Below are 72,089 nucleotides of genomic sequence, written 5' to 3' on the forward strand. Positions count from 1 at the left end.
TGCTTTAAACTCTAGGTACACATCCAAAATGTATTACTGAGTTGAAAGAAGTGGATTCTGGTGCATGGTTTTGAAACCGCAGTCAGAAAAAAAATCACATCCATATCAACATGTTTATAACCCCCGGGGCTGTCGTTTTGGTCAAAAAATGAAAATTCTAAAAGTTCCTGTTTTTCTGCTTTAAACTCTAGGTACACATCCAAAATGTATTACTGACTTGAAAGACGTGCATTCTGGTGCATGGTTTTAAAACCGCAGTCAGAAAAAAAATCACAACCATATCAACATGTTTATAACCCCCGGGGCTGTCGTTTTGGTCAAAAAATGAAAATTCTAAAAGTTCAGTTTTTTCTGCTTTAAACTCGAGGTACACATCCAAAATGTATTACTGACTTGAAAGAAGTGGATTCTGGTGCATGGTTTTGAAACCGCAGTCAGAAAAAAAAATCACATATATATCAACATTTTTATAACTCCCGGGGCTGTCGTTTTGGTCAAAAAATGAAAATTCTAAAAGTTCCTATTTTTCTGCTTTAAACTCTAGGTACACATCCAAAATGTATTACTGAGTTGAAAGAAGTGGATTCTGGTGCATGGTTTTGAAACCGCAGTCAGAAAAAAAATCACATCCATATCAACATGTTTATAACCCCCGGGGCTGTCGTTCTGGTCAAAAAATGAAAATTCTAAAAGTTCCTGTTTTTCTGCTTTAAACTCTAGGTACACATCCAAAATGTATTACTGACTTGAAAGAAGTGCATTCTGGTGCATGGTTTTGAAACCGCAGTCAGAAAAAAAATCACAACCATATACACATGTTTATAACCCCCGGGGCTGTCGTTTTGGTCAAAAAATGAAAATTCTAAAAGTTCCTGTTTTTCTGCTTTAAACTCTAGGTACACATCCAAAATGTATTACTGACTTGAAATAAGTGCATTCTGGTGCATGGTTTTGAAACCGCAGTCAGAAAAAAAATCACAACCATATCAACATGTTTATAACCCTCGGGGCTGTCGTTTTGGTCAAAAAATGAAAATTCTAAAAGTTCAGTTTTTTCTGCTTTAAACTCTAGGTACACATCCAAAATGTATTACTGACTTGAAAGAAGTGGATTCTGGTGCATGGTTTTGAAACCGCAGTCAGAAAAAAAAATCACATATATATCAACATTTTTATAACTCCCGGGGCTGTCGTTTTGGTCAAAAAATGAAAATTCTAAAAGTTCCTATTTTTCTGCTTTAAACTCTAGGTACACATCCAAAATGTATTACTGACTTGAAAGAAGTGCATTCTGGTGCATGGTTTTGAAACCGCAGTCAGAAAAAAAATCACATCCATATCAACATGTTTATAACCCCCGGGGCTGTCGTTTTGGTCAAAAAATGAAAATTCTAAAAGTTCCTGTTTTTTTGCTTTAAACTCTAGGTACACATCCAAAATGTATTACTGAGTTGAAAGAAGTGGAATCTGGTGCATGGTTTTGAAACCGCAGTCAGAAAAAAAATCACATCCATATCAACATGTTTATAACCCCCGGGGCTGTCGTTCTGGTCAAAAAATGAAAATTCTAAAAGTTCCTGTTTTTCTGCTTTAAACTCTAGGTACACATCCAAAATGTATTACTGACTTGAAAGAAGTGCATTCTGGTGCATGGTTTTGAAACCGCAGTCAGAAAAAAAATCACAACCATATCAACATGTTTATAACCCCCGGGGCTGTCGTTTTGGTCAAAAAATGAAAATTCTAAAAGTTCAGTTTTTTCTGCTTTAAACTCTAGGTACACATCCAAAATGTATTACTGACTTGAAAGAAGTGGATTCTGGTGCATGGTTTTGAAACCGCAGTCAGAAAAAAAAAATCACATATATATCAACATTTTTATAACTCCCGGGGCTGTCGTTTTGGTCAAAAAATGAAAATTCTAAAAGTTCCTATTTTTCTGCTTTAAACTCTAGGTACACATCCAAAATGTATTACTGAGTTGAAAGAAGTGGATTCTGGTGCATGGTTTTGAAACCGCAGTCAGAAAAAAAATCACATCCATATCAACATGTTTATAACCCCCGGGGCTGTCGTTCTGGTCAAAAAATGAAAATTCTAAAAGTTCCTGTTTTTCTGCTTTAAACTCTAGGTACACATCCAAAATGTATTACTGACTTGAAAGAAGTGCATTCTGGTGCATGGTTTTGAAACCGCAGTCAGAAAAAAAAATCACAACCATATACACATGTTTATAACCCCCGGGGCTGTCGTTTTGGTCAAAAAATGAAAATTCTAAAAGTTCCTGTTTTTCTGCTTTAAACTCTAGGTACACATCCAAAATGTATTACTGACTTGAAAGAAGTGCATTCTGGTGCATGGTTTTGAAACCGCAGTCAGAAAAAAAAATCACAACCATATCAACATGTTTATAACCCTCGGGGCTGTCGTTTTGGTCAAAAAATGAAAATTCTAAAAGTTCAGTTTTTTCTGCTTTAAACTCTAGGTACACATCCAAAATGTATTACTGACTTGAAAGAAGTGGATTCTGGTGCATGGTTTTGAAACCGCAGTCAGAAAAAAAAATCACATATATATCAACATTTTTATAACTCCCGAGGCTGTCGTTTTGGTCAAAAAATGAAAATTCTAAAAGTTCCTATTTTTCTGCTTTAAACTCTAGGTACACATCCAAAATGTATTACTGAGTTGAAAGAAGTGGATTCTGGTGCATGGTTTTGAAACCGCAGTCAGAAAAAAAATCACATCCATATCAACATGTTTATAACCCCCGGGGCTGTCGTTTTGGTCAAAAAATGAAAATTCTAAAAGTTCCTGTTTTTCTGCTTTAAACTCTAGGTACACATCCAAAATGTATTACTGAGTTGAAAGAAGTGGATTCTGGTGCATGGTTTTGAAACCGCAGTCAGAAAAAAAATCACATCCATATCAACATGTTTATAACCCCCGGGGCTGTCGTTCTGGTCAAAAAATGAAAATTCTAAAAGTTCCTGTTTTTCTGCTTTAAACTCTAGGTACACATCCAAAATGTATTACTGACTTGAAAGAAGTGCATTCTGGTGCATGGTTTTGAAACCGCAGTCAGAAAAAAAATCACAACCATATCAACATGTTTATAACCCCCGGGGCTGTCGTTTTGGTCAAAAAATGAAAATTCTAAAAGTTCAGTTTTTTCTGCTTTAAACTCTAGGTACACATCCAAAATGTATTACTGACTTGAAAGAAGTGGATTCTGGTGCATGGTTTTGAAACCGCAGTCAGAAAAAAAAATCACATATATATCAACATTTTTATAACTCCCGGGGCTGTCGTTTTGGTCAAAAAATGAAAATTCTAAAAGTTCCTATTTTTCTGCTTTAAACTCTAGGTACACATCCAAAATGTATTACTGACTTGAAAGAAGTGGATTCTGGTGCATGGTTTTGAAACCGCAGTCAGAAAAAAAAATCACATATATATCAACATTTTTATAACTCCCGGGGCTGTCGTTTTGGTCAAAAAATGAAAATTCTAAAAGTTCCTGTTTTTCTGCTTTAAACTCTAGGTACACATCCAAAATGTATTACTGAGTTGAAAGAAGTGGATTCTGGTGCATGGTTTTGAAACCGCAGTCAGAAAAAAAATCACATCCATATCAACATGTTTATAACCCCCGGGGCTGTCGTTCTGGTCAAAAAATGAAAATTCTAAAAGTTCCTGTTTTTCTGCTTTAAACTCTAGGTACACATCCAAAATGTATTACTGACTTGAAAGAAGTGGATTCTGGTGCATGGTTTTGAAACCGCAGTCAGAAAAAAAATCACATATATATCAACATTTTTATAACTCCCGGGGCTGTCATTTTGGTCAAAAAATGAAAATTCTAAAAGTTCCTATTTTTCTGCTTTAAACTCTAGGTACACATCCAAAATGTATTACTGAGTTGAAAGAAGTGGATTCTGGTGCATGGTTTTGAAACCGCAGTCAGAAAAAAAATCACATCCATATCAACATGTTTATAACCCCCGGGGCTGTCGTTCTGGTCAAAAAATGAAAATTCTAAAAGTTCCTGTTTTTCTGCTTTAAACTCTAGGTACACATCCAAAATGTATTACTGACTTGAAAGAAGTGCATTCTGGTGCATGGTTTTGAAACCGCAGTCAGAAAAAAAATCACAACCATATCAACATGTTTATAACCCCCGGGGCTGTCGTTTTGGTCAAAAAATGAAAATTCTAAAAGTTCAGTTTTTTCTGCTTTAAACTCTAGGTACACATCCAAAATGTATTACTGACTTGAAAGAAGTGGATTCTGGTGCATGGTTTTGAAACCGCAGTCAGAAAAAAAATCACATATATATCAACATTTTTATAACTCCCGGGGCTGTCGTTTTGGTCAAAAAATGAAAATTCTAAAAGTTCCTATTTTTCTGCTTTAAACTCTAGGTACACATCCAAAATGTATTACTGACTTGAAAGAAGTGCATTCTGGTGCATGGTTTTGAAACCGCAGTCAGAAAAAAAATCACAACCATATCAACATGTTTATAACCCTCGGGGCTGTCGTTTTGGTCAAAAAATGTAAATTCTAAAAGTTCAGTTTTTTCTGCTTTAAACTCTAGGTACACATCCAAAATGTATTACTGAGTTGAAAGAAGTGGATTCTGGTGCATGGTTTTGAAACCGCAGTCAGAAAAAAAATCACATCCATATCAACATGTTTATAACCCCCGGGGCTGTCGTTCTGGTCAAAAAATGAAAATTCTAAAAATTCCTGTTTTTCTGCTTTAAACTCTAGGTACACATCCAAAATGTATTACTGAGTTGAAAGAAGTGGATTCTGGTGCATGGTTTTGAAACCGCAGTCAGAAAAAAAATCACATCCATATCAACATGTTTATAACCCCCGGGGCTGTCGTTCTGGTCAAAAAATGAAAATTCTAAAAGTTCCTGTTTTTCTGCTTTAAACTCTAGGTACACATCCAAAATGTATTACTGACTTGAAAGAAGTGCATTCTGGTGCATGGTTTTGAAACCGCAGTCAGAAAAAAAATCACAACCATATCAACATGTTTATAACCCCCGGGGCTGTCGTTTTGGTCAAAAAATGAAAATTCTAAAAGTTCAGTTTTTTCTGCTTTAAACTCTAGGTACACATCCAAAATGTATTACTGACTTGAAAGAAGTGGATTCTGGTGCATGGTTTTGAAACCGCAGTCAGAAAAAAAATCACATATATATCAACATTTTTATAACTCCCGGGGCTGTCGTTTTGGTCAAAAAATGAAAATTCTAAAAGTTCCTATTTTTCTGCTTTAAACTCTAGGTACACATCCAAAATGTATTACTGACTTGAAAGAAGTGCATTCTGGTGCATGGTTTTGAAACCGCAGTCAGAAAAAAAATCACAACCATATCAACATGTTTATAACCCTCGGGGCTGTCGTTTTGGTCAAAAAATGTAAATTCTAAAAGTTCAGTTTTTTCTGCTTTAAACTCTAGGTACACATCCAAAATGTATTACTGACTTGAAAGAAGTGGATTCTGGTGCATGGTTTTGAAACCGCAGTCAGAAAAAAAAATCACATATATATATCAACATTTTTATAACTCCCGGGGCTGTCGTTTTGGTCAAAAAATGAAAATTCTAAAAGTTCCTGTTTTTCTGCTTTAAACTCTAGGTACACATCCAAAATGTATTACTGAGTTGAAAGAAGTGGATTCTGGTGCATGGTTTTGAAACCGCAGTCAGAAAAAAAAATCACATATATATCAACATTTTTATAACTCCCGGGGCTGTCGTTTTGGTCAAAAAATGAAAATTCTAAAAGTTCCTGTTTTTCTGCTTTAAACTCTAGGTACACATCCAAAATGTATTACTGAGTTGAAAGAAGTGGATTCTGGTGCATGGTTTTGAAACCGCAGTCAGAAAAAAAATCACATCCATATCAACATGTTTATAACCCCCGGGGCTGTCGTTCTGGTCAAAAAATGAAAATTCTAAAAGTTCCTGTTTTTCTGCTTTAAACTCTAGGTACACATCCAAAATGTATTACTGACTTGAAAGAAGTGCATTCTGGTGCATGGTTTTGAAACCGCAGTCAGAAAAAAAATCACAACCATATCAACATGTTTATAACCCCCGGGGCTGTCGTTTTGGTCAAAAAATGAAAATTCTAAAAGTTCAGTTTTTTCTGCTTTAAACTCTAGGTACACATCCAAAATGTATTACTGAGTTGAAAGAAGTGGATTCTGGTGCATGGTTTTGAAACCGCAGTCAGAAAAAAAATCACATCCATATCAACATGTTTATAACTCCCGGGGCTGTCGTTCTGGTCAAAAAATGAAAATTCTAAAAGTTCCTGTTTTTCTGCTTTAAACTCTAGGTACACATCCAAAATGTATTACTGACTTGAAAGAAGTGCATTCTGGTGCATTGTTTTGAAACCGCAGTCAGAAAAAAAATCACAACCATATCAACATGTTTATAACCCCCGGGGCTGTCGTTTTGGTCAAAAAATGAAAATTCTAAAAGTTCCTGTTTTTCTGCTTTAAACTCTAGGTACACATCCAAAATGTATTACTGACTTGAAAGAAGTGCATTCTGGTGCATGGTTTTGAAACGCAGTCAGAAAAAAAATCACAACCATATCAACATGTTTATAACCCCCGGGGCTGTCGTTTTGGTCAAAAAATGAAAATTCTAAAAGTTCAGTTTTTTCTGCTTTAAACTCTAGGTACACATCCAAAATGTATTACTGACTTGAAAGAAGTGGATTCTGGTGCATGGTTTTGAAACCGCAGTCAGAAAAAAAAATCACATATATATCAACATTTTTATAACTCCCGGGGCTGTCGTTTTGGTCAAAAAATGAAAATTCTAAAAGTTCCTATTTTTCTGCTTTAAACTCTAGGTACACATCCAAAATGTATTACTGAGTTGAAAGAAGTGGATTCTGGTGCATGGTTTTGAAACCGCAGTCAGAAAAAAAATCACATCCATATCAACATGTTTATAACCCCCGGGGCTGTCGTTTTGGTCAAAAAATGAAAATTCTAAAAGTTCCTGTTTTTCTGCTTTAAACTCTAGGTACACATCCAAAATGTATTACTGAGTTGAAAGAAGTGGATTCTGGTGCATGGTTTTGAAACCGCAGTCAGAAAAAAAATCACATCCATATCAACATGTTTATAACCCCCGGGGCTGTCGTTCTGGTCAAAAAATGAAAATTCTAAAAGTTCCTGTTTTTCTGCTTTAAACTCTAGGTACACATCCAAAATGTATTACTGACTTGAAAGAAGTGCATTCTGGTGCATGGTTTTGAAACCGCAGTCAGAAAAAAAATCACAACCATATCAACATGTTTATAACCCCCGGGGCTGTCGTTTTGGTCAAAAAATGAAAATTCTAAAAGTTCAGTTTTTTCTGCTTTAAACTCTAGGTACACATCCAAAATGTATTACTGACTTGAAAGAAGTGGATTCTGGTGCATGGTTTTGAAACCGCAGTCAGAAAAAAAAATCACATATATATCAACATTTTTATAACTCCCGGGGCTGTCGTTTTGGTCAAAAAATGAAAATTCTAAAAGTTCCTATTTTTCTGCTTTAAACTCTAGGTACACATCCAAAATGTATTACTGAGTTGAAAGAAGTGGATTCTGGTGCATGGTTTTGAAACCGCAGTCAGAAAAAAAATCACATCCATATCAACATGTTTATAACCCGCGGGCCTGTCGTTTTGGTCAAAAAATGAAAATTCTAAAAGTTCCTGTTTTTCTGCTTTAAACTCTAGGTACACATCCAAAATGTATTACTGAGTTGAAAGAAGTGGATTCTGGTGCAAGGTTTTGAAACCGCAGTCAGAAAAAAAATCACATCCATATCAACATGTTTATAACCCCCGGGGCTGTCGTTTTGGTCAAAAAATGAAAATTCTAAAAGTTCCTGTTTTTCTGCTTTAAACTCTAGGTACACATCCAAAATGTATTACTGAGTTGAAAGAAGTGGATTCTGGTGCATGGTTTTGAAACCGCAGTCAGAAAAAAAATCACATCCATATCAACATGTTTATAACCCCCGGGGCTGTCGTTTTGGTCAAAAAATGAAAATTCTAAAAGTTCTTGTTTTTCTGCTTTAAACTCTAGGTACACATCCAAAATGTATTACTGACTTGAAAGATGTGCATTCTGGTGCATGGTTTTGAAACCGCAGTCAGAAAAAAAATCACAACCATATCAACATGTTTATAACCCCCGGGGCTGTCGTTTTGGTCAAAAAATGAAAATTCTAAAAGTTCAGTTTTTTCTGCTTTAAACTCTAGGTACACATCCAAAATGTATTACTGACTTGAAAGAAGTGGATTCTGGTGCATGGTTTTGAAACCGCAGTCAGAAAAAAAAATCACATATATATCAACATTTTTATAACTCCCGGGGCTGTCGTTTTGGTCAAAAAATGAAAATTCTAAAAGTTCCTATTTTTCTGCTTTAAACTCTAGGTACACATCCAAAATGTATTACTGAGTTGAAAGAAGTGGATTCTGGTGCATGGTTTTGAAACCGCTGTCAGAAAAAAAATCACATCCATATCAACATGTTTATAACCCCCGGGGCTGTCGTTTTGGTCAAAAAATGAAAATTCTAAAAGTTCCTGTTTTTCTGCTTTAAACTCTAGGTACACATCCAAAATGTATTACTGAGTTGAAAGAAGTGGATTCTGGTGCATGGTTTTGAAACCGCAGTCAGAAAAAAAATCACATCCATATCAACATGTTTATAACCCGCGGGCCTGTCGTTTTGGTCAAAAAATGAAAATTCTAAAAGTTCCTGTTTTTCTGCTTTAAACTCTAGGTACACATCCAAAATGTATTACTGAGTTGAAAGAAGTGGATTCTGGTGCAAGGTTTTGAAACCGCAGTCAGAAAAAAAATCACATCCATATCAACATGTTTATAACCCCCGGGGCTGTCGTTTTGGTCAAAAAATGAAAATTCTAAAAGTTCCTGTTTTTCTGCTTTAAACTCTAGGTACACATCCAAAATGTATTACTGACTTGAAAGAAGTGCATTCTGGTGCATGGTTTTGAAACCGCAGTCAGAAAAAAAATCACATCCATATCAACATGTTTATAACCCCCGGGGCTGTCGTTCTGGTCAAAAAATGAAAATTCTAAAAGTTCCTGTTTTTCTGCTTTAAACTCTAGGTACACATCCAAAATGTATTACTGACTTGAAAGAAGTGCATTCTGGTGCATGGTTTTGAAACCGCAGTCAGAAAAAAAATCACAACCATATACACATGTTTATAACCCCCGGGGCTGTCGTTTTGGTCAAAAAATGAAAATTCTAAAAGTTCCTGTTTTTCTGCTTTAAACTCTAGGTACACATCCAAAATGTATTACTGACTTGAAAGAAGTGCATTCTGGTGCATGGTTTTGAAACCGCAGTCAGAAAAAAAATCACAACCATATCAACATGTTTATAACCCTCGGGGCTGTCGTTTTGGTCAAAAAATGAAAATTCTAAAAGTTCCTGTTTTTCTGCTTTAAACTCTAGGTACACATCCAAAATGTATTACTGAGTTGAAAGAAGTGGATTCTGGTGCATGGTTTTGAAACCGCAGTCAGAAAAAAAATCACATCCATATCAACATGTTTATAACCCGCGGGCCTGTCGTTTTGGTCAAAAAATGAAAATTCTAAAAGTTCCTGTTTTTCTGCTTTAAACTCTAGGTACACATCCAAAATGTATTACTGAGTTGAAAGAAGTGGATTCTGGTGCAAGGTTTTGAAACCGCAGTCAGAAAAAAAATCACATCCATATCAACATGTTTATAACCCCCGGGGCTGTCGTTTTGGTCAAAAAATGAAAATTCTAAAAGTTCCTGTTTTTCTGCTTTAAACTCTAGGTACACATCCAAAATGTATTACTGAGTTGAAAGAAGTGGATTCTGGTGCATGGTTTTGAAACCGCAGTCAGAAAAAAAATCACATCCATATCAACATGTTTATAACCCCCGGGGCTGTCGTTTTGGTCAAAAAATGAAAATTCTAAAAGTTCCTGTTTTTCTGCTTTAAACTCTAGGTACACATCCAAAATGTATTACTGAGTTGAAAGAAGTGGATTCTGGTGCATGGTTTTGAAACCGCAGTCAGAAAAAAAATCACATCCATATCAACATGTTTATAACTCCCGGGGCTGTCGTTTTGGTCAAAAAATGAAAATTCTAAAAGTTCCTGTTTTTCTGCTTTAAACTCTAGGTACACATCCAAAATGTATTACTGAGTTGAAAGAAGTAGATTCTGGTGCATGGTTTTGAAACCGCAGTCAGAAAAAAAATCACATCCATATCAACATGTTTATAACCCCCGGGGCTGTCGTTCTGGTCAAAAAATGAAAATTCTAAAAGTTCCTGTTTTTCTGCTTTAAACTCTAGGTACACATCCAAAATGTATTACTGACTTGAAAGAAGTGGATTCTGGTGCATGGTTTTGAAACCGCAGTCAGAAAAAAAAATCACATATATATCAACATTTTTATAACTCCCGGGGCTGTCGTTTTGGTCAAAAAATGAAAATTCTAAAAGTTCCTATTTTTCTGCTTTAAACTCTAGGTACACATCCAAAATGTATTACTGACTTGAAAGAAGTGGATTCTGGTGCATGGTTTTGAAACCGCAGTCAGAAAAAAAAATCACATATATATCAACATTTTTATAACTCCCGGGGCTGTCGTTTTGGTCAAAAAATGAAAATTCTAAAAGTTCCTGTTTTTCTGCTTTAAACTCTAGGTACACATCCAAAATGTATTACTGAGTTGAAAGAAGTGGATTCTGGTGCATGGTTTTGAAACCGCAGTCAGAAAAAAAATCACATCCATATCAACATGTTTATAACCCCCGGGGCTGTCGTTCTGGTCAAAAAATGAAAATTCTAAAAGTTCCTGTTTTTCTGCTTTAAACTCTAGGTACACATCCAAAATGTATTACTGACTTGAAAGAAGTGCATTCTGGTGCATGGTTTTGAAACCGCAGTCAGAAAAAAAATCACAACCATATCAACATGTTTATAACCCCCGGGGCTGTCGTTTTGGTCAAAAAATGAAAATTCTAAAAGTTCAGTTTTTTCTGCTTTAAACTCTAGGTACACATCCAAAATGTATTACTGACTTGAAAGAAGTGGATTCTGGTGCATGGTTTTGAAACCGCAGTCAGAAAAAAAATCACATATATATCAACATTTTTATAACTCCCGGGGCTGTCGTTTTGGTCAAAAAATGAAAATTCTAAAAGTTCCTATTTTTCTGCTTTAAACTCTAGGTACACATCCAAAATGTATTACTGACTTGAAAGAAGTGCATTCTGGTGCATGGTTTTGAAACCGCAGTCAGAAAAAAAATCACAACCATATCAACATGTTTATAACCCTCGGGGCTGTCGTTTTGGTCAAAAAATGTAAATTCTAAAAGTTCAGTTTTTTCTGCTTTAAACTCTAGGTACACATCCAAAATGTATTACTGACTTGAAAGAAGTGGATTCTGGTGCATGGTTTTGAAACCGCAGTCAGAAAAAAAAATCACATATATATATCAACATTTTTATAACTCCCGGGGCTGTCGTTTTGGTCAAAAAATGAAAATTCTAAAAGTTCCTGTTTTTCTGCTTTAAACTCTAGGTACACATCCAAAATGTATTACTGAGTTGAAAGAAGTGGATTCTGGTGCATGGTTTTGAAACCGCAGTCAGAAAAAAAAATCACATATATATCAACATTTTTATAACTCCCGGGGCTGTCGTTTTGGTCAAAAAATGAAAATTCTAAAAGTTCCTGTTTTTCTGCTTTAAACTCTAGGTACACATCCAAAATGTATTACTGAGTTGAAAGAAGTGGATTCTGGTGCATGGTTTTGAAACCGCAGTCAGAAAAAAAATCACATCCATATCAACATGTTTATAACCCCCGGGGCTGTCGTTCTGGTCAAAAAATGAAAATTCTAAAAGTTCCTGTTTTTCTGCTTTAAACTCTAGGTACACATCCAAAATGTATTACTGACTTGAAAGAAGTGCATTCTGGTGCATGGTTTTGAAACCGCAGTCAGAAAAAAAATCACAACCATATCAACATGTTTATAACCCCCGGGGCTGTCGTTTTGGTCAAAAAATGAAAATTCTAAAAGTTCAGTTTTTTCTGCTTTAAACTCTAGGTACACATCCAAAATGTATTACTGAGTTGAAAGAAGTGGATTCTGGTGCATGGTTTTGAAACCGCAGTCAGAAAAAAAATCACATCCATATCAACATGTTTATAACTCCCGGGGCTGTCGTTCTGGTCAAAAAATGAAAATTCTAAAAGTTCCTGTTTTTCTGCTTTAAACTCTAGGTACACATCCAAAATGTATTACTGACTTGAAAGAAGTGCATTCTGGTGCATTGTTTTGAAACCGCAGTCAGAAAAAAAATCACAACCATATCAACATGTTTATAACCCCCGGGGCTGTCGTTTTGGTCAAAAAATGAAAATTCTAAAAGTTCCTGTTTTTCTGCTTTAAACTCTAGGTACACATCCAAAATGTATTACTGACTTGAAAGAAGTGCATTCTGGTGCATGGTTTTGAAACGCAGTCAGAAAAAAAATCACAACCATATCAACATGTTTATAACCCCCGGGGCTGTCGTTTTGGTCAAAAAATGAAAATTCTAAAAGTTCAGTTTTTTCTGCTTTAAACTCTAGGTACACATCCAAAATGTATTACTGACTTGAAAGAAGTGGATTCTGGTGCATGGTTTTGAAACCGCAGTCAGAAAAAAAAATCACATATATATCAACATTTTTATAACTCCCGGGGCTGTCGTTTTGGTCAAAAAATGAAAATTCTAAAAGTTCCTATTTTTCTGCTTTAAACTCTAGGTACACATCCAAAATGTATTACTGACTTGAAAGAAGTGCATTCTGGTGCATGGTTTTGAAACCGCAGTCAGAAAAAAAATCACAACCATATCAACATGTTTATAACCCCCGGGGCTGTCGTTTTGGTCAAAAAATGAAAATTCTAAAAGTTCAGTTTTTTCTGCTTTAAACTCTAGGTACACATCCAAAATGTATTACTGACTTGAAAGAAGTGGATTCTGGTGCATGGTTTTGAAACCGCAGTCAGAAAAAAAAATCACATATATATCAACATTTTTATAACTCCCGGGGCTGTCGTTTTGGTCAAAAAATGAAAATTCTAAAAGTTCCTATTTTTCTGCTTTAAACTCTAGGTACACATCCAAAATGTATTACTGACTTGAAAGAAGTGCATTCTGGTGCATGGTTTTGAAACCGCAGTCAGAAAAAAAATCACAACCATATCAACATGTTTATAACCCCCGGGGCTGTCGTTTTGGTCAAAAAATGAAAATTCTAAAAGTTCAGTTTTTTTCTGCTTTAAACTCTAGGTACACATCCAAAATGTATTACTGACTTGAAAGAAGTGGATTCTGGTGCATGGTTTTGAAACCGCAGTCAGAAAAAAAAATCACATATATATCAACATTTTTATAACTCCCGGGGCTGTCGTTTTGGTCAAAAAATGAAAATTCTAAAAGTTCCTATTTTTCTGCTTTAAACTCTAGGTACACATCCAAAATGTATTACTGAGTTGAAAGAAGTGGATTCTGGTGCATGGTTTTGAAACCGCAGTCAGAAAAAAAATCACATCCATATCAACATGTTTATAACCCGCGGGCCTGTCGTTTTGGTCAAAAAATGAAAATTCTAAAAGTTCCTGTTTTTCTGCTTTAAACTCTAGGTACACATCCAAAATGTATTACTGAGTTGAAAGAAGTGGATTCTGGTGCAAGGTTTTGAAACCGCAGTCAGAAAAAAAATCACATCCATATCAACATGTTTATAACCCCCGGGGCTGTCGTTTTGGTCAAAAAATTAAAATTCTAAAAGTTCCTGTTTTTCTGCTTTAAACTCTAGGTACACATCCAAAATGTATTACTGAGTTGAAAGAAGTGGATTCTGGTGCATGGTTTTGAAACCGCAGTCAGAAAAAAAATCACATCCATATCAACATGTTTATAACCCCCGGGGCTGTCGTTTTGGTCAAAAAATGAAAATTCTAAAAGTTCTTGTTTTTCTGCTTTAAACTCTAGGTACACATCCAAAATGTATTACTGACTTGAAAGATGTGCATTCTGGTGCATGGTTTTGAAACCGCAGTCAGAAAAAAAATCACAACCATATCAACATGTTTATAACCCCCGGGGCTGTCGTTTTGGTCAAAAAATGAAAATTCTAAAAGTTCAGTTTTTTCTGCTTTAAACTCTAGGTACACATCCAAAATGTATTACTGACTTGAAAGAAGTGGATTCTGGTGCATGGTTTTGAAACCGCAGTCAGAAAAAAAAATCACATATATATCAACATTTTTATAACTCCCGGGGCTGTCGTTTTGGTCAAAAAATGAAAATTCTAAAAGTTCCTATTTTTCTGCTTTAAACTCTAGGTACACATCCAAAATGTATTACTGAGTTGAAAGAAGTGGATTCTGGTGCATGGTTTTGAAACCGCTGTCAGAAAAAAAATCACATCCATATCAACATGTTTATAACCCCCGGGGCTGTCGTTTTGGTCAAAAAATGAAAATTCTAAAAGTTCCTGTTTTTCTGCTTTAAACTCTAGGTACACATCCAAAATGTATTACTGAGTTGAAAGAAGTGGATTCTGGTGCATGGTTTTGAAACCGCAGTCAGAAAAAAAATCACATCCATATCAACATGTTTATAACCCCCGGGGCTGTCGTTCTGGTCAAAAAATGAAAATTCTAAAAGTTCCTGTTTTTCTGCTTTAAACTCTAGGTACACATCCAAAATGTATTACTGACTTGAAAGAAGTGCATTCTGGTGCATGGTTTTGAAACCGCAGTCAGAAAAAAAATCACAACCATATACACATGTTTATAACCCCCGGGGCTGTCGTTTTGGTCAAAAAATGAAAATTCTAAAAGTTCCTGTTTTTCTGCTTTAAACTCTAGGTACACATCCAAAATGTATTACTGACTTGAAAGAAGTGCATTCTGGTGCATGGTTTTGAAACCGCAGTCAGAAAAAAAATCACAACCATATCAACATGTTTATAACCCTCGGGGCTGTCGTTTTGGTCAAAAAATGAAAATTTTAAAAGTTCCTGTTTTTCTGCTTTAAACTCTAGGTACACATCCAAAATGTATTACTGAGTTGAAAGAAGTGGATTCTGGTGCATGGTTTTGAAACCGCAGTCAGAAAAAAAATCACATCCATATCAACATGTTTATAACCCGCGGGCCTGTCGTTTTGGTCAAAAAATGAAAATTCTAAAAGTTCCTGTTTTTCTGCTTTAAACTCTAGGTACACATCCAAAATGTATTACTGAGTTGAAAGAAGTGGATTCTGGTGCAAGGTTTTGAAACCGCAGTCAGAAAAAAAATCACATCCATATCAACATGTTTATAACCCCCGGGGCTGTCGTTTTGGTCAAAAAATGAAAATTCTAAAAGTTCCTGTTTTTCTGCTTTAAACTCTAGGTACACATCCAAAATGTATTACTGAGTTGAAAGAAGTGGATTCTGGTGCATGGTTTTGAAACCGCAGTCAGAAAAAAAATCACATCCATATCAACATGTTTATAACCCCCGGGGCTGTCGTTTTGGTCAAAAAATGAAAATTCTAAAAGTTCCTGTTTTTCTGCTTTAAACTCTAGGTACACATCCAAAATGTATTACTGAGTTGAAAGAAGTGGATTCTGGTGCATGGTTTTGAAACCGCAGTCAGAAAAAAAATCACATCCATATCAACATGTTTATAACTCCCGGGGCTGTCGTTTTGGTCAAAAAATGAAAATTCTAAAAGTTCCTGTTTTTCTGCTTTAAACTCTAGGTACACATCCAAAATGTATTACTGAGTTGAAAGAAGTAGATTCTGGTGCATGGTTTTGAAACCGCAGTCAGAAAAAAAAATCACATATATATCAACATTTTTATAACTCCCGGGGCTGTCGTTTTGGTCAAAAAATGAAAATTCTAAAAGTTCCTATTTTTCTGCTTTAAACTCTAGGTACACATCCAAAATGTATTACTGACTTGAAAGAAGTGGATTCTGGTGCATGGTTTTGAAACCGCAGTCAGAAAAAAAAATCACATATATATCAACATTTTTATAACTCCCGGGGCTGTCGTTTTGGTCAAAAAATGAAAATTCTAAAAGTTCCTGTTTTTCTGCTTTAAACTCTAGGTACACATCCAAAATGTATTACTGAGTTGAAAGAAGTGGATTCTGGTGCATGGTTTTGAAACCGCAGTCAGAAAAAAAATCACATCCATATCAACATGTTTATAACCCCCGGGGCTGTCGTTCTGGTCAAAAAATGAAAATTCTAAAAGTTCCTGTTTTTCTGCTTTAAACTCTAGGTACACATCCAAAATGTATTACTGACTTGAAAGAAGTGCATTCTGGTGCATGGTTTTGAAACCGCAGTCAGAAAAAAAATCACAACCATATCAACATGTTTATAACCCCCGGGGCTGTCGTTTTGGTCAAAAAATGAAAATTCTAAAAGTTCAGTTTTTTCTGCTTTAAACTCTAGGTACACATCCAAAATGTATTACTGACTTGAAAGAAGTGGATTCTGGTGCATGGTTTTGAAACCGCAGTCAGAAAAAAAATCACATATATATCAACATTTTTATAACTCCCGGGGCTGTCGTTTTGGTCAAAAAATGAAAATTCTAAAAGTTCCTATTTTTCTGCTTTAAACTCTAGGTACACATCCAAAATGTATTACTGACTTGAAAGAAGTGGATTCTGGTGCATGGTTTTGAAACCGCAGTCAGAAAAAAAAATCACATATATATCAACATTTTTATAACTCCCGGGGCTGTCGTTTTGGTCAAAAAATGAAAATTCTAAAAGTTCCTGTTTTTCTGCTTTAAACTCTAGGTACACATCCAAAATGTATTACTGAGTTGAAAGAAGTGGATTCTGGTGCATGGTTTTGAAACCGCAGTCAGAAAAAAAATCACATCCATATCAACATGTTTATAACCCCCGGGGCTGTCGTTCTGGTCAAAAAATGAAAATTCTAAAAGTTCCTGTTTTTCTGCTTTAAACTCTAGGTACACATCCAAAATGTATTACTGACTTGAAAGAAGTGCATTCTGGTGCATGGTTTTGAAACCGCAGTCAGAAAAAAAATCACAACCATATCAACATGTTTATAACCCCCGGGGCTGTCGTTTTGGTCAAAAAATGAAAATTCTAAAAGTTCAGTTTTTTCTGCTTTAAACTCTAGGTACACATCCAAAATGTATTACTGACTTGAAAGAAGTGGATTCTGGTGCATGGTTTTGAAACCGCAGTCAGAAAAAAAATCACATATATATCAACATTTTTATAACTCCCGGGGCTGTCGTTTTGGTCAAAAAATGAAAATTCTAAAAGTTCCTGTTTTTCTGCTTTAAACTCTAGGTACACATCCAAAATGTATTACTGACTTGAAAGAAGTGCATTCTGGTGCATGGTTTTGAAACGCAGTCAGAAAAAAAATCACAACCATATCAACATGTTTATAACCCCCGGGGCTGTCGTTTTGGTCAAAAAATGAAAATTCTAAAAGTTCAGTTTTTTCTGCTTTAAACTCTAGGTACACATCCAAAATGTATTACTGACTTGAAAGAAGTGGATTCTGGTGCATGGTTTTGAAACCGCAGTCAGAAAAAAAAATCACATATATATCAACATTTTTATAACTCCCGGGGCTGTCGTTTTGGTCAAAAAATGAAAATTCTAAAAGTTCCTATTTTTCTGCTTTAAACTCTAGGTACACATCCAAAATGTATTACTGAGTTGAAAGAAGTGGATTCTGGTGCATGGTTTTGAAACCGCAGTCAGAAAAAAAATCACATCCATATCAACATGTTTATAACCCCCGGGGCTGTCGTTTTGGTCAAAAAATGAAAATTCTAAAAGTTCCTGTTTTTCTGCTTTAAACTCTAGGTACACATCCAAAATGTATTACTGAGTTGAAAGAAGTGGATTCTGGTGCATGGTTTTGAAACCGCAGTCAGAAAAAAAATCACATCCATATCAACATGTTTATAACCCCCGGGGCTGTCGTTCTGGTCAAAAAATGAAAATTCTAAAAGTTCCTGTTTTTCTGCTTTAAACTCTAGGTACACATCCAAAATGTATTACTGACTTGAAAGAAGTGCATTCTGGTGCATGGTTTTGAAACCGCAGTCAGAAAAAAAATCACAACCATATCAACATGTTTATAACCCCCGGGGCTGTCGTTTTGGTCAAAAAATGAAAATTCTAAAAGTTCAGTTTTTTCTGCTTTAAACTCTAGGTACACATCCAAAATGTATTACTGACTTGAAAGAAGTGGATTCTGGTGCATGGTTTTGAAACCGCAGTCAGAAAAAAAAATCACATATATATCAACATTTTTATAACTCCCGGGGCTGTCGTTTTGGTCAAAAAATGAAAATTCTAAAAGTTCCTATTTTTCTGCTTTAAACTCTAGGTACACATCCAAAATGTATTACTGAGTTGAAAGAAGTGGATTCTGGTGCATGGTTTTGAAACCGCAGTCAGAAAAAAAATCACATCCATATCAACATGTTTATAACCCGCGGGCCTGTCGTTTTGGTCAAAAAATGAAAATTCTAAAAGTTCCTGTTTTTCTGCTTTAAACTCTAGGTACACATCCAAAATGTATTACTGAGTTGAAAGAAGTGGATTCTGGTGCAAGGTTTTGAAACCGCAGTCAGAAAAAAAATCACATCCATATCAACATGTTTATAACTCCCGGGGCTGTCGTTCTGGTCAAAAAATGAAAATTCTAAAAGTTCCTGTTTTTCTGCTTTAAACTCTAGGTACACATCCAAAATGTATTACTGAGTTGAAAGAAGTGCATTCTGGTGCATGGTTTTGAAACCGCAGTCAGAAAAAAAATCACAACCATATCAACATGTTTATAACCCCCGGGGCTGTCGTTTTGGTCAAAAAATGAAAATTCTAAAAGTTCAGTTTTTTCTGCTTTAAACTCTAGGTACACATCCAAAATGTATTACTGACTTGAAAGAAGTGGATTCTGGTGCATGGTTTTGAAACCGCAGTCAGAAAAAAAAATCACATATATATCAACATTTTTATAACTCCCGGGGCTGTCGTTTTGGTCAAAAAATGAAAATTCTAAAAGTTCCTATTTTTCTGCTTTAAACTCTAGGTACACATCCAAAATGTATTACTGAGTTGAAAGAAGTGGATTCTGGTGCATGGTTTTGAAACCGCAGTCAGAAAAAAAATCACATCCATATCAACATGTTTATAACCCGCGGGCCTGTCGTTTTGGTCAAAAAATGAAAATTCTAAAAGTTCCTGTTTTTCTGCTTTAAACTCTAGGTACACATCCAAAATGTATTACTGAGTTGAAAGAAGTGGATTCTGGTGCAAGGTTTTGAAACCGCAGTCAGAAAAAAAATCACATCCATATCAACATGTTTATAACCCCCGGGGCTGTCGTTTTGGTCAAAAAATGAAAATTCTAAAAGTTCCTGTTTTTCTGCTTTAAACTCTAGGTACACATCCAAAATGTATTACTGAGTTGAAAGAAGTGGATTCTGGTGCATGGTTTTGAAACCGCAGTCAGAAAAAAAATCACATCCATATCAACATGTTTATAACCCCCGGGGCTGTCGTTTTGGTCAAAAAATGAAAATTCTAAAAGTTCTTGTTTTTCTGCTTTAAACTCTAGGTACACATCCAAAATGTATTACTGACTTGAAAGATGTGCATTCTGGTGCATGGTTTTGAAACCGCAGTCAGAAAAAAAATCACAACCATATCAACATGTTTATAACCCCCGGGGCTGTCGTTTTGGTCAAAAAATGAAAATTCTAAAAGTTCAGTTTTTTCTGCTTTAAACTCTAGGTACACATCCAAAATGTATTACTGACTTGAAAGAAGTGGATTCTGGTGCATGGTTTTGAAACCGCAGTCAGAAAAAAAAATCACATATATATCAACATTTTTATAACTCCCGGGGCTGTCGTTTTGGTCAAAAAATGAAAATTCTAAAAGTTCCTATTTTTCTGCTTTAAACTCTAGGTACACATCCAAAATGTATTACTGAGTTGAAAGAAGTGGATTCTGGTGCATGGTTTTGAAACCGCAGTCAGAAAAAAAATCACATCCATATCAACATGTTTATAACCCCCGGGGCTGTCGTTTTGGTCAAAAAATGAAAATTCTAAAAGTTCCTGTTTTTCTGCTTTAAACTCTAGGTACACATCCAAAATGTATTACTGAGTTGAAAGAAGTGGATTCTGGTGCATGGTTTTGAAACCGCAGTCAGAAAAAAAATCACATCCATATCAACATGTTTATAACCCCCGGGGCTGTCGTTCTGGTCAAAAAATGAAAATTCTAAAAGTTCCTGTTTTTCTGCTTTAAACTCTAGGTACACATCCAAAATGTATTACTGACTTGAAAGAAGTGCATTCTGGTGCATGGTTTTGAAACCGCAGTCAGAAAAAAAATCACAACCATATCAACATGTTTATAACCCCCGGGGCTGTCGTTTTGGTCAAAAAATGAAAATTCTAAAAGTTCAGTTTTTTCTGCTTTAAACTCTAGGTACACATCCAAAATGTATTACTGACTTGAAAGAAGTGCATTCTGGTGCATGGTTTTGAAACCGCAGTCAGAAAAAAAATCACAACCATATCAACATGTTTATAACCCCCGGGGCTGTCGTTTTGGTCAAAAAATGAAAATTCTAAAAGTTCAGTTTTTTCTGCTTTAAACTCTAGGTACACATCCAAAATGTATTACTGACTTGAAAGAAGTGGATTCTGGTGCATGGTTTTGAAACCGCAGTCAGAAAAAAAAATCACATATATATCAACATTTTTATAACTCCCGGGGCTGTCGTTTTGGTCAAAAAATGAAAATTCTAAAAGTTCCTATTTTTCTGCTTTAAACTCTAGGTACACATCCAAAATGTATTACTGAGTTGAAAGAAGTGGATTCTGGTGCATGGTTTTGAAACCGCAGTCAGAAAAAAAATCACATCCATATCAACATGTTTATAACCCGCGGGCCTGTCGTTTTGGTCAAAAAATGAAAATTCTAAAAGTTCCTGTTTTTCTGCTTTAAACTCTAGGTACACATCCAAAATGTATTACTGAGTTGAAAGAAGTGGATTCTGGTGCAAGGTTTTGAAACCGCAGTCAGAAAAAAAATCACATCCATATCAACATGTTTATAACCCCCGGGGCTGTCGTTCTGGTCAAAAAATGAAAATTCTAAAAGTTCCTGTTTTTCTGCTTTAAACTCTAGGTACACATCCAAAATGTATTACTGACTTGAAAGAAGTGCATTCTGGTGCATGGTTTTGAAACCGCAGTCAGAAAAAAAATCACAACCATATCAACATGTTTATAACCCCCGGGGCTGTCGTTTTGGTCAAAAAATGAAAATTCTAAAAGTTCAGTTTTTTCTGCTTTAAACTCTAGGTACACATCCAAAATGTATTACTGAGTTGAAAGAAGTGGATTCTGGTGCATGGTTTTGAAACCGCAGTCAGAAAAAAAATCACATCCATATCAACATGTTTATAACTCCCGGGGCTGTCGTTCTGGTCAAAAAATGAAAATTCTAAAAGTTCCTGTTTTTCTGCTTTAAACTCTAGGTACACATCCAAAATGTATTACTGACTTGAAAGAAGTGCATTCTGGTGCATTGTTTTGAAACCGCAGTCAGAAAAAAAATCACAACCATATCAACATGTTTATAACCCCCGGGGCTGTCGTTTTGGTCAAAAAATGAAAATTCTAAAAGTTCCTGTTTTTCTGCTTTAAACTCTAGGTACACATCCAAAATGTATTACTGACTTGAAAGAAGTGCATTCTGGTGCATGGTTTTGAAACGCAGTCAGAAAAAAAATCACAACCATATCAACATGTTTATAACCCCCGGGGCTGTCGTTTTGGTCAAAAAATGAAAATTCTAAAAGTTCAGTTTTTTCTGCTTTAAACTCTAGGTACACATCCAAAATGTATTACTGACTTGAAAGAAGTGGATTCTGGTGCATGGTTTTGAAACCGCAGTCAGAAAAAAAAATCACATCCATATCAACATGTTTATAACCCCCGGGGCTGTCGTTCTGGTCAAAAAATGAAAATTCTAAAAGTTCCTGTTTTTCTGCTTTAAACTCTAGGTACACATCCAAAATGTATTACTGACTTGAAAGAAGTGCATTCTGGTGCATGGTTTTGAAACCGCAGTCAGAAAAAAAATCACAACCATATCAACATGTTTATAACCCCCGGGGCTGTCGTTTTGGTCAAAAAATGAAAATTCTAAAAGTTCAGTTTTTTCTGCTTTAAACTCTAGGTACACATCCAAAATGTATTACTGAGTTGAAAGAAGTGGATTCTGGTGCAAGGTTTTGAAACCGCAGTCAGAAAAAAAATCACATCCATATCAACATGTTTATAACCCCCGGGGCTGTCGTTTTGGTCAAAAAATGAAAATTCTAAAAGTTCCTGTTTTTCTGCTTTAAACTCTAGGTACACATCCAAAATGTATTACTGAGTTGAAAGAAGTGGATTCTGGTGCATGGTTTTGAAACCGCAGTCAGAAAAAAAATCACATCCATATCAACATGTTTATAACCCCCGGGGCTGTCGTTTTGGTCAAAAAATGAAAATTCTAAAAGTTCTTGTTTTTCTGCTTTAAACTCTAGGTACACATCCAAAATGTATTACTGACTTGAAAGATGTGCATTCTGGTGCATGGTTTTGAAACCGCAGTCAGAAAAAAAATCACAACCATATCAACATGTTTATAACCCCCGGGGCTGTCGTTTTGGTCAAAAAATGAAAATTCTAAAAGTTCAGTTTTTTCTGCTTTAAACTCTAGGTACACATCCAAAATGTATTACTGACTTGAAAGAAGTGGATTCTGGTGCATGGTTTTGAAACCGCAGTCAGAAAAAAAAATCACATATATATCAACATTTTTATAACTCCCGGGGCTGTCGTTTTGGTCAAAAAATGAAAATTCTAAAAGTTCCTATTTTTCTGCTTTAAACTCTAGGTACACATCCAAAATGTATTACTGAGTTGAAAGAAGTGGATTCTGGTGCATGGTTTTGAAACCGCAGTCAGAAAAAAAATCACATCCATATCAACATGTTTATAACTCCCGGGGCTGTCGTTCTGGTCAAAAAATGAAAATTCTAAAAGTTCCTGTTTTTCTGCTTTAAACTCTAGGTACACATCCAAAATGTATTACTGACTTGAAAGAAGTGCATTCTGGTGCATTGTTTTGAAACCGCAGTCAGAAAAAAAATCACAACCATATCAACATGTTTATAACCCCCGGGGCTGTCGTTTTGGTCAAAAAATGAAAATTCTAAAAGTTCCTGTTTTTCTGCTTTAAACTCTAGGTACACATCCAAAATGTATTACTGACTTGAAAGAAGTGCATTCTGGTGCATGGTTTTGAAACGCAGTCAGAAAAAAAATCACAACCATATCAACATGTTTATAACCCCCGGGGCTGTCGTTTTGGTCAAAAAATGAAAATTCTAAAAGTTCAGTTTTTTCTGCTTTAAACTCTAGGTACACATCCAAAATGTATTACTGACTTGAAAGAAGTGGATTCTGGTGCATGGTTTTGAAACCGCAGTCAGAAAAAAAAATCACATATATATCAACATTTTTATAACTCCCGGGGCTGTCGTTTTGGTCAAAAAATGAAAATTCTAAAAGTTCCTATTTTTCTGCTTTAAACTCTAGGTACACATCCAAAATGTATTACTGAGTTGAAAGAAGTGGATTCTGGTGCATGGTTTTGAAACCGCAGTCAGAAAAAAAATCACATCCATATCAACATGTTTATAACCCCCGGGGCTGTCGTTTTGGTCAAAAAATGAAAATTCTAAAAGTTCCTGTTTTTCTGCTTTAAACTCTAGGTACACATCCAAAATGTATTACTGAGTTGAAAGAAGTGGATTCTGGTGCATGGTTTTGAAACCGCAGTCAGAAAAAAAATCACATCCATATCAACATGTTTATAACCCCCGGGGCTGTCGTTCTGGTCAAAAAATGAAAATTCTAAAAGTTCCTGTTTTTCTGCTTTAAACTCTAGGTACACATCCAAAATGTATTACTGACTTGAAAGAAGTGCATTCTGGTGCATGGTTTTGAAACCGCAGTCAGAAAAAAAATCACAACCATATCAACATGTTTATAACCCCCGGGGCTGTCGTTTTGGTCAAAAAATGAAAATTCTAAAAGTTCAGTTTTTTCTGCTTTAAACTCTAGGTACACATCCAAAATGTATTACTGACTTGAAAGAAGTGGATTCTGGTGCATGGTTTTGAAACCGCAGTCAGAAAAAAAAATCACATATATATCAACATTTTTATAACTCCCGGGGCTGTCGTTTTGGTCAAAAAATGAAAATTCTAAAAGTTCCTATTTTTCTGCTTTAAACTCTAGGTACACATCCAAAATGTATTACTGAGTTGAAAGAAGTGGATTCTGGTGCATGGTTTTGAAACCGCAGTCAGAAAAAAAATCACATCCATATCAACATGTTTATAACCCGCGGGCCTGTCGTTTTGGTCAAAAAATGAAAATTCTAAAAGTTCCTGTTTTTCTGCTTTAAACTCTAGGTACACATCCAAAATGTATTACTGAGTTGAAAGAAGTGGATTCTGGTGCAAGGTTTTGAAACCGCAGTCAGAAAAAAAATCACATCCATATCAACATGTTTATAACCCCCGGGGCTGTCGTTTTGGTCAAAAAATGAAAATTCTAAAAGTTCCTGTTTTTCTGCTTTAAACTCTAGGTACACATCCAAAATGTATTACTGAGTTGAAAGAAGTGGATTCTGGTGCATGGTTTTGAAACCGCAGTCAGAAAAAAAATCACATCCATATCAACATGTTTATAACCCCCGGGGCTGTCGTTTTGGTCAAAAAATGAAAATTCTAAAAGTTCTTGTTTTTCTGCTTTAAACTCTAGGTACACATCCAAAATGTATTACTGACTTGAAAGATGTGCATTCTGGTGCATGGTTTTGAAACCGCAGTCAGAAAAAAAATCACAACCATATCAACATGTTTATAACCCCCGGGGCTGTCGTTTTGGTCAAAAAATGAAAATTCTAAAAGTTCAGTTTTTTCTGCTTTAAACTCTAGGTACACATCCAAAATGTATTACTGACTTGAAAGAAGTGGATTCTGGTGCATGGTTTTGAAACCGCAGTCAGAAAAAAAAATCACATATATATCAACATTTTTATAACTCCCGGGGCTGTCGTTTTGTTCAAAAAATGAAAATTCTAAAAGTTCCTATTTTTCTGCTTTAAACTCTAGGTACACATCCAAAATGTATTACTGAGTTGAAAGAAGTGGATTCTGGTGCATGGTTTTGAAACCGCAGTCAGAAAAAAAATCACATCCATATCAACATGTTTATAACCCCCGGGGCTGTCGTTTTGGTCAAAAAATGAAAATTCTAAAAGTTCCTGTTTTTCTGCTTTAAACTCTAGGTACACATCCAAAATGTATTACTGAGTTGAAAGAAGTGGATTCTGGTGCATGGTTTTGAAACCGCAGTCAGAAAAAAAATCACATCCATATCAACATGTTTATAACCCCCGGGGCTGTCGTTCTGGTCAAAAAATGAAAATTCTAAAAGTTCCTGTTTTTCTGCTTTAAACTCTAGGTACACATCCAAAATGTATTACTGACTTGAAAGAAGTGCATTCTGGTGCATGGTTTTGAAACCGCAGTCAGAAAAAAAATCACAACCATATCAACATGTTTATAACCCCCGGGGCTGTCGTTTTGGTCAAAAAATGAAAATTCTAAAAGTTCAGTTTTTTCTGCTTTAAACTCTAGGTACACATCCAAAATGTATTACTGACTTGAAAGAAGTGGATTCTGGTGCATGGTTTTGAAACCGCAGTCAGAAAAAAAAATCACATATATATCAACATTTTTATAACTCCCGGGGCTGTCGTTTTGGTCAAAAAATGAAAATTCTAAAAGTTCCTATTTTTCTGCTTTAAACTCTAGGTACACATCCAAAATGTATTACTGAGTTGAAAGAAGTGGATTCTGGTGCATGGTTTTGAAACCGCAGTCAGAAAAAAAATCACATCCATATCAACATGTTTATAACCCGCGGGCCTGTCGTTTTGGTCAAAAAATGAAAATTCTAAAAGTTCCTGTTTTTCTGCTTTAAACTCTAGGTACACATCCAAAATGTATTACTGAGTTGAAAGAAGTGGATTCTGGTGCAAGGTTTTGAAACCGCAGTCAGAAAAAAAATCACATCCATATCAACATGTTTATAACCCCCGGGGCTGTCGTTCTGGTCAAAAAATGAAAATTCTAAAAGTTCCTGTTTTTCTGCTTTAAACTCTAGGTACACATCCAAAATGTATTACTGACTTGAAAGAAGTGCATTCTGGTGCATGGTTTTGAAACCGCAGTCAGAAAAAAAATCACAACCATATCAACATGTTTATAACCCCCGGGGCTGTCGTTTTGGTCAAAAAATGAAAATTCTAAAAGTTCAGTTTTTTCTGCTTTAAACTCTAGGTACACATCCAAAATGTATTACTGAGTTGAAAGAAGTGGATTCTGGTGCATGGTTTTGAAACCGCAGTCAGAAAAAAAATCACATCCATATCAACATGTTTATAACTCCCGGGGCTGTCGTTCTGGTCAAAAAATGAAAATTCTAAAAGTTCCTGTTTTTCTGCTTTAAACTCTAGGTACACATCCAAAATGTATTACTGACTTGAAAGAAGTGCATTCTGGTGCATTGTTTTGAAACCGCAGTCAGAAAAAAAATCACAACCATATCAACATGTTTATAACCCCCGGGGCTGTCGTTTTGGTCAAAAAATGAAAATTCTAAAAGTTCCTGTTTTTCTGCTTTAAACTCTAGGTACACATCCAAAATGTATTACTGACTTGAAAGAAGTGCATTCTGGTGCATGGTTTTGAAACGCAGTCAGAAAAAAAATCACAACCATATCAACATGTTTATAACCCCCGGGGCTGTCGTTTTGGTCAAAAAATGAAAATTCTAAAAGTTCAGTTTTTTCTGCTTTAAACTCTAGGTACACATCCAAAATGTATTACTGACTTGAAAGAAGTGGATTCTGGTGCATGGTTTTGAAACCGCAGTCAGAAAAAAAAATCACATATATATCAACATTTTTATAACTCCCGGGGCTGTCGTTTTGGTCAAAAAATGAAAATTCTAAAAGTTCCTATTTTTCTGCTTTAAACTCTAGGTACACATCCAAAATGTATTACTGAGTTGAAAGAAGTGGATTCTGGTGCATGGTTTTGAAACCGCAGTCAGAAAAAAAATCACATCCATATCAACATGTTTATAACCCCCGGGGCTGTCGTTTTGGTCAAAAAATGAAAATTCTAAAAGTTCCTGTTTTTCTGCTTTAAACTCTAGGTACACATCCAAAATGTATTACTGAGTTGAAAGAAGTGGATTCTGGTGCATGGTTTTGAAACCGCAGTCAGAAAAAAAATCACATCCATATCAACATGTTTATAACCCCCGGGGCTGTCGTTCTGGTCAAAAAATGAAAATTCTAAAAGTTCCTGTTTTTCTGCTTTAAACTCTAGGTACACATCCAAAATGTATTACTGACTTGAAAGAAGTGCATTCTGGTGCATGGTTTTGAAACCGCAGTCAGAAAAAAAATCACAACCATATCAACATGTTTATAACCCCCGGGGCTGTCGTTTTGGTCAAAAAATGAAAATTCTAAAAGTTCAGTTTTTTCTGCTTTAAACTCTAGGTACACATCCAAAATGTATTACTGACTTGAAAGAAGTGGATTCTGGTGCATGGTTTTGAAACCGCAGTCAGAAAAAAAAATCACATATATATCAACATTTTTATAACTCCCGGGGCTGTCGTTTTGGTCAAAAAATGAAAATTCTAAAAGTTCCTATTTTTCTGCTTTAAACTCTAGGTACACATCCAAAATGTATTACTGAGTTGAAAGAAGTGGATTCTGGTGCATGGTTTTGAAACCGCAGTCAGAAAAAAAATCACATCCATATCAACATGTTTATAACCCGCGGGCCTGTCGTTTTGGTCAAAAAATGAAAATTCTAAAAGTTCCTGTTTTTCTGCTTTAAACTCTAGGTACACATCCAAAATGTATTACTGAGTTGAAAGAAGTGGATTCTGGTGCAAGGTTTTGAAACCGCAGTCAGAAAAAAAATCACATCCATATCAACATGTTTATAACCCCCGGGGCTGTCGTTTTGGTCAAAAAATGAAAATTCTAAAAGTTCCTGTTTTTCTGCTTTAAACTCTAGGTACACATCCAAAATGTATTACTGAGTTGAAAGAAGTGGATTCTGGTGCATGGTTTTGAAACCGCAGTCAGAAAAAAAATCACATCCATATCAACATGTTTATAACTCCCGGGGCTGTCGTTCTGGTCAAAAAATGAAAATTCTAAAAGTTCCTGTTTTTCTGCTTTAAACTCTAGGTACACATCCAAAATGTATTACTGACTTGAAAGAAGTGCATTCTGGTGCATTGTTTTGAAACCGCAGTCAGAAAAAAAATCACAACCATATCAACATGTTTATAACCCCCGGGGCTGTCGTTTTGGTCAAAAAATGAAAATTCTAAAAGTTCCTGTTTTTCTGCTTTAAACTCTAGGTACACATCCAAAATGTATTACTGACTTGAAAGAAGTGCATTCTGGTGCATGGTTTTGAAACGCAGTCAGAAAAAAAATCACAACCATATCAACATGTTTATAACCCCCGGGGCTGTCGTTTTGGTCAAAAAATGAAAATTCTAAAAGTTCAGTTTTTTCTGCTTTAAACTCTAGGTACACATCCAAAATGTATTACTGACTTGAAAGAAGTGGATTCTGGTGCATGGTTTTGAAACCGCAGTCAGAAAAAAAAATCACATATATATCAACATTTTTATAACTCCCGGGGCTGTCGTTTTGGTCAAAAAATGAAAATTCTAAAAGTTCCTATTTTTCTGCTTTAAACTCTAGGTACACATCCAAAATGTATTACTGAGTTGAAAGAAGTGGATTCTGGTGCATGGTTTTGAAACCGCAGTCAGAAAAAAAATCACATCCATATCAACATGTTTATAACCCCCGGGGCTGTCGTTTTGGTCAAAAAATGAAAATTCTAAAAGTTCCTGTTTTTCTGCTTTAAACTCTAGGTACACATCCAAAATGTATTACTGAGTTGAAAGAAGTGGATTCTGGTGCATGGTTTTGAAACCGCAGTCAGAAAAAAAATCACATCCATATCAACATGTTTATAACCCCCGGGGCTGTCGTTTTGGTCAAAAAATGAAAATTCTAAAAGTTCCTGTTTTTCTGCTTTAAACTCTAGGTACACATCCAAAATGTATTACTGAGTTGAAAGAAGTGGATTCTGGTGCATGGTTTTGAAACCGCAGTCAGAAAAAAAATCACATCCATATCAACATGTTTATAACCCCCGGGGCTGTCGTTTTGGTCAAAAAATGAAAATTCTAAAAGTTCCTGTTTTTCTGCTTTAAACTCTAGGTACACATCCAAAATGTATTACTGAGTTGAAAGAAGTGGATTCTGGTGCATGGTTTTGAAACCGCAGTCAGAAAAAAAATCACATCCATATCAACATGTTTATAACTCCCGGGGCTGTCGTTTTGGTCAAAAAATGAAAATTCTAAAAGTTCCTGTTTTTCTGCTTTAAACTCTAGGTACACATCCAAAATGTATTACTGAGTTGAAAGAAGTAGATTCTGGTGCATGGTTTTGAAACCGCAGTCAGAAAAAAAATCACATCCATATCAACATGTTTATAACCCCCGGGGCTGTCGTTCTGGTCAAAAAATGAAAATTCTAAAAGTTCCTGTTTTTCTGCTTTAAACTCTAGGTACACATCCAAAATGTATTACTGACTTGAAAGAAGTGGATTCTGGTGCATGGTTTTGAAACCGCAGTCAGAAAAAAAAATCACATATATATCAACATGTTTATAACCCCCGGGGCTGTCGTTTTGGTCAAAAAATGAAAATTCTAAAAGTTCCTGTTTTTCTGCTTTAAACTCTAGGTACACATCCAAAATGTATTACTGACTTGAAAGAAGTGCATTCTGGTGCATGGTTTTGAAACCGCAGTCAGAAAAAAAATCACATCCATATCAACATGTTTATAACCCCCGGGGCTGTCGTTCTGGTCAAAAAATGAAAATTCTAAAAGTTCCTGTTTTTCTGCTTTAAACTCTAGGTACACATCCAAAATGTATTACTGACTTGAAAGAAGTGCATTCTGGTGCATGGTTTTGAAACCGCAGTCAGAAAAAAAATCACAACCATATACACATGTTTATAACCCCCGGGGCTGTCGTTTTGGTCAAAAAATGAAAATTCTAAAAGTTCCTGTTTTTCTGCTTTAAACTCTAGGTACACATCCAAAATGTATTACTGACTTGAAAGAAGTGCATTCTGGTGCATGGTTTTGAAACCGCAGTCAGAAAAAAAATCACAACCATATCAACATGTTTATAACCCTCGGGGCTGTCGTTTTGGTCAAAAAATGAAAATTCTAAAAGTTCCTGTTTTTCTGCTTTAAACTCTAGGTACACATCCAAAATGTATTACTGAGTTGAAAGAAGTGGATTCTGGTGCATGGTTTTGAAACCGCAGTCAGAAAAAAAATCACATCCATATCAACATGTTTATAACCCGCGGGCCTGTCGTTTTGGTCAAAAAATGAAAATTCTAAAAGTTCCTGTTTTTCTGCTTTAAACTCTAGGTACACATCCAAAATGTATTACTGAGTTGAAAGAAGTGGATTCTGGTGCAAGGTTTTGAAACCGCAGTCAGAAAAAAAATCACATCCATATCAACATGTTTATAACCCCCGGGGCTGTCGTTTTGGTCAAAAAATGAAAATTCTAAAAGTTCCTGTTTTTCTGCTTTAAACTCTAGGTACACATCCAAAATGTATTACTGAGTTGAAAGAAGTGGATTCTGGTGCATGGTTTTGAAACCGCAGTCAGAAAAAAAATCACATCCATATCAACATGTTTATAACCCCCGGGGCTGTCGTTTTGGTCAAAAAATGAAAATTCTAAAAGTTCCTGTTTTTCTGCTTTAAACTCTAGGTACACATCCAAAATGTATTACTGAGTTGAAAGAAGTGGATTCTGGTGCATGGTTTTGAAACCGCAGTCAGAAAAAAAATCACATCCATATCAACATGTTTATAACTCCCGGGGCTGTCGTTTTGGTCAAAAAATGAAAATTCTAAAAGTTCCTGTTTTTCTGCTTTAAACTCTAGGTACACATCCAAAATGTATTACTGAGTTGAAAGAAGTAGATTCTGGTGCATGGTTTTGAAACCGCAGTCAGAAAAAAAATCACATCCATATCAACATGTTTATAACCCCCGGGGCTGTCGTTCTGGTCAAAAAATGAAAATTCTAAAAGTTCCTGTTTTTCTGCTTTAAACTCTAGGTACACATCCAAAATGTATTACTGACTTGAAAGAAGTGGATTCTGGTGCATGGTTTTGAAACCGCAGTCAGAAAAAAAAATCACATATATATCAACATTTTTATAACTCCCGGGGCTGTCGTTTTGGTCAAAAAATGAAAATTCTAAAAGTTCCTATTTTTCTGCTTTAAACTCTAGGTACACATCCAAAATGTATTACTGACTTGAAAGAAGTGGATTCTGGTGCATGGTTTTGAAACCGCAGTCAGAAAAAAAAATCACATATATATCAACATTTTTATAACTCCCGGGGCTGTCGTTTTGGTCAAAAAATGAAAATTCTAAAAGTTCCTGTTTTTCTGCTTTAAACTCTAGGTACACATCCAAAATGTATTACTGAGTTGAAAGAAGTGGATTCTGGTGCATGGTTTTGAAACCGCAGTCAGAAAAAAAATCACATCCATATCAACATGTTTATAACCCCCGGGGCTGTCGTTCTGGTCAAAAAATGAAAATTCTAAAAGTTCCTGTTTTTCTGCTTTAAACTCTAGGTACACATCCAAAATGTATTACTGACTTGAAAGAAGTGCATTCTGGTGCATGGTTTTGAAACCGCAGTCAGAAAAAAAATCACAACCATATCAACATGTTTATAACCCCCGGGGCTGTCGTTTTGGTCAAAAAATGAAAATTCTAAAAGTTCAGTTTTTTCTGCTTTAAACTCTAGGTACACATCCAAAATGTATTACTGACTTGAAAGAAGTGGATTCTGGTGCATGGTTTTGAAACCGCAGTCAGAAAAAAAATCACATATATATCAACATTTTTATAACTCCCGGGGCTGTCGTTTTGGTCAAAAAATGAAAATTCTAAAAGTTCCTATTTTTCTGCTTTAAACTCTAGGTACACATCCAAAATGTATTACTGACTTGAAAGAAGTGCATTCTGGTGCATGGTTTTGAAACCGCAGTCAGAAAAAAAATCACAACCATATCAACATGTTTATAACCCTCGGGGCTGTCGTTTTGGTCAAAAAATGTAAATTCTAAAAGTTCAGTTTTTTCTGCTTTAAACTCTAGGTACACATCCAAAATGTATTACTGACTTGAAAGAAGTGGATTCTGGTGCATGGTTTTGAAACCGCAGTCAGAAAAAAAAATCACATATATATATCAACATTTTTATAACTCCCGGGGCTGTCGTTTTGGTCAAAAAATGAAAATTCTAAAAGTTCCTGTTTTTCTGCTTTAAACTCTAGGTACACATCCAAAATGTATTACTGAGTTGAAAGAAGTGGATTCTGGTGCATGGTTTTGAAACCGCAGTCAGAAAAAAAAATCACATATATATCAACATTTTTATAACTCCCGGGGCTGTCGTTTTGGTCAAAAAATGAAAATTCTAAAAGTTCCTGTTTTTCTGCTTTAAACTCTAGGTACACATCCAAAATGTATTACTGAGTTGAAAGAAGTGGATTCTGGTGCATGGTTTTGAAACCGCAGTCAGAAAAAAAATCACATCCATATCAACATGTTTATAACCCCCGGGGCTGTCGTTCTGGTCAAAAAATGAAAATTCTAAAAGTTCCTGTTTTTCTGCTTTAAACTCTAGGTACACATCCAAAATGTATTACTGACTTGAAAGAAGTGCATTCTGGTGCATGGTTTTGAAACCGCAGTCAGAAAAAAAATCACAACCATATCAACATGTTTATAACCCCCGGGGCTGTCGTTTTGGTCAAAAAATGAAAATTCTAAAAGTTCAGTTTTTTCTGCTTTAAACTCTAGGTACACATCCAAAATGTATTACTGAGTTGAAAGAAGTGGATTCTGGTGCATGGTTTTGAAACCGCAGTCAGAAAAAAAATCACATCCATATCAACATGTTTATAACTCCCGGGGCTGTCGTTCTGGTCAAAAAATGAAAATTCTAAAAGTTCCTGTTTTTCTGCTTTAAACTCTAGGTACACATCCAAAATGTATTACTGACTTGAAAGAAGTGCATTCTGGTGCATTGTTTTGAAACCGCAGTCAGGAAAAAAATCACAACCATATCAACATGTTTATAACCCCCGGGGCTGTCGTTTTGGTCAAAAAATGAAAATTCTAAAAGTTCCTGTTTTTCTGCTTTAAACTCTAGGTACACATCCAAAATGTATTACTGACTTGAAAGAAGTGCATTCTGGTGCATGGTTTTGAAACGCAGTCAGAAAAAAAATCACAACCATATCAACATGTTTATAACCCCCGGGGCTGTCGTTTTGGTCAAAAAATGAAAATTCTAAAAGTTCAGTTTTTTCTGCTTTAAACTCTAGGTACACATCCAAAATGTATTACTGACTTGAAAGAAGTGGATTCTGGTGCATGGTTTTGAAACCGCAGTCAGAAAAAAAAATCACATATATATCAACATTTTTATAACTCCCGGGGCTGTCGTTTTGGTCAAAAAATGAAAATTCTAAAAGTTCCTATTTTTCTGCTTTAAACTCTAGGTACACATCCAAAATGTATTACTGAGTTGAAAGAAGTGGATTCTGGTGCATGGTTTTGAAACCGCAGTCAGAAAAAAAATCACATCCATATCAACATGTTTATAACCCCCGGGGCTGTCGTTTTGGTCAAAAAATGAAAATTCTAAAAGTTCCTGTTTTTCTGCTTTAAACTCTAGGTACACATCCAAAATGTATTACTGAGTTGAAAGAAGTGGATTCTGGTGCATGGTTTTGAAACCGCAGTCAGAAAAAAAATCACATCCATATCAACATGTTTATAACCCCCGGGGCTGTCGTTCTGGTCAAAAAATGAAAATTCTAAAAGTTCCTGTTTTTCTGCTTTAAACTCTAGGTACACATCCAAAATGTATTACTGACTTGAAAGAAGTGCATTCTGGTGCATGGTTTTGAAACCGCAGTCAGAAAAAAAATCACAACCATATCAACATGTTTATAACCCCCGGGGCTGTCGTTTTGGTCAAAAAATGAAAATTCTAAAAGTTCAGTTTTTTCTGCTTTAAACTCTAGGTACACATCCAAAATGTATTACTGACTTGAAAGAAGTGGATTCTGGTGCATGGTTTTGAAACCGCAGTCAGAAAAAAAAATCACATATATATCAACATTTTTATAACTCCCGGGGCTGTCGTTTTGGTCAAAAAATGAAAATTCTAAAAGTTCCTATTTTTCTGCTTTAAACTCTAGGTACACATCCAAAATGTATTACTGAGTTGAAAGAAGTGGATTCTGGTGCATGGTTTTGAAACCGCAGTCAGAAAAAAAATCACATCCATATCAACATGTTTATAACCCGCGGGCCTGTCGTTTTGGTCAAAAAATGAAAATTCTAAAAGTTCCTGTTTTTCTGCTTTAAACTCTAGGTACACATCCAAAATGTATTACTGAGTTGAAAGAAGTGGATTCTGGTGCAAGGTTTTGAAACCGCAGTCAGAAAAAAAATCACATCCATATCAACATGTTTATAACCCCCGGGGCTGTCGTTCTGGTCAAAAAATGAAAATTCTAAAAGTTCCTGTTTTTCTGCTTTAAACTCTAGGTACACATCCAAAATGTATTACTGACTTGAAAGAAGTGCATTCTGGTGCATGGTTTTGAAACCGCAGTCAGAAAAAAAATCACAACCATATCAACATGTTTATAACCCCCGGGGCTGTCGTTTTGGTCAAAAAATGAAAATTCTAAAAGTTCAGTTTTTTCTGCTTTAAACTCTAGGTACACATCCAAAATGTATTACTGAGTTGAAAGAAGTGGATTCTGGTGCATGGTTTTGAAACCGCAGTCAGAAAAAAAATCACATCCATATCAACATGTTTATAACTCCCGGGGCTGTCGTTCTGGTCAAAAAATGAAAATTCTAAAAGTTCCTGTTTTTCTGCTTTAAACTCTAGGTACACATCCAAAATGTATTACTGACTTGAAAGAAGTGCATTCTGGTGCATTGTTTTGAAACCGCAGTCAGAAAAAAAATCACAACCATATCAACATGTTTATAACCCCCGGGGCTGTCGTTTTGGTCAAAAAATGAAAATTCTAAAAGTTCCTGTTTTTCTGCTTTAAACTCTAGGTACACATCCAAAATGTATTACTGACTTGAAAGAAGTGCATTCTGGTGCATGGTTTTGAAACGCAGTCAGAAAAAAAATCACAACCATATCAACATGTTTATAACCCCCGGGGCTGTCGTTTTGGTCAAAAAATGAAAATTCTAAAAGTTCAGTTTTTTCTGCTTTAAACTCTAGGTACACATCCAAAATGTATTACTGACTTGAAAGAAGTGGATTCTGGTGCATGGTTTTGAAACCGCAGTCAGAAAAAAAAATCACATCCATATCAACATGTTTATAACCCCCGGGGCTGTCGTTCTGGTCAAAAAATGAAAATTCTAAAAGTTCCTGTTTTTCTGCTTTAAACTCTAGGTACACATCCAAAATGTATTACTGACTTGAAAGAAGTGCATTCTGGTGCATGGTTTTGAAACCGCAGTCAGAAAAAAAATCACAACCATATCAACATGTTTATAACCCCCGGGGCTGTCGTTTTGGTCAAAAAATGAAAATTCTAAAAGTTCAGTTTTTTCTGCTTTAAACTCTAGGTACACATCCAAAATGTATTACTGAGTTGAAAGAAGTGGATTCTGGTGCAAGGTTTTGAAACCGCAGTCAGAAAAAAAATCACATCCATATCAACATGTTTATAACCCCCGGGGCTGTCGTTTTGGTCAAAAAATGAAAATTCTAAAAGTTCCTGTTTTTCTGCTTTAAACTCTAGGTACACATCCAAAATGTATTACTGAGTTGAAAGAAGTGGATTCTGGTGCATGGTTTTGAAACCGCAGTCAGAAAAAAAATCACATCCATATCAACATGTTTATAACCCCCGGGGCTGTCGTTTTGGTCAAAAAATGAAAATTCTAAAAGTTCTTGTTTTTCTGCTTTAAACTCTAGGTACACATCCAAAATGTATTACTGACTTGAAAGATGTGCATTCTGGTGCATGGTTTTGAAACCGCAGTCAGAAAAAAAATCACAACCATATCAACATGTTTATAACCCCCGGGGCTGTCGTTTTGGTCAAAAAATGAAAATTCTAAAAGTTCAGTTTTTTCTGCTTTAAACTCTAGGTACACATCCAAAATGTATTACTGACTTGAAAGAAGTGGATTCTGGTGCATGGTTTTGAAACCGCAGTCAGAAAAAAAAATCACATATATATCAACATTTTTATAACTCCCGGGGCTGTCGTTTTGGTCAAAAAATGAAAATTCTAAAAGTTCCTATTTTTCTGCTTTAAACTCTAGGTACACATCCAAAATGTATTACTGAGTTGAAAGAAGTGGATTCTGGTGCATGGTTTTGAAACCGCAGTCAGAAAAAAAATCACATCCATATCAACATGTTTATAACCCCCGGGGCTGTCGTTTTGGTCAAAAAATGAAAATTCTAAAAGTTCCTGTTTTTCTGCTTTAAACTCTAGGTACACATCCAAAATGTATTACTGAGTTGAAAGAAGTGGATTCTGGTGCATGGTTTTGAAACCGCAGTCAGAAAAAAAATCACATCCATATCAACATGTTTATAACCCCCGGGGCTGTCGTTCTGGTCAAAAAATGAAAATTCTAAAAGTTCCTGTTTTTCTGCTTTAAACTCTAGGTACACATCCAAAATGTATTACTGACTTGAAAGAAGTGCATTCTGGTGCATGGTTTTGAAACCGCAGTCAGAAAAAAAATCACAACCATATCAACATGTTTATAACCCCCGGGGCTGTCGTTTTGGTCAAAAAATGAAAATTCTAAAAGTTCAGTTTTTTCTGCTTTAAACTCTAGGTACACATCCAAAATGTATTACTGACTTGAAAGAAGTGGATTCTGGTGCATGGTTTTGAAACCGCAGTCAGAAAAAAAAATCACATATATATCAACATTTTTATAACTCCCGGGGCTGTCGTTTTGGTCAAAAAATGAAAATTCTAAAAGTTCCTATTTTTCTGCTTTAAACTCTAGGTACACATCCAAAATGTATTACTGAGTTGAAAGAAGTGGATTCTGGTGCATGGTTTTGAAACCGCAGTCAGAAAAAAAATCACATCCATATCAACATGTTTATAACCCGCGGGCCTGTCGTTTTGGTCAAAAAATGAAAATTCTAAAAGTTCCTGTTTTTCTGCTTTAAACTCTAGGTACACATCCAAAATGTATTACTGAGTTGAAAGAAGTGGATTCTGGTGCAAGGTTTTGAAACCGCAGTCAGAAAAAAAATCACATCCATATCAACATGTTTATAACCCCCGGGGCTGTCGTTCTGGTCAAAAAATGAAAATTCTAAAAGTTCCTGTTTTTCTGCTTTAAACTCTAGGTACACATCCAAAATGTATTACTGACTTGAAAGAAGTGCATTCTGGTGCATGGTTTTGAAACCGCAGTCAGAAAAAAAATCACAACCATATCAACATGTTTATAACCCCCGGGGCTGTCGTTTTGGTCAAAAAATGAAAATTCTAAAAGTTCAGTTTTTTCTGCTTTAAACTCTAGGTACACATCCAAAATGTATTACTGAGTTGAAAGAAGTGGATTCTGGTGCATGGTTTTGAAACCGCAGTCAGAAAAAAAATCACATCCATATCAACATGTTTATAACTCCCGGGGCTGTCGTTCTGGTCAAAAAATGAAAATTCTAAAAGTTCCTGTTTTTCTGCTTTAAACTCTAGGTACACATCCAAAATGTATTACTGACTTGAAAGAAGTGCATTCTGGTGCATTGTTTTGAAACCGCAGTCAGAAAAAAAATCACAACCATATCAACATGTTTATAACCCCCGGGGCTGTCGTTTTGGTCAAAAAATGAAAATTCTAAAAGTTCCTGTTTTTCTGCTTTAAACTCTAGGTACACATCCAAAATGTATTACTGACTTGAAAGAAGTGCATTCTGGTGCATGGTTTTGAAACGCAGTCAGAAAAAAAATCACAACCATATCAACATGTTTATAACCCCCGGGGCTGTCGTTTTGGTCAAAAAATGAAAATTCTAAAAGTTCAGTTTTTTCTGCTTTAAACTCTAGGTACACATCCAAAATGTATTACTGACTTGAAAGAAGTGGATTCTGGTGCATGGTTTTGAAACCGCAGTCAGAAAAAAAAATCACATATATATCAACATTTTTATAACTCCCGGGGCTGTCGTTTTGGTCAAAAAATGAAAATTCTAAAAGTTCCTATTTTTCTGCTTTAAACTCTAGGTACACATCCAAAATGTATTACTGAGTTGAAAGAAGTGGATTCTGGTGCATGGTTTTGAAACCGCAGTCAGAAAAAAAATCACATCCATATCAACATGTTTATAACCCCCGGGGCTGTCGTTTTGGTCAAAAAATGAAAATTCTAAAAGTTCCTGTTTTTCTGCTTTAAACTCTAGGTACACATCCAAAATGTATTACTGAGTTGAAAGAAGTGGATTCTGGTGCATGGTTTTGAAACCGCAGTCAGAAAAAAAATCACATCCATATCAACATGTTTATAACCCCCGGGGCTGTCGTTCTGGTCAAAAAATGAAAATTCTAAAAGTTCCTGTTTTTCTGCTTTAAACTCTAGGTACACATCCAAAATGTATTACTGACTTGAAAGAAGTGCATTCTGGTGCATGGTTTTGAAACCGCAGTCAGAAAAAAAATCACAACCATATCAACATGTTTATAACCCCCGGGGCTGTCGTTTTGGTCAAAAAATGAAAATTCTAAAAGTTCAGTTTTTTCTGCTTTAAACTCTAGGTACACATCCAAAATGTATTACTGACTTGAAAGAAGTGGATTCTGGTGCATGGTTTTGAAACCGCAGTCAGAAAAAAAAATCACATATATATCAACATTTTTATAACTCCCGGGGCTGTCGTTTTGGTCAAAAAATGAAAATTCTAAAAGTTCCTATTTTTCTGCTTTAAACTCTAGGTACACATCCAAAATGTATTACTGAGTTGAAAGAAGTGGATTCTGGTGCATGGTTTTGAAACCGCAGTCAGAAAAAAAATCACATCCATATCAACATGTTTATAACCCGCGGGCCTGTCGTTTTGGTCAAAAAATGAAAATTCTAAAAGTTCCTGTTTTTCTGCTTTAAACTCTAGGTACACATCCAAAATGTATTACTGAGTTGAAAGAAGTGGATTCTGGTGCAAGGTTTTGAAACCGCAGTCAGAAAAAAAATCACATCCATATCAACATGTTTATAACCCCCGGGGCTGTCGTTTTGGTCAAAAAATGAAAATTCTAAAAGTTCCTGTTTTTCTGCTTTAAACTCTAGGTACACATCCAAAATGTATTACTGAGTTGAAAGAAGTGGATTCTGGTGCATGGTTTTGAAACCGCAGTCAGAAAAAAAATCACATCCATATCAACATGTTTATAACCCCCGGGGCTGTCGTTTTGGTCAAAAAATGAAAATTCTAAAAGTTCCTGTTTTTCTGCTTTAAACTCTAGGTACACATCCAAAATGTATTACTGAGTTGAAAGAAGTGGATTCTGGTGCATGGTTTTGAAACCGCAGTCAGAAAAAAAATCACATCCATATCAACATGTTTATAACTCCCGGGGCTGTCGTTTTGGTCAAAAAATGAAAATTCTAAAAGTTCCTGTTTTTCTGCTTTAAACTCTAGGTACACATCCAAAATGTATTACTGAGTTGAAAGAAGTAGATTCTGGTGCATGGTTTTGAAACCGCAGTCAGAAAAAAAATCACATCCATATCAACATGTTTATAACCCCCGGGGCTGTCGTTCTGGTCAAAAAATGAAAATTCTAAAAGTTCCTGTTTTTCTGCTTTAAACTCTAGGTACACATCCAAAATGTATTACTGACTTGAAAGAAGTGGATTCTGGTGCATGGTTTTGAAACCGCAGTCAGAAAAAAAAATCACATATATATCAACATGTTTATAACCCCCGGGGCTGTCGTTTTGGTCAAAAAATGAAAATTCTAAAAGTTCCTGTTTTTCTGCTTTAAACTCTAGGTACACATCCAAAATGTATTACTGACTTGAAAGAAGTGCATTCTGGTGCATGGTTTTGAAACCGCAGTCAGAAAAAAAATCACATCCATATCAACATGTTTATAACCCCCGGGGCTGTCGTTCTGGTCAAAAAATGAAAATTCTAAAAGTTCCTGTTTTTCTGCTTTAAACTCTAGGTACACATCCAAAATGTATTACTGACTTGAAAGAAGTGCATTCTGGTGCATGGTTTTGAAACCGCAGTCAGAAAAAAAATCACAACCATATACACATGTTTATAACCCCCGGGGCTGTCGTTTTGGTCAAAAAATGAAAATTCTAAAAGTTCCTGTTTTTCTGCTTTAAACTCTAGGTACACATCCAAAATGTATTACTGACTTGAAAGAAGTGCATTCTGGTGCATGGTTTTGAAACCGCAGTCAGAAAAAAAATCACAACCATATCAACATGTTTATAACCCTCGGGGCTGTCGTTTTGGTCAAAAAATGAAAATTCTAAAAGTTCCTGTTTTTCTGCTTTAAACTCTAGGTACACATCCAAAATGTATTACTGAGTTGAAAGAAGTGGATTCTGGTGCATGGTTTTGAAACCGCAGTCAGAAAAAAAATCACATCCATATCAACATGTTTATAACCCGCGGGCCTGTCGTTTTGGTCAAAAAATGAAAATTCTAAAAGTTCCTGTTTTTCTGCTTTAAACTCTAGGTACACATCCAAAATGTATTACTGAGTTGAAAGAAGTGGATTCTGGTGCAAGGTTTTGAAACCGCAGTCAGAAAAAAAATCACATCCATATCAACATGTTTATAACCCCCGGGGCTGTCGTTTTGGTCAAAAAATGAAAATTCTAAAAGTTCCTGTTTTTCTGCTTTAAACTCTAGGTACACATCCAAAATGTATTACTGAGTTGAAAGAAGTGGATTCTGGTGCATGGTTTTGAAACCGCAGTCAGAAAAAAAATCACATCCATATCAACATGTTTATAACCCCCGGGGCTGTCGTTTTGGTCAAAAAATGAAAATTCTAAAAGTTCCTGTTTTTCTGCTTTAAACTCTAGGTACACATCCAAAATGTATTACTGAGTTGAAAGAAGTGGATTCTGGTGCATGGTTTTGAAACCGCAGTCAGAAAAAAAATCACATCCATATCAACATGTTTATAACTCCCGGGGCTGTCGTTTTGGTCAAAAAATGAAAATTCTAAAAGTTCCTGTTTTTCTGCTTTAAACTCTAGGTACACATCCAAAATGTATTACTGAGTTGAAAGAAGTAGATTCTGGTGCATGGTTTTGAAACCGCAGTCAGAAAAAAAATCACATCCATATCAACATGTTTATAACCCCCGGGGCTGTCGTTCTGGTCAAAAAATGAAAATTCTAAAAGTTCCTGTTTTTCTGCTTTAAACTCTAGGTACACATCCAAAATGTATTACTGACTTGAAAGAAGTGGATTCTGGTGCATGGTTTTGAAACCGCAGTCAGAAAAAAAAATCACATATATATCAACATTTTTATAACTCCCGGGGCTGTCGTTTTGGTCAAAAAATGAAAATTCTAAAAGTTCCTATTTTTCTGCTTTAAACTCTAGGTACACATCCAAAATGTATTACTGACTTGAAAGAAGTGGATTCTGGTGCATGGTTTTGAAACCGCAGTCAGAAAAAAAAATCACATATATATCAACATTTTTATAACTCCCGGGGCTGTCGTTTTGGTCAAAAAATGAAAATTCTAAAAGTTCCTGTTTTTCTGCTTTAAACTCTAGGTACACATCCAAAATGTATTACTGAGTTGAAAGAAGTGGATTCTGGTGCATGGTTTTGAAACCGCAGTCAGAAAAAAAATCACATCCATATCAACATGTTTATAACCCCCGGGGCTGTCGTTCTGGTCAAAAAATGAAAATTCTAAAAGTTCCTGTTTTTCTGCTTTAAACTCTAGGTACACATCCAAAATGTATTACTGACTTGAAAGAAGTGCATTCTGGTGCATGGTTTTGAAACCGCAGTCAGAAAAAAAATCACAACCATATCAACATGTTTATAACCCCCGGGGCTGTCGTTTTGGTCAAAAAATGAAAATTCTAAAAGTTCAGTTTTTTCTGCTTTAAACTCTAGGTACACATCCAAAATGTATTACTGACTTGAAAGAAGTGGATTCTGGTGCATGGTTTTGAAACCGCAGTCAGAAAAAAAATCACATATATATCAACATTTTTATAACTCCCGGGGCTGTCGTTTTGGTCAAAAAATGAAAATTCTAAAAGTTCCTATTTTTCTGCTTTAAACTCTAGGTACACATCCAAAATGTATTACTGACTTGAAAGAAGTGCATTCTGGTGCATGGTTTTGAAACCGCAGTCAGAAAAAAAATCACAACCATATCAACATGTTTATAACCCTCGGGGCTGTCGTTTTGGTCAAAAAATGTAAATTCTAAAAGTTCAGTTTTTTCTGCTTTAAACTCTAGGTACACATCCAAAATGTATTACTGACTTGAAAGAAGTGGATTCTGGTGCATGGTTTTGAAACCGCAGTCAGAAAAAAAAATCACATATATATATCAACATTTTTATAACTCCCGGGGCTGTCGTTTTGGTCAAAAAATGAAAATTCTAAAAGTTCCTGTTTTTCTGCTTTAAACTCTAGGTACACATCCAAAATGTATTACTGAGTTGAAAGAAGTGGATTCTGGTGCATGGTTTTGAAACCGCAGTCAGAAAAAAAAATCACATATATATCAACATTTTTATAACTCCCGGGGCTGTCGTTTTGGTCAAAAAATGAAAATTCTAAAAGTTCCTGTTTTTCTGCTTTAAACTCTAGGTACACATCCAAAATGTATTACTGAGTTGAAAGAAGTGGATTCTGGTGCATGGTTTTGAAACCGCAGTCAGAAAAAAAATCACATCCATATCAACATGTTTATAACCCCCGGGGCTGTCGTTCTGGTCAAAAAATGAAAATTCTAAAAGTTCCTGTTTTTCTGCTTTAAACTCTAGGTACACATCCAAAATGTATTACTGACTTGAAAGAAGTGCATTCTGGTGCATGGTTTTGAAACCGCAGTCAGAAAAAAAATCACAACCATATCAACATGTTTATAACCCCCGGGGCTGTCGTTTTGGTCAAAAAATGAAAATTCTAAAAGTTCAGTTTTTTCTGCTTTAAACTCTAGGTACACATCCAAAATGTATTACTGAGTTGAAAGAAGTGGATTCTGGTGCATGGTTTTGAAACCGCAGTCAGAAAAAAAATCACATCCATATCAACATGTTTATAACTCCCGGGGCTGTCGTTCTGGTCAAAAAATGAAAATTCTAAAAGTTCCTGTTTTTCTGCTTTAAACTCTAGGTACACATCCAAAATGTATTACTGACTTGAAAGAAGTGCATTCTGGTGCATTGTTTTGAAACCGCAGTCAGAAAAAAAATCACAACCATATCAACATGTTTATAACCCCCGGGGCTGTCGTTTTGGTCAAAAAATGAAAATTCTAAAAGTTCCTGTTTTTCTGCTTTAAACTCTAGGTACACATCCAAAATGTATTACTGACTTGAAAGAAGTGCATTCTGGTGCATGGTTTTGAAACGCAGTCAGAAAAAAAATCACAACCATATCAACATGTTTATAACCCCCGGGGCTGTCGTTTTGGTCAAAAAATGAAAATTCTAAAAGTTCAGTTTTTTCTGCTTTAAACTCTAGGTACACATCCAAAATGTATTACTGACTTGAAAGAAGTGGATTCTGGTGCATGGTTTTGAAACCGCAGTCAGAAAAAAAAATCACATATATATCAACATTTTTATAACTCCCGGGGCTGTCGTTTTGGTCAAAAAATGAAAATTCTAAAAGTTCCTATTTTTCTGCTTTAAACTCTAGGTACACATCCAAAATGTATTACTGAGTTGAAAGAAGTGGATTCTGGTGCATGGTTTTGAAACCGCAGTCAGAAAAAAAATCACATCCATATCAACATGTTTATAACCCCCGGGGCTGTCGTTTTGGTCAAAAAATGAAAATTCTAAAAGTTCCTGTTTTTCTGCTTTAAACTCTAGGTACACATCCAAAATGTATTACTGAGTTGAAAGAAGTGGATTCTGGTGCATGGTTTTGAAACCGCAGTCAGAAAAAAAATCACATCCATATCAACATGTTTATAACCCCCGGGGCTGTCGTTCTGGTCAAAAAATGAAAATTCTAAAAGTTCCTGTTTTTCTGCTTTAAACTCTAGGTACACATCCAAAATGTATTACTGACTTGAAAGAAGTGCATTCTGGTGCATGGTTTTGAAACCGCAGTCAGAAAAAAAATCACAACCATATCAACATGTTTATAACCCCCGGGGCTGTCGTTTTGGTCAAAAAATGAAAATTCTAAAAGTTCAGTTTTTTCTGCTTTAAACTCTAGGTACACATCCAAAATGTATTACTGACTTGAAAGAAGTGGATTCTGGTGCATGGTTTTGAAACCGCAGTCAGAAAAAAAAATCACATATATATCAACATTTTTATAACTCCCGGGGCTGTCGTTTTGGTCAAAAAATGAAAATTCTAAAAGTTCCTATTTTTCTGCTTTAAACTCTAGGTACACATCCAAAATGTATTACTGAGTTGAAAGAAGTGGATTCTGGTGCATGGTTTTGAAACCGCAGTCAGAAAAAAAATCACATCCATATCAACATGTTTATAACCCGCGGGCCTGTCGTTTTGGTCAAAAAATGAAAATTCTAAAAGTTCCTGTTTTTCTGCTTTAAACTCTAGGTACACATCCAAAATGTATTACTGAGTTGAAAGAAGTGGATTCTGGTGCAAGGTTTTGAAACCGCAGTCAGAAAAAAAATCACATCCATATCAACATGTTTATAACCCCCGGGGCTGTCGTTCTGGTCAAAAAATGAAAATTCTAAAAGTTCCTGTTTTTCTGCTTTAAACTCTAGGTACACATCCAAAATGTATTACTGACTTGAAAGAAGTGCATTCTGGTGCATGGTTTTGAAACCGCAGTCAGAAAAAAAATCACAACCATATCAACATGTTTATAACCCCCGGGGCTGTCGTTTTGGTCAAAAAATGAAAATTCTAAAAGTTCAGTTTTTTCTGCTTTAAACTCTAGGTACACATCCAAAATGTATTACTGAGTTGAAAGAAGTGGATTCTGGTGCATGGTTTTGAAACCGCAGTCAGAAAAAAAATCACATCCATATCAACATGTTTATAACTCCCGGGGCTGTCGTTCTGGTCAAAAAATGAAAATTCTAAAAGTTCCTGTTTTTCTGCTTTAAACTCTAGGTACACATCCAAAATGTATTACTGACTTGAAAGAAGTGCATTCTGGTGCATTGTTTTGAAACCGCAGTCAGAAAAAAAATCACAACCATATCAACATGTTTATAACCCCCGGGGCTGTCGTTTTGGTCAAAAAATGAAAATTCTAAAAGTTCCTGTTTTTCTGCTTTAAACTCTAGGTACACATCCAAAATGTATTACTGACTTGAAAGAAGTGCATTCTGGTGCATGGTTTTGAAACGCAGTCAGAAAAAAAATCACAACCATATCAACATGTTTATAACCCCCGGGGCTGTCGTTTTGGTCAAAAAATGAAAATTCTAAAAGTTCAGTTTTTTCTGCTTTAAACTCTAGGTACACATCCAAAATGTATTACTGACTTGAAAGAAGTGGATTCTGGTGCATGGTTTTGAAACCGCAGTCAGAAAAAAAAATCACATATATATCAACATTTTTATAACTCCCGGGGCTGTCGTTTTGGTCAAAAAATGAAAATTCTAAAAGTTCCTATTTTTCTGCTTTAAACTCTAGGTACACATCCAAAATGTATTACTGAGTTGAAAGAAGTGGATTCTGGTGCATGGTTTTGAAACCGCAGTCAGAAAAAAAATCACATCCATATCAACATGTTTATAACCCCCGGGGCTGTCGTTTTGGTCAAAAAATGAAAATTCTAAAAGTTCCTGTTTTTCTGCTTTAAACTCTAGGTACACATCCAAAATGTATTACTGAGTTGAAAGAAGTGGATTCTGGTGCATGGTTTTGAAACCGCAGTCAGAAAAAAAATCACATCCATATCAACATGTTTATAACCCCCGGGGCTGTCGTTCTGGTCAAAAAATGAAAATTCTAAAAGTTCCTGTTTTTCTGCTTTAAACTCTAGGTACACATCCAAAATGTATTACTGACTTGAAAGAAGTGCATTCTGGTGCATGGTTTTGAAACCGCAGTCAGAAAAAAAATCACAACCATATCAACATGTTTATAACCCCCGGGGCTGTCGTTTTGGTCAAAAAATGAAAATTCTAAAAGTTCAGTTTTTTCTGCTTTAAACTCTAGGTACACATCCAAAATGTATTACTGACTTGAAAGAAGTGGATTCTGGTGCATGGTTTTGAAACCGCAGTCAGAAAAAAAAATCACATATATATCAACATTTTTATAACTCCCGGGGCTGTCGTTTTGGTCAAAAAATGAAAATTCTAAAAGTTCCTATTTTTCTGCTTTAAACTCTAGGTACACATCCAAAATGTATTACTGAGTTGAAAGAAGTGGATTCTGGTGCATGGTTTTGAAACCGCAGTCAGAAAAAAAATCACATCCATATCAACATGTTTATAACCCGCGGGCCTGTCGTTTTGGTCAAAAAATGAAAATTCTAAAAGTTCCTGTTTTTCTGCTTTAAACTCTAGGTACACATCCAAAATGTATTACTGAGTTGAAAGAAGTGGATTCTGGTGCAAGGTTTTGAAACCGCAGTCAGAAAAAAAATCACATCCATATCAACATGTTTATAACCCCCGGGGCTGTCGTTTTGGTCAAAAAATGAAAATTCTAAAAGTTCCTGTTTTTCTGCTTTAAACTCTAGGTACACATCCAAAATGTATTACTGAGTTGAAAGAAGTGGATTCTGGTGCATGGTTTTGAAACCGCAGTCAGAAAAAAAATCACATCCATATCAACATGTTTATAACCCCCGGGGCTGTCGTTTTGGTCAAAAAATGAAAATTCTAAAAGTTCTTGTTTTTCTGCTTTAAACTCTAGGTACACATCCAAAATGTATTACTGACTTGAAAGATGTGCATTCTGGTGCATGGTTTTGAAACCGCAGTCAGAAAAAAAATCACAACCATATCAACATGTTTATAACCCCCGGGGCTGTCGTTTTGGTCAAAAAATGAAAATTCTAAAAGTTCAGTTTTTTCTGCTTTAAACTCTAGGTACACATCCAAAATGTATTACTGACTTGAAAGAAGTGGATTCTGGTGCATGGTTTTGAAACCGCAGTCAGAAAAAAAAATCACATATATATCAACATTTTTATAACTCCCGGGGCTGTCGTTTTGGTCAAAAAATGAAAATTCTAAAAGTTCCTATTTTTCTGCTTTAAACTCTAGGTACACATCCAAAATGTATTACTGAGTTGAAAGAAGTGGATTCTGGTGCATGGTTTTGAAACCGCAGTCAGAAAAAAAATCACATCCATATCAACATGTTTATAACCCCCGGGGCTGTCGTTTTGGTCAAAAAATGAAAATTCTAAAAGTTCCTGTTTTTCTGCTTTAAACTCTAGGTACACATCCAAAATGTATTACTGAGTTGAAAGAAGTGGATTCTGGTGCATGGTTTTGAAACCGCAGTCAGAAAAAAAATCACATCCATATCAACATGTTTATAACCCCCGGGGCTGTCGTTCTGGTCAAAAAATGAAAATTCTAAAAGTTCCTGTTTTTCTGCTTTAAACTCTAGGTACACATCCAAAATGTATTACTGACTTGAAAGAAGTGCATTCTGGTGCATGGTTTTGAAACCGCAGTCAGAAAAAAAATCACAACCATATCAACATGTTTATAACCCCCGGGGCTGTCGTTTTGGTCAAAAAATGAAAATTCTAAAAGTTCAGTTTTTTCTGCTTTAAACTCTAGGTACACATCCAAAATGTATTACTGACTTGAAAGAAGTGGATTCTGGTGCATGGTTTTGAAACCGCAGTCAGAAAAAAAAATCACATATATATCAACATTTTTATAACTCCCGGGGCTGTCGTTTTGGTCAAAAAATGAAAATTCTAAAAGTTCCTATTTTTCTGCTTTAAACTCTAGGTACACATCCAAAATGTATTACTGAGTTGAAAGAAGTGGATTCTGGTGCATGGTTTTGAAACCGCAGTCAGAAAAAAAATCACATCCATATCAACATGTTTATAACCCGCGGGCCTGTCGTTTTGGTCAAAAAATGAAAATTCTAAAAGTTCCTGTTTTTCTGCTTTAAACTCTAGGTACACATCCAAAATGTATTACTGAGTTGAAAGAAGTGGATTCTGGTGCAAGGTTTTGAAACCGCAGTCAGAAAAAAAATCACATCCATATCAACATGTTTATAACCCCCGGGGCTGTCGTTCTGGTCAAAAAATGAAAATTCTAAAAGTTCCTGTTTTTCTGCTTTAAACTCTAGGTACACATCCAAAATGTATTACTGACTTGAAAGAAGTGCATTCTGGTGCATGGTTTTGAAACCGCAGTCAGAAAAAAAATCACAACCATATCAACATGTTTATAACCCCCGGGGCTGTCGTTTTGGTCAAAAAATGAAAATTCTAAAAGTTCAGTTTTTTCTGCTTTAAACTCTAGGTACACATCCAAAATGTATTACTGAGTTGAAAGAAGTGGATTCTGGTGCATGGTTTTGAAACCGCAGTCAGAAAAAAAATCACATCCATATCAACATGTTTATAACTCCCGGGGCTGTCGTTCTGGTCAAAAAATGAAAATTCTAAAAGTTCCTGTTTTTCTGCTTTAAACTCTAGGTACACATCCAAAATGTATTACTGACTTGAAAGAAGTGCATTCTGGTGCATTGTTTTGAAACCGCAGTCAGAAAAAAAATCACAACCATATCAACATGTTTATAACCCCCGGGGCTGTCGTTTTGGTCAAAAAATGAAAATTCTAAAAGTTCCTGTTTTTCTGCTTTAAACTCTAGGTACACATCCAAAATGTATTACTGACTTGAAAGAAGTGCATTCTGGTGCATGGTTTTGAAACGCAGTCAGAAAAAAAATCACAACCATATCAACATGTTTATAACCCCCGGGGCTGTCGTTTTGGTCAAAAAATGAAAATTCTAAAAGTTCAGTTTTTTCTGCTTTAAACTCTAGGTACACATCCAAAATGTATTACTGACTTGAAAGAAGTGGATTCTGGTGCATGGTTTTGAAACCGCAGTCAGAAAAAAAAATCACATATATATCAACATTTTTATAACTCCCGGGGCTGTCGTTTTGGTCAAAAAATGAAAATTCTAAAAGTTCCTATTTTTCTGCTTTAAACTCTAGGTACACATCCAAAATGTATTACTGAGTTGAAAGAAGTGGATTCTGGTGCATGGTTTTGAAACCGCAGTCAGAAAAAAAATCACATCCATATCAACATGTTTATAACCCCCGGGGCTGTCGTTTTGGTCAAAAAATGAAAATTCTAAAAGTTCCTGTTTTTCTGCTTTAAACTCTAGGTACACATCCAAAATGTATTACTGAGTTGAAAGAAGTGGATTCTGGTGCATGGTTTTGAAACCGCAGTCAGAAAAAAAATCACATCCATATCAACATGTTTATAACCCCCGGGGCTGTCGTTCTGGTCAAAAAATGAAAATTCTAAAAGTTCCTGTTTTTCTGCTTTAAACTCTAGGTACACATCCAAAATGTATTACTGACTTGAAAGAAGTGCATTCTGGTGCATGGTTTTGAAACCGCAGTCAGAAAAAAAATCACAACCATATCAACATGTTTATAACCCCCGGGGCTGTCGTTTTGGTCAAAAAATGAAAATTCTAAAAGTTCAGTTTTTTCTGCTTTAAACTCTAGGTACACATCCAAAATGTATTACTGACTTGAAAGAAGTGGATTCTGGTGCATGGTTTTGAAACCGCAGTCAGAAAAAAAAATCACATATATATCAACATTTTTATAACTCCCGGGGCTGTCGTTTTGGTCAAAAAATGAAAATTCTAAAAGTTCCTATTTTTCTGCTTTAAACTCTAGGTACACATCCAAAATGTATTACTGAGTTGAAAGAAGTGGATTCTGGTGCATGGTTTTGAAACCGCAGTCAGAAAAAAAATCACATCCATATCAACATGTTTATAACCCGCGGGCCTGTCGTTTTGGTCAAAAAATGAAAATTCTAAAAGTTCCTGTTTTTCTGCTTTAAACTCTAGGTACACATCCAAAATGTATTACTGAGTTGAAAGAAGTGGATTCTGGTGCAAGGTTTTGAAACCGCAGTCAGAAAAAAAATCACATCCATATCAACATGTTTATAACCCCCGGGGCTGTCGTTTTGGTCAAAAAATGAAAATTCTAAAAGTTCCTGTTTTTCTGCTTTAAACTCTAGGTACACATCCAAAATGTATTACTGAGTTGAAAGAAGTGGATTCTGGTGCATGGTTTTGAAACCGCAGTCAGAAAAAAAATCACATCCATATCAACATGTTTATAACCCCCGGGGCTGTCGTTTTGGTCAAAAAATGAAAATTCTAAAAGTTCCTGTTTTTCTGCTTTAAACTCTAGGTACACATCCAAAATGTATTACTGAGTTGAAAGAAGTGGATTCTGGTGCATGGTTTTGAAACCGCAGTCAGAAAAAAAATCACATCCATATCAACATGTTTATAACTCCCGGGGCTGTCGTTTTGGTCAAAAAATGAAAATTCTAAAAGTTCCTGTTTTTCTGCTTTAAACTCTAGGTACACATCCAAAATGTATTACTGAGTTGAAAGAAGTAGATTCTGGTGCATGGTTTTGAAACCGCAGTCAGAAAAAAAATCACATCCATATCAACATGTTTATAACCCCCGGGGCTGTCGTTCTGGTCAAAAAATGAAAATTCTAAAAGTTCCTGTTTTTCTGCTTTAAACTCTAGGTACACATCCAAAATGTATTACTGACTTGAAAGAAGTGGATTCTGGTGCATGGTTTTGAAACCGCAGTCAGAAAAAAAAATCACATATATATCAACATTTTTATAACTCCCGGGGCTGTCGTTTTGGTCAAAAAATGAAAATTCTAAAAGTTCCTATTTTTCTGCTTTAAACTCTAGGTACACATCCAAAATGTATTACTGACTTGAAAGAAGTGGATTCTGGTGCATGGTTTTGAAACCGCAGTCAGAAAAAAAAATCACATATATATCAACATTTTTATAACTCCCGGGGCTGTCGTTTTGGTCAAAAAATGAAAATTCTAAAAGTTCCTGTTTTTCTGCTTTAAACTCTAGGTACACATCCAAAATGTATTACTGAGTTGAAAGAAGTGGATTCTGGTGCATGGTTTTGAAACCGCAGTCAGAAAAAAAATCACATCCATATCAACATGTTTATAACCCCCGGGGCTGTCGTTCTGGTCAAAAAATGAAAATTCTAAAAGTTCCTGTTTTTCTGCTTTAAACTCTAGGTACACATCCAAAATGTATTACTGACTTGAAAGAAGTGCATTCTGGTGCATGGTTTTGAAACCGCAGTCAGAAAAAAAATCACAACCATATCAACATGTTTATAACCCCCGGGGCTGTCGTTTTGGTCAAAAAATGAAAATTCTAAAAGTTCAGTTTTTTCTGCTTTAAACTCTAGGTACACATCCAAAATGTATTACTGACTTGAAAGAAGTGGATTCTGGTGCATGGTTTTGAAACCGCAGTCAGAAAAAAAATCACATATATATCAACATTTTTATAACTCCCGGGGCTGTCGTTTTGGTCAAAAAATGAAAATTCTAAAAGTTCCTATTTTTCTGCTTTAAACTCTAGGTACACATCCAAAATGTATTACTGACTTGAAAGAAGTGCATTCTGGTGCATGGTTTTGAAACCGCAGTCAGAAAAAAAATCACAACCATATCAACATGTTTATAACCCTCGGGGCTGTCGTTTTGGTCAAAAAATGTAAATTCTAAAAGTTCAGTTTTTTCTGCTTTAAACTCTAGGTACACATCCAAAATGTATTACTGACTTGAAAGAAGTGGATTCTGGTGCATGGTTTTGAAACCGCAGTCAGAAAAAAAAATCACATATATATATCAACATTTTTATAACTCCCGGGGCTGTCGTTTTGGTCAAAAAATGAAAATTCTAAAAGTTCCTGTTTTTCTGCTTTAAACTCTAGGTACACATCCAAAATGTATTACTGAGTTGAAAGAAGTGGATTCTGGTGCATGGTTTTGAAACCGCAGTCAGAAAAAAAAATCACATATATATCAACATTTTTATAACTCCCGGGGCTGTCGTTTTGGTCAAAAAATGAAAATTCTAAAAGTTCCTGTTTTTCTGCTTTAAACTCTAGGTACACATCCAAAATGTATTACTGAGTTGAAAGAAGTGGATTCTGGTGCATGGTTTTGAAACCGCAGTCAGAAAAAAAATCACATCCATATCAACATGTTTATAACCCCCGGGGCTGTCGTTCTGGTCAAAAAATGAAAATTCTAAAAGTTCCTGTTTTTCTGCTTTAAACTCTAGGTACACATCCAAAATGTATTACTGACTTGAAAGAAGTGCATTCTGGTGCATGGTTTTGAAACCGCAGTCAGAAAAAAAATCACAACCATATCAACATGTTTATAACCCCCGGGGCTGTCGTTTTGGTCAAAAAATGAAAATTCTAAAAGTTCAGTTTTTTCTGCTTTAAACTCTAGGTACACATCCAAAATGTATTACTGAGTTGAAAGAAGTGGATTCTGGTGCATGGTTTTGAAACCGCAGTCAGAAAAAAAATCACATCCATATCAACATGTTTATAACTCCCGGGGCTGTCGTTCTGGTCAAAAAATGAAAATTCTAAAAGTTCCTGTTTTTCTGCTTTAAACTCTAGGTACACATCCAAAATGTATTACTGACTTGAAAGAAGTGCATTCTGGTGCATTGTTTTGAAACCGCAGTCAGAAAAAAAATCACAACCATATCAACATGTTTATAACCCCCGGGGCTGTCGTTTTGGTCAAAAAATGAAAATTCTAAAAGTTCCTGTTTTTCTGCTTTAAACTCTAGGTACACATCCAAAATGTATTACTGACTTGAAAGAAGTGCATTCTGGTGCATGGTTTTGAAACGCAGTCAGAAAAAAAATCACAACCATATCAACATGTTTATAACCCCCGGGGCTGTCGTTTTGGTCAAAAAATGAAAATTCTAAAAGTTCAGTTTTTTCTGCTTTAAACTCTAGGTACACATCCAAAATGTATTACTGACTTGAAAGAAGTGGATTCTGGTGCATGGTTTTGAAACCGCAGTCAGAAAAAAAAATCACATATATATCAACATTTTTATAACTCCCGGGGCTGTCGTTTTGGTCAAAAAATGAAAATTCTAAAAGTTCCTATTTTTCTGCTTTAAACTCTAGGTACACATCCAAAATGTATTACTGAGTTGAAAGAAGTGGATTCTGGTGCATGGTTTTGAAACCGCAGTCAGAAAAAAAATCACATCCATATCAACATGTTTATAACCCCCGGGGCTGTCGTTTTGGTCAAAAAATGAAAATTCTAAAAGTTCCTGTTTTTCTGCTTTAAACTCTAGGTACACATCCAAAATGTATTACTGAGTTGAAAGAAGTGGATTCTGGTGCATGGTTTTGAAACCGCAGTCAGAAAAAAAATCACATCCATATCAACATGTTTATAACCCCCGGGGCTGTCGTTCTGGTCAAAAAATGAAAATTCTAAAAGTTCCTGTTTTTCTGCTTTAAACTCTAGGTACACATCCAAAATGTATTACTGACTTGAAAGAAGTGCATTCTGGTGCATGGTTTTGAAACCGCAGTCAGAAAAAAAATCACAACCATATCAACATGTTTATAACCCCCGGGGCTGTCGTTTTGGTCAAAAAATGAAAATTCTAAAAGTTCAGTTTTTTCTGCTTTAAACTCTAGGTACACATCCAAAATGTATTACTGACTTGAAAGAAGTGGATTCTGGTGCATGGTTTTGAAACCGCAGTCAGAAAAAAAAATCACATATATATCAACATTTTTATAACTCCCGGGGCTGTCGTTTTGGTCAAAAAATGAAAATTCTAAAAGTTCCTATTTTTCTGCTTTAAACTCTAGGTACACATCCAAAATGTATTACTGAGTTGAAAGAAGTGGATTCTGGTGCATGGTTTTGAAACCGCAGTCAGAAAAAAAATCACATCCATATCAACATGTTTATAACCCGCGGGCCTGTCGTTTTGGTCAAAAAATGAAAATTCTAAAAGTTCCTGTTTTTCTGCTTTAAACTCTAGGTACACATCCAAAATGTATTACTGAGTTGAAAGAAGTGGATTCTGGTGCAAGGTTTTGAAACCGCAGTCAGAAAAAAAATCACATCCATATCAACATGTTTATAACCCCCGGGGCTGTCGTTCTGGTCAAAAAATGAAAATTCTAAAAGTTCCTGTTTTTCTGCTTTAAACTCTAGGTACACATCCAAAATGTATTACTGACTTGAAAGAAGTGCATTCTGGTGCATGGTTTTGAAACCGCAGTCAGAAAAAAAATCACAACCATATCAACATGTTTATAACCCCCGGGGCTGTCGTTTTGGTCAAAAAATGAAAATTCTAAAAGTTCAGTTTTTTCTGCTTTAAACTCTAGGTACACATCCAAAATGTATTACTGAGTTGAAAGAAGTGGATTCTGGTGCATGGTTTTGAAACCGCAGTCAGAAAAAAAATCACATCCATATCAACATGTTTATAACTCCCGGGGCTGTCGTTCTGGTCAAAAAATGAAAATTCTAAAAGTTCCTGTTTTTCTGCTTTAAACTCTAGGTACACATCCAAAATGTATTACTGACTTGAAAGAAGTGCATTCTGGTGCATTGTTTTGAAACCGCAGTCAGAAAAAAAATCACAACCATATCAACATGTTTATAACCCCCGGGGCTGTCGTTTTGGTCAAAAAATGAAAATTCTAAAAGTTCCTGTTTTTCTGCTTTAAACTCTAGGTACACATCCAAAATGTATTACTGACTTGAAAGAAGTGCATTCTGGTGCATGGTTTTGAAACGCAGTCAGAAAAAAAATCACAACCATATCAACATGTTTATAACCCCCGGGGCTGTCGTTTTGGTCAAAAAATGAAAATTCTAAAAGTTCAGTTTTTTCTGCTTTAAACTCTAGGTACACATCCAAAATGTATTACTGACTTGAAAGAAGTGGATTCTGGTGCATGGTTTTGAAACCGCAGTCAGAAAAAAAAATCACATATATATCAACATTTTTATAACTCCCGGGGCTGTCGTTTTGGTCAAAAAATGAAAATTCTAAAAGTTCCTATTTTTCTGCTTTAAACTCTAGGTACACATCCAAAATGTATTACTGAGTTGAAAGAAGTGGATTCTGGTGCATGGTTTTGAAACCGCAGTCAGAAAAAAAATCACATCCATATCAACATGTTTATAACCCCCGGGGCTGTCGTTTTGGTCAAAAAATGAAAATTCTAAAAGTTCCTGTTTTTCTGCTTTAAACTCTAGGTACACATCCAAAATGTATTACTGAGTTGAAAGAAGTGGATTCTGGTGCATGGTTTTGAAACCGCAGTCAGAAAAAAAATCACATCCATATCAACATGTTTATAACCCCCGGGGCTGTCGTTCTGGTCAAAAAATGAAAATTCTAAAAGTTCCTGTTTTTCTGCTTTAAACTCTAGGTACACATCCAAAATGTATTACTGACTTGAAAGAAGTGCATTCTGGTGCATGGTTTTGAAACCGCAGTCAGAAAAAAAATCACAACCATATCAACATGTTTATAACCCCCGGGGCTGTCGTTTTGGTCAAAAAATGAAAATTCTAAAAGTTCAGTTTTTTCTGCTTTAAACTCTAGGTACACATCCAAAATGTATTACTGACTTGAAAGAAGTGGATTCTGGTGCATGGTTTTGAAACCGCAGTCAGAAAAAAAAATCACATATATATCAACATTTTTATAACTCCCGGGGCTGTCGTTTTGGTCAAAAAATGAAAATTCTAAAAGTTCCTATTTTTCTGCTTTAAACTCTAGGTACACATCCAAAATGTATTACTGAGTTGAAAGAAGTGGATTCTGGTGCATGGTTTTGAAACCGCAGTCAGAAAAAAAATCACATCCATATCAACATGTTTATAACCCGCGGGCCTGTCGTTTTGGTCAAAAAATGAAAATTCTAAAAGTTCCTGTTTTTCTGCTTTAAACTCTAGGTACACATCCAAAATGTATTACTGAGTTGAAAGAAGTGGATTCTGGTGCAAGGTTTTGAAACCGCAGTCAGAAAAAAAATCACATCCATATCAACATGTTTATAACCCCCGGGGCTGTCGTTTTGGTCAAAAAATGAAAATTCTAAAAGTTCCTGTTTTTCTGCTTTAAACTCTAGGTACACATCCAAAATGTATTACTGAGTTGAAAGAAGTGGATTCTGGTGCATGGTTTTGAAACCGCAGTCAGAAAAAAAATCACATCCATATCAACATGTTTATAACCCCCGGGGCTGTCGTTTTGGTCAAAAAATGAAAATTCTAAAAGTTCTTGTTTTTCTGCTTTAAACTCTAGGTACACATCCAAAATGTATTACTGACTTGAAAGATGTGCATTCTGGTGCATGGTTTTGAAACCGCAGTCAGAAAAAAAATCACAACCATATCAACATGTTTATAACCCCCGGGGCTGTCGTTTTGGTCAAAAAATGAAAATTCTAAAAGTTCAGTTTTTTCTGCTTTAAACTCTAGGTACACATCCAAAATGTATTACTGACTTGAAAGAAGTGGATTCTGGTGCATGGTTTTGAAACCGCAGTCAGAAAAAAAAATCACATATATATCAACATTTTTATAACTCCCGGGGCTGTCGTTTTGGTCAAAAAATGAAAATTCTAAAAGTTCCTATTTTTCTGCTTTAAACTCTAGGTACACATCCAAAATGTATTACTGAGTTGAAAGAAGTGGATTCTGGTGCATGGTTTTGAAACCGCAGTCAGAAAAAAAATCACATCCATATCAACATGTTTATAACCCCCGGGGCTGTCGTTTTGGTCAAAAAATGAAAATTCTAAAAGTTCCTGTTTTTCTGCTTTAAACTCTAGGTACACATCCAAAATGTATTACTGAGTTGAAAGAAGTGGATTCTGGTGCATGGTTTTGAAACCGCAGTCAGAAAAAAAATCACATCCATATCAACATGTTTATAACCCCCGGGGCTGTCGTTCTGGTCAAAAAATGAAAATTCTAAAAGTTCCTGTTTTTCTGCTTTAAACTCTAGGTACACATCCAAAATGTATTACTGACTTGAAAGAAGTGCATTCTGGTGCATGGTTTTGAAACCGCAGTCAGAAAAAAAATCACAACCATATCAACATGTTTATAACCCCCGGGGCTGTCGTTTTGGTCAAAAAATGAAAATTCTAAAAGTTCAGTTTTTTCTGCTTTAAACTCTAGGTACACATCCAAAATGTATTACTGACTTGAAAGAAGTGGATTCTGGTGCATGGTTTTGAAACCGCAGTCAGAAAAAAAAATCACATATATATCAACATTTTTATAACTCCCGGGGCTGTCGTTTTGGTCAAAAAATGAAAATTCTAAAAGTTCCTATTTTTCTGCTTTAAACTCTAGGTACACATCCAAAATGTATTACTGAGTTGAAAGAAGTGGATTCTGGTGCATGGTTTTGAAACCGCAGTCAGAAAAAAAATCACATCCATATCAACATGTTTATAACCCGCGGGCCTGTCGTTTTGGTCAAAAAATGAAAATTCTAAAAGTTCCTGTTTTTCTGCTTTAAACTCTAGGTACACATCCAAAATGTATTACTGAGTTGAAAGAAGTGGATTCTGGTGCAAGGTTTTGAAACCGCAGTCAGAAAAAAAATCACATCCATATCAACATGTTTATAACCCCCGGGGCTGTCGTTCTGGTCAAAAAATGAAAATTCTAAAAGTTCCTGTTTTTCTGCTTTAAACTCTAGGTACACATCCAAAATGTATTACTGACTTGAAAGAAGTGCATTCTGGTGCATGGTTTTGAAACCGCAGTCAGAAAAAAAATCACAACCATATCAACATGTTTATAACCCCCGGGGCTGTCGTTTTGGTCAAAAAATGAAAATTCTAAAAGTTCAGTTTTTTCTGCTTTAAACTCTAGGTACACATCCAAAATGTATTACTGAGTTGAAAGAAGTGGATTCTGGTGCATGGTTTTGAAACCGCAGTCAGAAAAAAAATCACATCCATATCAACATGTTTATAACTCCCGGGGCTGTCGTTCTGGTCAAAAAATGAAAATTCTAAAAGTTCCTGTTTTTCTGCTTTAAACTCTAGGTACACATCCAAAATGTATTACTGACTTGAAAGAAGTGCATTCTGGTGCATTGTTTTGAAACCGCAGTCAGAAAAAAAATCACAACCATATCAACATGTTTATAACCCCCGGGGCTGTCGTTTTGGTCAAAAAATGAAAATTCTAAAAGTTCCTGTTTTTCTGCTTTAAACTCTAGGTACACATCCAAAATGTATTACTGACTTGAAAGAAGTGCATTCTGGTGCATGGTTTTGAAACGCAGTCAGAAAAAAAATCACAACCATATCAACATGTTTATAACCCCCGGGGCTGTCGTTTTGGTCAAAAAATGAAAATTCTAAAAGTTCAGTTTTTTCTGCTTTAAACTCTAGGTACACATCCAAAATGTATTACTGACTTGAAAGAAGTGGATTCTGGTGCATGGTTTTGAAACCGCAGTCAGAAAAAAAAATCACATATATATCAACATTTTTATAACTCCCGGGGCTGTCGTTTTGGTCAAAAAATGAAAATTCTAAAAGTTCCTATTTTTCTGCTTTAAACTCTAGGTACACATCCAAAATGTATTACTGAGTTGAAAGAAGTGGATTCTGGTGCATGGTTTTGAAACCGCAGTCAGAAAAAAAATCACATCCATATCAACATGTTTATAACCCCCGGGGCTGTCGTTTTGGTCAAAAAATGAAAATTCTAAAAGTTCCTGTTTTTCTGCTTTAAACTCTAGGTACACATCCAAAATGTATTACTGAGTTGAAAGAAGTGGATTCTGGTGCATGGTTTTGAAACCGCAGTCAGAAAAAAAATCACATCCATATCAACATGTTTATAACCCCCGGGGCTGTCGTTCTGGTCAAAAAATGAAAATTCTAAAAGTTCCTGTTTTTCTGCTTTAAACTCTAGGTACACATCCAAAATGTATTACTGACTTGAAAGAAGTGCATTCTGGTGCATGGTTTTGAAACCGCAGTCAGAAAAAAAATCACAACCATATCAACATGTTTATAACCCCCGGGGCTGTCGTTTTGGTCAAAAAATGAAAATTCTAAAAGTTCAGTTTTTTCTGCTTTAAACTCTAGGTACACATCCAAAATGTATTACTGACTTGAAAGAAGTGGATTCTGGTGCATGGTTTTGAAACCGCAGTCAGAAAAAAAAATCACATATATATCAACATTTTTATAACTCCCGGGGCTGTCGTTTTGGTCAAAAAATGAAAATTCTAAAAGTTCCTATTTTTCTGCTTTAAACTCTAGGTACACATCCAAAATGTATTACTGAGTTGAAAGAAGTGGATTCTGGTGCATGGTTTTGAAACCGCAGTCAGAAAAAAAATCACATCCATATCAACATGTTTATAACCCGCGGGCCTGTCGTTTTGGTCAAAAAATGAAAATTCTAAAAGTTCCTGTTTTTCTGCTTTAAACTCTAGGTACACATCCAAAATGTATTACTGAGTTGAAAGAAGTGGATTCTGGTGCAAGGTTTTGAAACCGCAGTCAGAAAAAAAATCACATCCATATCAACATGTTTATAACCCCCGGGGCTGTCGTTTTGGTCAAAAAATGAAAATTCTAAAAGTTCCTGTTTTTCTGCTTTAAACTCTAGGTACACATCCAAAATGTATTACTGAGTTGAAAGAAGTGGATTCTGGTGCATGGTTTTGAAACCGCAGTCAGAAAAAAAATCACATCCATATCAACATGTTTATAACCCCCGGGGCTGTCGTTTTGGTCAAAAAATGAAAATTCTAAAAGTTCTTGTTTTTCTGCTTTAAACTCTAGGTACACATCCAAAATGTATTACTGACTTGAAAGATGTGCATTCTGGTGCATGGTTTTGAAACCGCAGTCAGAAAAAAAATCACAACCATATCAACATGTTTATAACCCCCGGGGCTGTCGTTTTGGTCAAAAAATGAAAATTCTAAAAGTTCAGTTTTTTCTGCTTTAAACTCTAGGTACACATCCAAAATGTATTACTGACTTGAAAGAAGTGGATTCTGGTGCATGGTTTTGAAACCGCAGTCAGAAAAAAAATCACATATATATCAACATTTTTATAACTCCCGGGGCTGTCGTTTTGGTCAAAAAATGAAAATTCTAAAAGTTCCTATTTTTCTGCTTTAAACTCTAGGTACACATCCAAAATGTATTACTGAGTTGAAAGAAGTGGATTCTGGTGCATGGTTTTGAAACCGCTGTCAGAAAAAAAATCACATCCATATCAACATGTTTATAACCCCCGGGGCTGTCGTTTTGGTCAAAAAATGAAAATTCTAAAAGTTCCTGTTTTTCTGCTTTAAACTCTAGGTACACATCCAAAATGTATTACTGAGTTGAAAGAAGTGGATTCTGGTGCATGGTTTTGAAACCGCAGTCAGAAAAAAAATCACATCCATATCAACATGTTTATAACCCCCGGGGCTGTCGTTCTGGTCAAAAAATGAAAATTCTAAAAGTTCCTGTTTTTCTGCTTTAAACTCTAGGTACACATCCAAAATGTATTACTGACTTGAAAGAAGTGCATTCTGGTGCATGGTTTTGAAACCGCAGTCAGAAAAAAAATCACAACCATATACACATGTTTATAACCCCCGGGGCTGTCGTTTTGGTCAAAAAATGAAAATTCTAAAAGTTCCTGTTTTTCTGCTTTAAACTCTAGGTACACATCCAAAATGTATTACTGACTTGAAAGAAGTGCATTCTGGTGCATGGTTTTGAAACCGCAGTCAGAAAAAAAATCACAACCATATCAACATGTTTATAACCCTCGGGGCTGTCGTTTTGGTCAAAAAATGAAAATTCTAAAAGTTCCTGTTTTTCTGCTTTAAACTCTAGGTACACATCCAAAATGTATTACTGAGTTGAAAGAAGTGGATTCTGGTGCATGGTTTTGAAACCGCAGTCAGAAAAAAAATCACATCCATATCAACATGTTTATAACCCGCGGGCCTGTCGTTTTGGTCAAAAAATGAAAATTCTAAAAGTTCCTGTTTTTCTGCTTTAAACTCTAGGTACACATCCAAAATGTATTACTGAGTTGAAAGAAGTGGATTCTGGTGCAAGGTTTTGAAACCGCAGTCAGAAAAAAAATCACATCCATATCAACATGTTTATAACCCCCGGGGCTGTCGTTTTGGTCAAAAAATGAAAATTCTAAAAGTTCCTGTTTTTCTGCTTTAAACTCTAGGTACACATCCAAAATGTATTACTGAGTTGAAAGAAGTGGATTCTGGTGCATGGTTTTGAAACCGCAGTCAGAAAAAAAATCACATCCATATCAACATGTTTATAACTCCCGGGGCTGTCGTTTTGGTCAAAAAATGAAAATTCTAAAAGTTCCTGTTTTTCTGCTTTAAACTCTAGGTACACATCCAAAATGTATTACTGAGTTGAAAGAAGTAGATTCTGGTGCATGGTTTTGAAACCGCAGTCAGAAAAAAAATCACATCCATATCAACATGTTTATAACCCCCGGGGCTGTCGTTCTGGTCAAAAAATGAAAATTCTAAAAGTTCCTGTTTTTCTGCTTTAAACTCTAGGTACACATCCAAAATGTATTACTGACTTGAAAGAAGTGGATTCTGGTGCATGGTTTTGAAACCGCAGTCAGAAAAAAAAATCACATATATATCAACATTTTTATAACTCCCGGGGCTGTCGTTTTGGTCAAAAAATGAAAATTCTAAAAGTTCCTATTTTTCTGCTTTAAACTCTAGGTACACATCCAAAATGTATTACTGACTTGAAAGAAGTGGATTCTGGTGCATGGTTTTGAAACCGCAGTCAGAAAAAAAAATCACATATATATCAACATTTTTATAACTCCCGGGGCTGTCGTTTTGGTCAAAAAATGAAAATTCTAAAAGTTCCTGTTTTTCTGCTTTAAACTCTAGGTACACATCCAAAATGTATTACTGAGTTGAAAGAAGTGGATTCTGGTGCATGGTTTTGAAACCGCAGTCAGAAAAAAAATCACATCCATATCAACATGTTTATAACCCCCGGGGCTGTCGTTCTGGTCAAAAAATGAAAATTCTAAAAGTTCCTGTTTTTCTGCTTTAAACTCTAGGTACACATCCAAAATGTATTACTGACTTGAAAGAAGTGCATTCTGGTGCATGGTTTTGAAACCGCAGTCAGAAAAAAAATCACAACCATATCAACATGTTTATAACCCCCGGGGCTGTCGTTTTGGTCAAAAAATGAAAATTCTAAAAGTTCAGTTTTTTCCGCTTTAAACTCTAGGTACACATCCAAAATGTATTACTGAGTTGAAAGAAGTGGATTCTGGTGCATGGTTTTGAAACCGCAGTCAGAAAAAAAATCACATCCATATCAACATGTTTATAACCCCCGGGGCTGTCGTTCTGGTCAAAAAATGAAAATTCTAAAAGTTCCTGTTTTTCTGCTTTAAACTCTAGGTACACATCCAAAATGTATTACTGACTTGAAAGAAGTGCATTCTGGTGCATGGTTTTGAAACCGCAGTCAGAAAAAAAATCACAACCATATCAACATGTTTATAACCCCCGGGGCTGTCGTTTTGGTCAAAAAATGAAAATTCTAAAAGTTCCTGTTTTTCTGCTTTAAACTCTAGGTACACATCCAAAATGTATTACTGACTTGAAAGAAGTGCATTCTGGTGCATGGTTTTGAAACCGCAGTCAGAAAAAAAATCACAACCATATCAACATGTTTATAACCCCCGGGGCTGTCGTTTTGGTCAAAAAATGAAAATTCTAAAAGTTCAGTTTTTTCTGCTTTAAACTCTAGGTACACATCCAAAATGTATTACTGACTTGAAATAAGTGGATTCTGGTGCATGGTTTTGAAACCGCAGTCAGAAAAAAAAATCACATATATATCAACATTTTTATAACTCCCGGGGCTGTCGTTTTGGTCAAAAAATGAAAATTCTAAAAGTTCCTATTTTTCTGCTTTAAACTCTAGGTACACATCCAAAATGTATTACTGAGTTGAAAGAAGTGGATTCTGGTGCATGGTTTTGAAACCGCAGTCAGAAAAAAAATCACATCCATATCAACATGTTTATAACCCCCGGGGCTGTCGTTTTGGTCAAAAAATGAAAATTCTAAAAGTTCCTGTTTTTCTGCTTTAAACTCTAGGTACACATCCAAAATGTATTACTGAGTTGAAAGAAGTGGATTCTGGTGCATGGTTTTGAAACCGCAGTCAGAAAAAAAATCACATCCATATCAACATGTTTATAACCCCCGGGGCTGTCGTTCTGGTCAAAAAATGAAAATTCTAAAAGTTCCTGTTTTTCTGCTTTAAACTCTAGGTACACATCCAAAATGTATTACTGACTTGAAAGAAGTGGATTCTGGTGCATGGATTTGAAACCGCAGTCAGAAAAAAAAAATCACATATATATCAACATTTTTATAACTCCCGGGGCTGTCGTTTTGGTCAAAAAATGAAAATTCTAAAAGTTCCTATTTTTCTGCTTTAAACTCTAGGTACACATCCAAAATGTATTACTGAGTTGAAAGAAGTGGATTCTGGTGCATGGTTTTGAAACCGCAGTCAGAAAAAAAATCACATCCATATCAACATGTTTATAACCCGCGGGCCTGTCGTTTTGGTCAAAAAATGAAAATTCTAAAAGTTCCTGTTTTTCTGCTTTAAACTCTAGGTACACATCCAAAATGTATTACTGAGTTGAAAGAAGTGGATTCTGGTGCAAGGTTTTGAAACCGCAGTCAGAAAAAAAATCACATCCATATCAACATGTTTATAACCCCCGGGGCTGTCGTTTTGGTCAAAAAATGAAAATTCTAAAAGTTCCTGTTTTTCTGCTTTAAACTCTAGGTACACATCCAAAATGTATTACTGAGTTGAAAGAAGTGGATTCTGGTGCATGGTTTTGAAACCGCAGTCAGAAAAAAAATCACATCCATATCAACATGTTTATAACCCCCGGGGCTGTCGTTTTGGTCAAAAAATGAAAATTCTAAAAGTTCCTGTTTTTCTGCTTTAAACTCTAGGTACACATCCAAAATGTATTACTGACTTGAAAGATGTGCATTCTGGTGCATGGTTTTGAAACCGCAGTCAGAAAAAAAATCACAACCATATCAACATGTTTATAACCCCCGGGGCTGTCGTTTTGGTCAAAAAATGAAAATTCTAAAAGTTCATTTTTTTCTGCTTTAAACTCTAGGTACACATCCAAAATGTATTACTGACTTGAAAGAAGTGGATTCTGGTGCATGGTTTTGAAACCGCAGTCAGAAAAAAAAATCACATATATATCAACATTTTTATAACTCCCGGGGCTGTCGTTTTGGTCAAAAAATGAAAATTCTAAAAGTTCCTATTTTTCTGCTTTAAACTCTAGGTACACATCCAAAATGTATTACTGAGTTGAAAGAAGTGGATTCTGGTGCATGGTTTTGAAACCGCAGTCAGAAAAAAAAATCACATCCATATCAACATGTTTATAACCCCCGGGGCTGTCGTTTTGGTCAAAAAATGAAAATTCTAAAAGTTCCTGTTTTTCTGCTTTAAACTCTAGGTACACATCCAAAATGTATTACTGACTTGAAAGAAGTGGATTCTGGTGCATGGTTTTGAAACCGCAGTCAGAAAAAAATCACAACCATATCAACATGTTTATAACCCTCGGGGCTGTCGTTTTGGTCAAAAAATGAAAATTCTAAAAGTTCAGTTTTTTCTGCTTTAAACTCTAGGTACACATCCAAAATGTATTACTGACTTGAAAGAAGTGGATTCTGGTGCATGGTTTTGAAACCGCAGTCAGAAAAAAAAATCACATATATATCAACATTTTTATAACTCCCGGGGCTGTCGTTTTGGTCAAAAAATGAAAATTCTAAAAGTTCCTATTTTTCTGCATTAAACTCTAGGTACACATCCAAAATGTATTACTGAGTTGAAAGAAGTGGATTCTGGTGCATGGTTTTGAAACCGCAGTCAGAAAAAAAATCACATCCATATCAACATGTTTATAACCCCCGGGGCTGTCGTTTTGGTCAAAAAATGAAAATTCTAAAAGTTCCTGTTTTTCTGCTTTAAACTCTAGGTACACATCCAAAATGTATTACTGAGTTGAAAGAAGTGGATTCTGGTGCATGGTTTTGAAACCGCAGTCAGAAAAAAAATCACATCCATATCAACATGTTTATAACCCCCGGGGCTGTCGTTCTGGTCAAAAAATGAAAATTCTAAAAGTTCCTGTTTTTCTGCTTTAAACTCTAGGTACACATCCAAAATGTATTACTGACTTGAAAGAAGTGCATTCTGGTGCATGGTTTTGAAACCGCAGTCAGAAAAAAAATCACAACCATATCAACATGTTTATAACCCCCGGGGCTGTCGTTTTGGTCAAAAAATGAAAATTCTAAAAGTTCAGTTTTTTCTGCTTTAAACTCTAGGTACACATCCAAAATGTATTACTGACTTGAAAGAAGTGGATTCTGGTGCATGGTTTTGAAACCGCAGTCAGAAAAAAAAATCACATATATCAACATTTTTATAACTCCCGGGGCTGTCGTTTTGGTCAAAAAATGAAAATTCTAAAAGTTCCTATTTTTCTGCTTTAAACTCTAGGTACACATCCAAAATGTATTACTGAGTTGAAAGAAGTGGATTCTGGTGCATGGTTTTGAAACCGCAGTCAGAAAAAAAATCACATCCATATCAACATGTTTATAACCCCCGGGGCTGTCGTTTTGGTCAAAAAATGAAAATTCTAAAAGTTCCTGTTTTTCTGCTTTAAACTCTAGGTACACATCCAAAATGTATTACTGACTTGAAAGATGTGCATTCTGGTGCATGGTTTTGAAACCGCAGTCAGAAAAAAAATCACAACCATATCAACATGTTTATAACCCCCGGGGCTGTCGTTTTGGTCAAAAAATGAAAATTCTAAAAGTTCAGTTTTTTCTGCTTTAAACTCTAGGTACACATCCAAAATGTATTACTGACTTGAAAGAAGTGGATTCTGGTGCATGGTTTTGAAACCGCAGTCAGAAAAAAAAATCACATATATATCAACATTTTTATAACTCCCGGGGCTGTCGTTTTGGTCAAAAAATGAAAATTCTAAAAGTTCCTATTTTTCTGCTTTAAACTCTAGGTACACATCCAAAATGTATTACTGAGTTGAAAGAAGTGGATTCTGGTGCATGGTTTTGAAACCGCAGTCAGAAAAAAAAATCACATCCATATCAACATGTTTATAACCCCCGGGGCTGTCGTTTTGGTCAAAAAATGAAAATTCTAAAAGTTCCTGTTTTTCTGCTTTAAACTCTAGGTACACATCCAAAATGTATTACTGACTTGAAAGAAGTGGATTCTGGTGCATGGTTTTGAAACCGCAGTCAGAAAAAAATCACAACCATATCAACATGTTTATAACCCTCGGGGCTGTCGTTTTGGTCAAAAAATGAAAATTCTAAAAGTTCAGTTTTTTCTGCTTTAAACTCTAGGTACACATCCAAAATGTATTACTGACTTGAAAGAAGTGGATTCTGGTGCATGGTTTTGAAACCGCAGTCAGAAAAAAAAATCACATATATATCAACATTTTTATAACTCCCGGGGCTGTCGTTTTGGTCAAAAAATGAAAATTCTAAAAGTTCCTATTTTTCTGCATTAAACTCTAGGTACACATCCAAAATGTATTACTGAGTTGAAAGAAGTGGATTCTGGTGCATGGTTTTGAAACCGCAGTCAGAAAAAAAATCACATCCATATCAACATGTTTATAACCCCCGGGGCTGTCGTTTTGGTCAAAAAATGAAAATTCTAAAAGTTCCTGTTTTTCTGCTTTAAACTCTAGGTACACATCCAAAATGTATTACTGAGTTGAAAGAAGTGGATTCTGGTGCATGGTTTTGAAACCGCAGTCAGAAAAAAAATCACATCCATATCAACATGTTTATAACCCCCGGGGCTGTCGTTCTGGTCAAAAAATGAAAATTCTAAAAGTTCCTGTTTTTCTGCTTTAAACTCTAGGTACACATCCAAAATGTATTACTGACTTGAAAGAAGTGCATTCTGGTGCATGGTTTTGAAACCGCAGTCAGAAAAAAAATCACAACCATATCAACATGTTTATAACCCCCGGGGCTGTCGTTTTGGTCAAAAAATGAAAATTCTAAAAGTTCAGTTTTTTCTGCTTTAAACTCTAGGTACACATCCAAAATGTATTACTGACTTGAAAGAAGTGGATTCTGGTGCATGGTTTTGAAACCGCAGTCAGAAAAAAAAATCACATATATCAACATTTTTATAACTCCCGGGGCTGTCGTTTTGGTCAAAAAATGAAAATTCTAAAAGTTCCTATTTTTCTGCTTTAAACTCTAGGTACACATCCAAAATGTATTACTGAGTTGAAAGAAGTGGATTCTGGTGCATGGTTTTGAAACCGCAGTCAGAAAAAAAATCACATCCATATCAACATGTTTATAACACCCGGGGCTGTCGTTTTGGTCAAAAAATGAAAATTCTAAAAGTTCCTGTTTTTCTGCTTTAAACTCTAGGTACACATCCAAAATGTATTACTGAGTTGAAAGAAGTGGATTCTGGTGCATGGTTTTGAAACCGCAGTCAGAAAAAAAATCACATCCATATCAACATGTTTATAACCCCGGGGCTGTCGTTCTGGTCAAAAAATGAAAATTCTAAAAGTTCCTGTTTTTCTGCTTTAAACTCTAGGTACACATCCAAAATGTATTACTGACTTGAAAGAAGTGCATTCTGGTGCATGGTTTTGAAACCGCAGTCAGAAAAAAAATCACAACCATATCAACATGTTTATAACCCCCGGGGCTGTCGTTTTGGTCAAAAAATGAAAATTCTAAAAGTTCAGTTTTTTCTGCTTTAAACTCTAGGTACACATCCAAAATGTATTACTGACTTGAAAGAAGTGGATTCTGGTGCATGGTTTTGAAACCGCAGTCAGAAAAAAAATCACATATATATCAACATTTTTCTAACTCCCGGGGCTATCGTTTTGGTCAAAAAATGAAAATTCTAAAAGTTCCTATTTTTCTGCTTTAAACTCTAGGTACACATCCAAAATGTATTACTGAGTTGAAAGAAGTGGATTCTGGTGCATGGTTTTGAAACCGCAGTCAGAAAAAAAATCACATCCATATCAACATGTTTATAACCCCCGGGGCTGTCCTGGTCAAAAAATGAAAATTCTAAAAGTTCCTGTTTTTCTGCTTTAAACTCTAGGTACACATCCAAAATGTATTACTGACTTGAAAGAAGTGCATTCTGGTGCATGGTTTTGAAACCGCAGTCAGAAAAAAAATCACAACCATATCAACATGTTTATAACCCCCGGGGCTGTCGTTTTGGTCAAAAAATGAAAATTCTAAAAGTTCAGTTTTTTCTGCTTTAAACTCTAGGTACACATCCAAAATGTATTACTGACTTGAAAGAAGTGGATTCTGGTGCATGGTTTTGAAACCGCAGTCAGAAAAAAAAAATCACATATATATCAACATTTTGATAACTCCCGGGGCTGTCGTTTTGGTCAAAAAATGAAAATTCTAAAAGTTCCTATTTTTCTGCTTTAAACTCTAGGTACACATTCAAAATGTATTACTGAGTTGAAAGAAGTGGATTCTGGTGCATGGTTTTGAAACCGCAGTCAGAAAAAAAATCACATCCATATCAACATGTTTATAACCCCCGGGGCTGTCGTTTTGGTCAAAAAATGAAAATTCTAAAAGTTCCTGTTTTTCTGCTTTAAACTCTAGGTACACATCCAAAATGTATTACTGAGTTGAAAGAAGTGGATTCTGGTGCATGGTTTTGAAACCGCAGTCAGAAAAAAAAATCACATCCATATCAACATGTTTATAACCCCCGGGGCTGTCGTTCTGGTCAAAAAATGAAAATTCTAAAAGTTCCTGTTTTTCTGCTTTAAACTCTAGGTACACATCCAAAATGTATTACTGACTTGAAAGAAGTGCATTCTGGTGCATGGTTTTGAAACCGCAGTCAGAAAAAAAATCACAACCATATCAACATGTTTATAACCCCCGGGGCTGTCGTTTTGGTCAAAAAATGAAAATTCTAAAAGTTCAGTTTTTTCTGCTTTAAACTCTAGGTACACATCCAAAATGTATTACTGACTTGAAAGAAGTGGATTCTGGTGCATGGTTTTGAAACCGCAGTCAGAAAAAAAATCACATATATATCAACATTTTTATAACTCCCGGGGCTGTCGTTTTGGTCAAAAAATGAAAATTCTAAAAGTTCCTATTTTTCTGCTTTAAACTCTAGGTACACATTCAAAATGTATTACTGAGTTGAAAGAAGTGGATTCTGGTGCATGGTTTTGAAACCGCAGTCAGTAAAAAAATCGGTACTTGTTTCCTAGCACGGCCACAATCGTAACTAATCGTGTCCCTTAATTAAGGGACACGATTAGCCCGATGGAACCGATTTCCTTTGAAATCAGGTCCATTTTGCCGGCTAGGAAACAAAAATCGGGGGCATCGCGTCGGTCGGGACCATTAACATTGGTCCCGACGCGACCGACGCGATGCCCCCGATATTTGCATTGACTTCAATGTTAAAAAAAATTTTAACATTGAAATCTTGTCGGGAACTGTAAAATATCGGGGGCATCGCGTCGGTCGGGACCATTAACATTGGTCCCGACGCGATGCGACGCGATGCACCCGATTTTTACATAGGATTCAATGTTAAAAAAAATTTTAACATTGAAATGGTGTAAAAATGTTAAAAAATGTGAAATGGGTCAATATGACCCATTTCACATTAAAAATGTCCCCGTCGTCGCCCCACGATAGACGGCAACCCGAAGCGTGGCGAGCGCAGCGAGCCCGCGAGGGGCGGCAGTACGCGTCCTCCGACCTTTTCATGCCCTACTATCCACTAGGGCGTGGAGTGAGAATAGAATAGTGTGGCGAGCGCAGCGAGCCACCGAGCCCGAAGCGTGGCGAGCGCAGCGAGCCCCGCGAGGGGACGCGGATACCTTCACAGGTAAACGCGTCCCTTCGCGGGCTTCACAGGTGTCCGTGGCGACGCCGACAACTGTGAAGCCCGCGAAGGGACGCGATTACCTGTGAAGGTATCCGCGTCCCCTCGCGGGGCTCGCTGCGCTCGCCACGCTTCGGGCTCGGTGGCTCGCTGCGCTCGCCACACTATTCTATTCTCACTCCACGCCCTAGTGGATAGTAGGGCATGAAAAGGTCGGAGGACGCGTACCGCCGCCCCTCGCGGGCTCGCTGCGCTCGCCACGCTTCGGGTTGCCGTCTATCGTGGGGCGCTGTGTACACGCTTCAATTTGGGGGGGTTTGGAATTTTTTTCATTCAATCCAATGTAAAATTGGGTCCCAGGGACCCAATTTACATTGGATTTAATGAAAAAATCGGGTCAAAAATCGGTCGGATCGGTCGATCGCATCGCATGCGACCAAATCGCATGCGATGCGATCGACCGATTTTTTTCAGCACGACCACCCCGATCTTAATCGGTGTGGCCGTGCTAGGAAACAAGTACCAAAAAATCACATCCATATCAACATGTTTATAACCCCCGGGGCTGTCGTTTTGGTCAAAAAATGAAAATTCTAAAAGTTCCTGTTTTTCTGCTTTAAACTCTAGGTACACATCCAAAATGTATTACTGAGTTGAAAGAAGTGGATTCTGGTGCATGGTTTTGAAACCGCAGTCAGAAAAAAAAATCACATCCATATCAACATGTTTATAACCCCCGGGGCTGTCGTTCTGGTCAAAAAATGAAAATTCTAAAAGTTCCTGTTTTTCTGCTTTAAACTCTAGGTACACATCCAAAATGTATTACTGACTTGAAAGAAGTGCATTCTGGTGCATGGTTTTGAAACCGCAGTCAGAAAAAAAATCACAACCATATCAACATGTTTATAACCCCCGGGGCTGTCGTTTTGGTCAAAAAATGAAAATTCTAAAAGTTCAGTTTTTTCTGCTTTAAACTCTAGGTACACATCCAAAATGTATTACTGACTTGAAAGAAGTGGATTCTGGTGCATGGTTTTGAAACCGCAGTCAGAAAAAAAAATCACATATATATCAACATTTTTATAACTCCCGGGGCTGTCGTTTTGGTCAAAAAATGAAAATTCTAAAAGTTCCTGTTTTTCTGCTTTAAACTCTAGGTACACATCCAAAATGTATTATTGAGTTGAAAGAAGTGGATTCTGGTGCATGGTTTTGAAACCGCAGTC

The sequence above is a fragment of the Crinia signifera genome, chromosome 11 (genome assembly GCF_055691185.1).
Source record: "Crinia signifera chromosome 11, ASM5569118v1, whole genome shotgun sequence".
Classification (NCBI taxonomy): Eukaryota; Metazoa; Chordata; class Amphibia; order Anura; family Myobatrachidae; genus Crinia; species Crinia signifera.